Source organism: Triturus cristatus, chromosome 10, assembly GCF_964204655.1.
Source record: "Triturus cristatus chromosome 10, aTriCri1.1, whole genome shotgun sequence".
In the NCBI taxonomy this organism is placed as follows: Eukaryota; Metazoa; Chordata; class Amphibia; order Caudata; family Salamandridae; genus Triturus; species Triturus cristatus.
In genome coordinates, this window is record NC_140593.1 from 825,284,817 (window position 1) to 825,356,905 (window position 72,089).

Genomic DNA, 72,089 nt, shown 5'->3' on the forward strand with positions numbered 1-72,089 from the left:
AAATTTCTCCAGATGGTCAGAAATGGAAATTTTTTAATGTTTAATTTTTCGACTGCAAATGACTATTCCATGTAAATTATCACTTTTGGAACAAAAACAAGTGTGTTTAGAGTCACTTTAATGCCTGAAATTGGTCGAAATTGAAGCTTCTGAATAGGAGAAAAAGTCTGTAATAATGGCAATTTCACATTGAGGCTTTAAAAAGTAGTTATTCAACATGAGGCACATTCCAAATGACATTTTGAATCAATTTTTCTACAGTCCAAAAAATCAATTTTCTGATGAAAAACGATGACCCGTGACCTGTCGAAATTTCTCCAGATGGTCAGAAATGGAAATTTTTTAATGTTTAATTTTTCGACTGCAATGACTATCTAAGAAAATTATCACTTTTGGAACAAAAACAAGTGTGTTTAGAGTCACTTTAATGCCTGAAATTGGTCGAAATAGAAGCTTCTGAATAGGAGAAAAAGTCTGTAATAATGGCAATTTTGGTCACATTGAGGCTTTAAAAAGTAGTTCTTCAACATGAGGCACATTGCAAATGACATTTTGAATCAATTTTTCTACAGTCCAAAAAATCAATTTTCTGATGAAAAACGATGACCCGTGACCTGTCGAAATTTCTCCAGATGGTCAGAAATGGAAATTTTTTAATGTTTAATTTTTCGACTGCAAATGACTATTCCATGTAAATTATCACTTTTGGAACAAAAACAAGTGTGTTTAGAGTCACTTTAATGCCTGAAATTGGTCGAAATAGAAGCTTCTGAATAGGAGAAAAAGTCTGTAATAAGGCAATTTTGGTCACATTGAGGCTTTAAAAAGTAGTTATTCAAAATGAGGCACAATCCAAATGACATTTTGAATCAATTTTTCAACAGTCCAAAAAATCAATTTTCTGATGAAAAACGATGACCCTTGACCTGTCGAAATTTCTCCAGATGGTCAGAAATGGAATTTTTTTAAAGTTTAATTTTTTGACTGCAAATGACTATTCCATGTAAATTATCACTTTTGGAACAAAAACAAGTGTGTTTAGAGTCACTTTAAAGCCTGAAATTGTCGAAATAGAAGCTTCTGAATAGGAGAAAAAGTCTGTAATAATGGTAATTTTGGTCACATTGAGGCTTTAAAAAGTAGTTCTTCAACATGAGGCACATTGCAAATGACATTTTGAATCAATTTTTCTACAGTCCAAAAAATCAATTTTCTGATGAAAAACGATGACCCGGGACCTGTCGAAATTTCTCCAGATGGTCAGAAATGGAATTTTTTTTATGTTTAAATTTTTGACTGCAAATGACTATTCCATGTAAATTATCACTTTTGGAACAAAAACAAGTGTGTTTAGAGTCACTTTAATGCCTGAAATTGGTCGAAATTGAAGCTTCTGAATAGGAGAAAAAGTCTGTAATAATGGCAATTTCACATTGAGGCTTTAAAAAGTAGTTATTCAACATGAGGCACATTCCAAATGACATTTTGAATCAATTTTTCAACAGTCCAAAAAAATCAATTTTCTGATGAAAAACGATGACCCGTGACCTGTCGAAATTTCTCCAGATGGTCAGAAATGGAAATTTTTTAATGTTTAATTTTTTGACTGCAAATGACTATTCCATGTAAAGTATCACTTTTGGAACAAAAACAAGTGTGTTTAGAGTCACTTTAATGCCTGAAATTGGTCGAAATAGAAGCTTCTGAATAGGAGAAAAAGTCTGTAATAATGGCAATTTCACATTGAGGCTTTAAAAAGTAGTTATTCAACATGAGGCACATTCCAAATGACATTTTGATTCAATTTTTTAACAGTCCAAAAAATCAATTTTCTGATGAAAAACGATGACCCGTGACCTGTCGAAATTTCTCCAGATGGTCAGAAATGGAAATTTTTTAATGTTTAATTTTTCGACTGCAAATGACTATTCCAAGTAAATTATCACTTTTGGAACAAAAACAAGTGTGTTTAGAGTCACTTTAATGCCTGAAATTGGTCGAAATAGAAGCTTCTGAATAGGAGAAAAAGTCTGTAATAATGGCAATTTTGGTCACATTGAGGCTTTAAAAAGTAGTTACTCAACATAAGGCACATTCCAAATGACATTTTGAATCAATTTTTCAACAGTCCAAAAAAATCAATTTTCTGATGAAAAACGATGACCCGTGACCTGTCGAAATTTCTCCAGATGGTCAGAAATGGAAATTTTTTAATGTTTAATTTTTTGACTGCAAATGACTATTCCATGTAAATGATCACTTTTGGAACAAAAACAAGTGTGTTTAGAGTCACTTTAATGCCTGAAATTGGTCAAAATAGAAGCTTCTGAATAGGAGAAAAAGTCTGTAATAATGGCAATTTTGGTCACATTGAGGCTTTAAAAAGTAGTTCTTCAACATGAGGCACATTCCAAATGACATTTTGAATCAATTTTTCAACAGTCCAAAAAAATCAATTTTCTGATGAAAAACGATGACCCGTGACCTGTCGAAATTTCTCCAGATGGTCAGAAATGGAAATCTTTTAATGTTTAATTTTTTTACTGCAAATGACTATTCCATGTAAATTATCACTTTTGGAACAAAAACAAGTGTGTTTAGAGTCACTTTAATGCCTGAAATTGGTCGAAATAGAAGCTTCTGAATAGGAGAAAATGTCTGTAATAATGGCAATTTTGGTCACATTGAGGCTTTAAAAAGTAGTTATTCAACATGAGGCACATTCCAAAAGACATTTTGAATCAATTTTTCTACAGTCCAAAAAATCAATTTTCTGTTGAAAAACGATGACCCGTGACCTGTCGAAATTTCTCCAGATGGTCAGAAATGGAATTTTTTTAAAGTTTAATTTTTTTACTGCAAATGACTATTCCATGTAAATTATCACTTTTGGAACAAAAACAAGTGTGTTTAGAGTCACTTTAATGCCTGAAATTGGTCGAAATAGAAGCTTCTGAATAGGAGAAAATGTCTGTAATAAGGCAATTTTGGTCACATTGAGGCTTTAAAAAGTAGCTATTCAAAATGAGGCACAATCCAAATGACATTTTGAATCAATTTTTCTACAGTCCAAAAAATCAATTTTCTGATGAAAAACGATGACCCGGGACCTGTCGAAATTTCTCCAGATGGTCAGAAATGGAAATTTTTTTATGTTTCATTTTTTGACTGCAAATGACTATTCCATGTAAATTATCACTTTTGGAACAAAAACAAGTGTGTTTAGAGTCACTGTAATGCCTTAAATTGGTCGAAATAGAAGCTTCTGAATAGGAGAAAAAGTCTGTAATAATGGCAATTTTGGTCACATTGAGGCTTTAAAAAGTAGTTCTTCAACATGAGACACATTCCAAATGACATTTTGAATCAATTTTTCAACAGTCCAAAAAATCAATTTTCTGATGAAAAACGATGACCCGTGACCTGTCGAAATTTCTCCAGATGGTCAGAAATGGAAATTTTTTAATGTTTAATTTTTCGACTGCAAATGACTATTCCATGTAAATGATCACTTTTGGAACAAAAACAAGTGTGTTTAGAGTCACTTTAATGCCTGAAATTGGTCGAAATAGAAGCTTCTGAATAGGAGAAAATGTCTGTAATAAGGCAATTTTGGTCACATTGAGGCTTTAAAAAGTAGTTATTCAAAATGAGGCACAATCCAAATGACATTTTGAATCAATTTTTCTACAGTCCAAAAAATCAATTTTCTGATGAAAAACGATGACCCGGGACCTGTCGAAATTTCTCCAGATGGTCAGAAATGGAAATTTTTTAATGTTTAATTTTTCGACTGCAAATGACTATTCCATGTAAATTATCACTTTTGGAACAAAAACAAGTGTGTTTAGAGTCACTTTAATGCCTGAAATTGGTCGAAATAGAAGCTTCTGAATAGGAGAAAATGTCTGTAATAAGGCAATTTTGGTCACATTGAGGCTTTAAAAAGTAGTTATTCAAAATGAGGCACAATCCAAATGACATTTTGAATCAATTTTTCTACAGTCCAAAAAATCCATTTTCTGATGAAAAACGATGACCCGGGACCTGTCGAAATTTCTCCAGATGGTCAGAAATGGAAATTTTTTTATGTTTAATTTTTTGACTGCAAATGACTATTCCATGTAAATTATCACTTTTGGAACAAAAACAAGTGTGTTTAGAGTCACTTTACTGCCTGAAATTGGTCGAAATAGAAGCTTCTGAATAGGAGAAGAAGTCTGTAATAATGGCAATTTTGGTCACATTGAGGCTTTAAAAAGTAGTTCTTCAACATGAGGCACATTCCAAATGACATTTTAAATCAATTTTTCTACAGTCCAAAAAATCAATTTTCTGATGAAAAACGATGACCCGTGACCCGTCGAAATTTCTCCAGATGGTCAGAAATGGAAATTTTTTTAAGTTTAAGTTTTTTGACTGCAAATGACTATTCCATGTAAATTATCACTTTTGGAACAAAAACAAGTGTGTTGAGAGTCACTTTAAAGCCTGAAATTGTCGAAATAGAAGCTTCTGAATAGGAGAAAAAGTCTGTAATAATGGTAATTTTGGTCAAATTGAGGCTTTAAAAAGTAGTTATTCAACATGAGGCACATTCCGAAAGACATTTTGAATCAATTTTTCTACAGTCCAAAAAATCAATTTTTTGATGAAAAACGATGACCCGTGCGTGACCTGTCGAAATTTCTCCAGATGGTCAGAAATGGAAAAAATTTTAAGTTTAATTTTTTGACTGCAAATAACTATTCCATGTAAATTATCACGTTTGGAACAAAAACAAGTGTGTTTAGAGTCACTTTTATGCCGGAAATTGGTCGAAATAGAAGCTTTTGAATAGGAGAAAAAGTCTGTAATAATGGCAATTTTGGTCACATTGAGGCTTTAAAAATTATTTCTTCAACATGAGGCACATTCCAAATGACATTTTGAATCAATTTTTCTACAGTCCAAAAAATCCATTTTCTGATGAAAAACGATGACCCGGGACCTGTCGAAATTTCTCCAGATGGTCAGAAATGGAAATTTTTTTATGTTTAATTTTTTGACTGCAAATGACTATTCCATGTAAATTATCACTTTTGGAACAAAAACAAGTGTGTTTAGAGTCACTGTAATGCCTTAAATTGGTCGAAATAGAAGCTTCTGAATAGGAGAAAAAGTCTGTAATAATGGCAATTTGGTCACATTGAGGCTTTAAAAAGTAGTTCTTCAACATGAGGCACATTCCAAATGACATTTTGAATCAATTTTTCTACAGTCCAAAAAATCAATTTTCTGATGAAAAACGATGACCCGTGACCCGTCGAAATTTCTCCAGATGGTCCGAAATGGAAATTTTTTAATGTTTAATTTTTTGACTGCAAATAACTATTCCATGTAAATTATCACTTTTGGAACAAAAACAAGTGTGTTTAGAGTCACTTTACTGCCTGAAATTGGTCGAAATAGAAGCTTCTGAATAGGAGAAGAAGTCTGTAATAATGGCAATTTTGGTCACATTGAGGCTTTAAAAAGTAGTTCTTCAACATGAGGCACATTCCAAATGACATTTTAAATCAATTTTTCTACAGTCCAAAAAATCAATTTTCTGATGAAAAACGATGACCCGTGACCCGTCGAAATTTCTCCAGATGGTCAGAAATGGAAATTTTTTTAAGTTTAAGTTTTTTGACTGCAAATGACTATTCCATGTAAATTATCACTTTTGGAACAAAAACAAGTGTGTTGAGAGTCACTTTAAAGCCTGAAATTGTCGAAATAGAAGCTTCTGAATAGGAGAAAAAGTCTGTAATAATGGTAATTTTGGTCAAATTGAGGCTTTAAAAAGTAGTTATTCAACATGAGGCACATTCCGAAAGACATTTTGAATCAATTGTTCTACAGTCCAAAAAATCAATTTTTTGATGAAAAACGATGACCCGTGCGTGACCTGTCGAAATTTCTCCAGATGGTCAGAAATGGAAAAAATTTTAAGTTTAATTTTTTGACTGCAAATAACTATTCCATGTAAATTATCACGTTTGGAACAAAAACAAGTGTGTTTAGAGTCACTTTTATGCCGGAAATTGGTCGAAATAGAAGCTTTTGAATAGGAGAAAAAGTCTGTAATAATGGATATTTTGGTCACATTGAGGCTTTAAAAATTATTTCTTCAACATGAGGCACATTCCAAATGACATTTTGAACCAATTTTTCTACAGTCCAAAAAATCAATTTTCTGATGAAAAACGATGACCCGTGACCCGTCGAAATTTTTCCAGATGGTCAGAAATGGAAATTTTTTTATGTTTAATTTTTTGACTGCAAATGACTATTCCATGTAAATTATCACTTTTGGAACAAAAACAAGTGTGTTTAGAGTCACTTTACTGCCTGAAATTGGTCGAAATAGAAGCTTCTGAATAGGAGAAGAAGTCTGTAATAATGGCAATTTTGGTCACATTGAGGCTTTAAAAAGTAGTTCTTCAACATGAGGCACATTCCAAATGACATTTTAAATCAATTTTTCTACAGTCCAAAAAATCAATTTTCTGATGAAAAACGATGACCCGTGACCCGTCGAAATTTCTCCAGATGGTCAGAAATGGAAATTTTTTTAAGTTTAAGTTTTTTGACTGCAAATGACTATTCCATGTAAATTATCACTTTTGGAACAAAAACAAGTGTGTTGAGAGTCACTTTAAAGCCTGAAATTGTCGAAATAGAAGCTTCTGAATAGGAGAAAAAGTCTGTAATAATGGTAATTTTGGTCAAATTGAGGCTTTAAAAAGTAGTTATTCAACATGAGGCACATTCCGAAAGACATTTTGAATCAATTTTTCTACAGTCCAAAAAATCAATTTTTTGATGAAAAACGATGACCCGTGCGTGACCTGTCAAAATTTCTCCAGATGGTCAGAAATGGAAAAAATTTTAAGTTTAATTTTTTGACTGCAAATAACTATTCCATGTAAATTATCACGTTTGGAACAAAAACAAGTGTGTTTAGAGTCACTTTTATGCCGGAAATTGGTCGAAATAGAAGCTTTTGAATAGGAGAAAAAGTCTGTAATAATGGCAATTTTGGTCACATTGAGGCTTTAAAAATTATTTCTTCAACATGAGGCACATTCCAAATGACATTTTGAATCAATTTTTCTACAGTCCAAAAAATCAATTTTCTGATGAAAAACGATGACCCGTGACCCGTCGAAATTTCTCCAGATGGTCAGAAATGGACATTTTTTTATGTTTAATTTTTTGACTGCAAATGACTATTCCATGTAAATTATCACTTTTGGAACAAAAACAAGTGTGTTTAGAGTCACTGGAATGCCTTAAATTGGTCGAAATAGAAGCTTCTGAATAGGAGAAAAAGTCTGTAATAATGGCAATTTTGGTCACATTGAGGCTTTAAAAAGTATTTCTTCAACATGAGGCACATTCCGAAAGACATTTTGAATCAATTTTTCTACATTCCAAAAAATCAATTTTTTGATGAAAAACGATGACCCGTGACCTGTCGAAATTTCTCCAGATGGTCAGAAATGGAAATTTTTTTATGTTTAATTTTTTGACTGCAAATGACTATTCCATGTAAATTATCACTTTTGGAACAAAAACAAGTGTGTTAAGAGTCACTTTAATGCCTGAAATTGGTCGAAATAGAAGTTTCTGAATAGTAGAAAATGTCTGTAATAATGGCAATTTTGGTCACATTGAGGCTTTAAAAAGTAGTTATTCAACATGAGGCACATTCCAAAAGACATTTTGAATCAATTTTTCTATAGTCCAAAAAATCAATTTTCTTGTAAAAAACGATGACCCGTGACCTGTCGAAATTTCTCCAGATGGTCAGAAGTGAAAATTTTTCAAAAGTTTAATTTTTTGACTGCAAATGACTATTCCATGTAAATGATCACTTTTGGAACTAAAACAAGTGTGTTTAGAGTCACTTTTATGCCGGAAATTGGTCGAAATAGAAGCTTCTGAATAGTAGAAAATGTCTGTAATAATGGCAATTTTGGTCACATTGAGGCTTTAAAAAGTAGTTATTCAACATGAGGCACATTCCAAAAGACATTTTGAATCAATTTTTCCACAGTTCAAAAAATCAATTTTTTGATGAAAAACGATGACCCGTGACCTGTCGAAATTTCTCCAGATGGTCAGAAATGGAAAAATGTTTAAGTTTAATTTTTTGACTGCAAATAACTATTCCATGTAAATTATCACTTTTGGAACTAAAACAAGTGTGTTTAGAGTCACTTTTATGCCGGAAATTGGTCGAAATAGAAGCTTCTGAATAGGAGAAAAAGTCTGTAATAATAGCAATTTTGGTCACATTGAGGCTTTAAAAAGTAGTTATTCAACATGAGGCACATTCCAAATGACATTTTGAATCAATTTTTCTACAGACCAAAAAATCAATTTTCTGATTAAAAATGATGACCCGTGACCTGTCGAAATTTATCCTGATGGTCAGAAATGGAAATATTTTAATGTTTAATTTTTTGACTGCAATTGACTATTCCATGTAAATTATCAATTTTGGAACAAAAACAAGTGTGTTTAGAGTCACGTTAATGCCTGAAATAGGCCGAAATAGAAGCTTCTGAATAGGAGAAAATGTCTGTAATAATGGCAATTTTGGTCACATTGAGGCTTTAAAAAGTAGTTATTCAACATGAGGCACATTCCAAAAGACATTTTGAATCAATTTTTCCACAGTTCAAAAAATCAATTTTTTGATGAAAAACGATGACCCGTGACCTGTCGAAATTTCTCCAGATGGTCAGAAATGGAAAAATTTTTAAGTTTAATTTTTTGACTGCAAATAACTATTCCATGTAAATTATCACTTTTGGAACTAAAACAAGTGTGTTTAGAGTCACTTTTATGCCGGAAATTGGTCGAAATAGAAGCTTCTGAATAGGAGAAAAAGTCTGTAATAATAGCAATTTTGGTCACATTGAGGCTTTAAAAAGTAGTTATTCAACATGAGGCACATTCCAAATGACATTTTGAATCAATTTTTCTACAGTCCAAAAAATCAATTTTCTGATGAAAAACGATGACCCGTGACCTGTCGAAATTTCTCCAGATGGTCAGAAATGGAATTTTTTTAATGTTTAATTTTTTGACTGCAATTGACTATTCCATGTAAATTATCAATTTTGGAACAAAAACATGTGTGTTTAGAGTCACGTTAATGCCTGAAATAGGCCGAAATAGAAGCTTCTGAATAGGAGAAAATATCTGTAATAAGGCAATTTTGGTCACATTGAGGCTTTAAAAAGAGTTATTCAACATGAGGCACAATCAAAATGACATTTTGAATCAATTTTTCTACAGTCCAAAAAATCAATTTTCTGATGAAAAACGATGACCCGTGACCTGTCGAAATTTCTCCAGATGGTCAGAAATGGAAATTTTTTTATGTTTAATTTTTTGACTGCAAATGACTATTCCATGTAAATTATCACTTTTGGAACAAAAACAAGTGTGTTTAGAGTCACTTTAATGCCTGAAATTGGTCGAAATAGAAGCTTCTGAATAGGAGAAAATGTCTGTAATAAGGCAATTTTGGTCACATTGAGGCTTTAAAAAGTAGTTATTCAACATGAGGCACAATCCAAATGACATTTTGAATCAATTTTTCTACAGTCCAAAAAATCAATTTTCTGATGAAAAACGATGACCCGGGACCTGTCGAAAATCCTCCAGATGGTCAGAAATGGAAATTTTTTTATGTTTAATTTTTTGACTGCAAATGACTATTCCATGTAAATTATCACTTTTGGAACAAAAACAAGTGTGTTTAGAGTCACTGTAATGCCTTAAATTGGTCGAAATAGAAGCTTCTGAATAGGAGAAAAAGTCTGTAATAATGGCAATTTTGGTCACATTGAGGCTTTAAAAAGTAGTTCTTCAACATGAGGCACATTCCAAATGACATTTGAATCAATTTTTCTACAGTCCAAAAAATCAATTTTCTGATGAAAAACGATGACCCGTGACTTGTCGAAATTTCTCCAGATGGTCAGAAATGTAAATTTTTTAATGTTTAATTTTTTGACTGCAAATGACTATTCCATGTAAATTATCACTTTTGGAACAAAAACAAGTGTGTTTAGAGTCACTTTAATGCCTGAAATTGGTCGAAATAGAAGCTTCTGAATAGTAGAAAATGTCTGTAATAATGGCAATTTTGGTCACATTGAGGCTTTAAAAAGTAGTTATTCAACATGAGGCACATTCCAAAAGACATTTTGAATCAATTTTTCTACAGTCCAAAAAATCAATTTTCTGTTGAAAAACGATGACCCGTGACCTGTCGAAATTTCTCCAGATGGTCAGAAATGGAAATTTTTTTATGTTTAATTTTTTGACTGCAAATGATTATTCCATGTAAATTATCACCTTTGGAACAAAAACAAGTGTGTTTAGAGTCACTGTAATGCCTTAAATTGGTCGAAATAGAAGCTTCTGAATAGGAGAAAAAGTCTGTAATAATGGCAATTTTGGTCACATTGAGGCTTTAAAAAGTAGTTCTTCAACATGAGGCACATTCCAAATGACATTTTGAATCAATTTTTCTACAGTCCAAAAAATCAATTTTCTGATGAAAAACGATGACCCGTGACCCGTCGAAATTTCTCCAGATGGTCAGCAATGGAAATTTTTTTAAGTTTAAGTTTTTTGACTGCAAATAACTATTCCATGTAAATTATCACTTTTGGAACAAAAACAAGTGTGTTGAGAGTCACTTTAAAGCCTGAAATTGTCGAAATAGAAGCTTCTGAATAGGAGAAAAAGTCTGTAATAATGGTAATTTTGGTCAAATTGAGGCTTTAAAAAGTAGTTATTCAACATGAGGCACATTCCGAAAGACATTTTGAATCAATTTTTCCACAGTTCAAAAAATCAATTTTTTGATGAAAAACGATGACCCGTGACCTGTCGAAATTTCTCCAGATGGTCAGAAATGGAAAAATTTTTAAGTTTAATTTTTTGACTGCAAATAACTATTCCATGTAAATTATCACTTTTGGAACTAAAACAAGTGTGTTTAGAGTCACTTTTATGCCGGAAATTGGTCGAAATAGAAGCTTCTGAATAGGAGAAAAAGTCTGTAATAATAGCAATTTTGGTCACATTGAGGCTTTAAAAAGTAGTTATTCAACATGAGGCACATTCCAAATGACATTTTGAATCAATTTTTCTACAGTCCAAAAAATCAATTTTCTGATGAAAAACGATGACCCGTGACCTGTCGAAATTTCTCCAGATGGTCAGAAATGGAATTTTTTTAATGTTTAATTTTTTGACTGCAATTGACTATTCCATGTAAATTATCAATTTTGGAACAAAAACATGTGTGTTTAGAGTCACGTTAATGCCTGAAATAGGCCGAAATAGAAGCTTCTGAATAGGAGAAAATATCTGTAATAAGGCAATTTTGGTCACATTGAGGCTTTAAAAAGAGTTATTCAACATGAGGCACAATCAAAATGACATTTTGAATCAATTTTTCTACAGTCCAAAAAATCAATTTTCTGATGAAAAACGATGACCCGTGACCTGTCGAAATTTCTCCAGATGGTCAGAAATGGAAATTTTTTTATGTTTAATTTTTTGACTGCAAATGACTATTCCATGTAAATTATCACTTTTGGAACAAAAACAAGTGTGTTTAGAGTCACTTTAATGCCTGAAATTGGTCGAAATAGAAGCTTCTGAATAGGAGAAAATGTCTGTAATAAGGCAATTTTGGTCACATTGAGGCTTTAAAAAGTAGTTATTCAACATGAGGCACAATCCAAATGACATTTTGAATCAATTTTTCTACAGTCCAAAAAATCAATTTTCTGATGAAAAACGATGACCCGGGACCTGTCGAAAATCCTCCAGATGGTCAGAAATGGAAATTTTTTTATGTTTAATTTTTTGACTGCAAATGACTATTCCATGTAAATTATCACTTTTGGAACAAAAACAAGTGTGTTTAGAGTCACTGTAATGCCTTAAATTGGTCGAAATAGAAGCTTCTGAATAGGAGAAAAAGTCTGTAATAATGGCAATTTTGGTCACATTGAGGCTTTAAAAAGTAGTTCTTCAACATGAGGCACATTCCAAATGACATTTGAATCAATTTTTCTACAGTCCAAAAAATCAATTTTCTGATGAAAAACGATGACCCGTGACTTGTCGAAATTTCTCCAGATGGTCAGAAATGTAAATTTTTTAATGTTTAATTTTTTGACTGCAAATGACTATTCCATGTAAATTATCACTTTTGGAACAAAAACAAGTGTGTTTAGAGTCACTTTAATGCCTGAAATTGGTCGAAATAGAAGCTTCTGAATAGTAGAAAATGTCTGTAATAATGGCAATTTTGGTCACATTGAGGCTTTAAAAAGTAGTTATTCAACATGAGGCACATTCCAAAAGACATTTTGAATCAATTTTTCTACAGTCCAAAAAATCAATTTTCTGTTGAAAAACGATGACCCGTGACCTGTCGAAATTTCTCCAGATGGTCAGAAATGGAAATTTTTTTATGTTTAATTTTTTGACTGCAAATGATTATTCCATGTAAATTATCACCTTTGGAACAAAAACAAGTGTGTTTAGAGTCACTGTAATGCCTTAAATTGGTCGAAATAGAAGCTTCTGAATAGGAGAAAAAGTCTGTAATAATGGCAATTTTGGTCACATTGAGGCTTTAAAAAGTAGTTCTTCAACATGAGGCACATTCCAAATGACATTTTGAATCAATTTTTCTACAGTCCAAAAAATCAATTTTCTGATGAAAAACGATGACCCGTGACCCGTCGAAATTTCTCCAGATGGTCAGCAATGGAAATTTTTTTAAGTTTAAGTTTTTTGACTGCAAATAACTATTCCATGTAAATTATCACTTTTGGAACAAAAACAAGTGTGTTGAGAGTCACTTTAAAGCCTGAAATTGTCGAAATAGAAGCTTCTGAATAGGAGAAAAAGTCTGTAATAATGGTAATTTTGGTCAAATTGAGGCTTTAAAAAGTAGTTATTCAACATGAGGCACATTCCGAAAGACATTTTGAATCAATTTTTCTACAGTCCAAAAAATCAATTTTTTGATGAAAAACGATGACCCGTGCGTGACCTGTCGAAATTTCTCCAGATGGTCAGAAATGGAAAAAATTTTAAGTTTAACTTTTTTGACTGCAAATAACTATTCCATGTAAATTATCACGTTTGGAACAAAAACAAGTGTGTTTAGAGTCACTTTTATGCCGGAAATTGGTCGAAATAGAAGCTTTTGAATAGGAGAAAAAGTCTGTAATAATGGCAATTTTGGTCACATTGAGGCTTTAAAAATTATTTCTTCAACATGAGGCACATTCCAAATGACATTTTGAATCAATTTTTCTACAGTCCAAAAAATCAATTTTCTGATGAAAAACGATGACCCGTGACCCGTCGAAATTTCTCCAGATGGTCAGAAATGGAAATTTTTTTATGTTTAATTTTTTGACTGCAAATGACTATTCCATGTAAATTATCACTTTTGGAACAAAAACAAGTGTGTTTAGAGTCACTGGAATGCCTTAAATTGGTCGAAATAGAAGCTTCTGAATAGGAGAAAAAGTCTGTAATAATGGCAATTTTGGTCACATTGAGGCTTTAAAAAGTAGTTATTCAACATGAGGCACAATCCAAATGACATTTTGAATCAATTTTTCTACAGTCCAAAAAAGCAATTTTCTGATGAAAAACGATGACCCGTGACCTGTCGAAATTTCTCCAGATGGTCAGAAATGGAAATTTTTTAATGTTTAATTTTTTGACTGCAAATGACTATTCCATGTAAATTATCACTTTTGGAACAAAAACAAGTGTGTTTAGAGTCACTTTAATGCCTGAAATTGGTCGAAATAGAAGCTTCTGAATAGTAGAAAATGTCTGTAATAATGGCAATTTTGGTCACATTGAGGCTTTAAAAAGTAGTTATTCAACATGAGGCACATTCCAAAAGACATTTTGAATCAATTTTTCTACAGTCCAAAAAATCAATTTTCTGTTGAAAAACGATGACCCGTGACCTGTCGAAATTTCTCCAGATGGTCAGAAATGGAAATTTTTTAATGTTTAATTTTTTGACTGCAAATGATTATTCCATGTAAATTATCACCTTTGGAACAAAAACAAGTGTGTTTAGAGTCACTTTTATGCCGGAAATTGGTCGAAATAGAAGCTTTTGAATAGGAGAAAAAGTCTGTAATAATGGCAATTTCGGTCACATGAGGCTTTAAAAATTATTTCTTCAACATGAGGCACATTCCAAATGACATTTTGAATCAATTTTTCTACAGTCCAAAAAATCAATTTTCTGATGAAAAACGATGACCCGTGACCTGTCGAAATTTCTCCAGATGGTCAGAGATGGAAATTTTTTTATGTTTAATTTTTTGACTGCAAATGACTATTCCATGTAAATTATCACTTTTGGAACAAAAACAAGTGTGTTTAGAGTCACTGGAATGCCTTAAATTGGTCGAAATAGAAGCTTCTGAATAGGAGAAAAAGTCTGTAATAATGGCAATTTTGGTCACATTGAGGCTTTAAAAAGTAGTTCTTCAACATGAGGCACATTCCAAATGACATTTTGAATCAATTTTTCTACAGTCCAAAAAATCAATTTTCTGATGAAAAACGATGACCCGTGACCTGTCGAAATTTCTCCAGATGGTCAGAAATGTAAATTTTTTAATGTTTACGTTTTTTGACTGCAAATGACTATTCCATGTAAATTATCACTTTTGGAACAAAAACAAGTGTGTTTAGAGTCACTTTAATGCCTGAAATTGGTCGAAATAGAAGCTTCTGAATAGTAGAAAATGTCTGTAATAATGGCAATTTTGGTCACATTGAGGCTTTAAAAAGTAGTTATTCAACATGAGGCACATTCCAAAAGACATTTTGAATCAATTTTTCTACAGTCCAAAAAATCAATTTTCTGTTGAAAAACGATGACCCGTGACCTGTCGAAATTTCTCCAGATGGTCAGAAATGGAAATTTTTTAATGTTTAATTTTTTGACTGCAAATGATTATTCCATGTAAATTATCACCTTTGGAACAAAAACAAGTGTGTTTAGAGCCACTTTAATGCCTGAAATAGGCCGAAATAGAAGCTTCTGAATAGGAGAAAATGTCTGTAATAAGGCAATTTTGGTCACATTGAGGCCTTAAAAAGAGTTATTCAACATGAGGCACAATCCAAATGACATTTTGAATCAATTTTTCTACAGTCCAAAAAATCCATTTTCTGATGAAAAACGATGACCCGGGACCTGTCGAAATTTCTCCAGATGGTCAGAAATGGAAAATTTTTTATGTTTAATTTTTTGACTGCAAATGACTATTCCATGTAAATTATCACTTTTGGAACAAAAACAAGTGTGTTTAGAGTCACTGTAATGCCTTAAATTGGTCGAAATAGAAGCTTCTGAATAGGAGAAAAAGTCTGTAATAATGGCAATTTTGGTCACATTGAGGCTTTAAAAAGTAGTTCTTCAACATGAGGCACATTCCAAATGACATTTTGAATCAATTTTTCTACAGTCCAAAAAATCAATTTTCTGATGAAAAACGATGACCCGTGACCTGTCGAAATTTCTCCAGATGGTCAGAAATGTAAATTTTTTAATGTTTAATTTTTTGACTGCAAATGATTATTCCATGTAAATTATCACCTTTGGAACAAAAACAAGTGTGTTTAGAGTCACTTTAATGCCTGAAATAGGCCGAAATAGAAGCTTCTGAATAGGAGAAAATGTCTGTAATAAGGCAATTTTGGTCACATTGAGGCTTTAAAAAGAGTTATTCAACATGAGGCACAATCCAAATGACATTTTGAATCAATTTTTCTACAGTCCAAAAAATCAATTTTTTGATGAAAAACGATGACCCGTGACCTGTCGAAATTTCTCCAGATGGTCAGAAATGGAAAAAAATTTAAGTTTAATTTTTTGACTGCAAATAACTATTCCATGTAAATTATCACTTTTGGAACAAAAACAAGTGTGTTTAGAGTCACTTTTATGCCGGAAATTGGTCGAAATAGAAGCTTTTGAATAGGAGAAAAAGTCTGTAATAATGGCAATTTTGGTCACATTGAGGCTTTAAAAATTATTTCTTCAACATGAGGCACATTCCAAATGACATTTTGAATCAATTTTTCTACAGTCCAAAAAATCAATTTTCTGATGAAAAACGATGACCCGTGACCTGTCGAAATTTCTCCAGATGGTCAGAAATGGAAATTTTTTTATGTTTAATTTTTTGACTGCAAATGACTATTCCATGTAAATTATCACTTTTGGAACAAAAACAAGTGTGTTTAGAGTCACTGGAATGCCTTAAATTGGTCGAAATAGAAGCTTCTGAATAGGAGAAAAAGTCTGTAATAATAGCAATTTTGGTCACATTGAGGCTTTAAAAAGTAGTTATTCAACATGAGGCACATTCCAAATGACATTTTGAATCAATTTTTCTACAGTCCAAAAAATCAATTTTCTGATGAAAAACGATGACCCGTGACCTGTCGAAATTTCTCCAGATGGTCAGAAATGGAAATTTTTTAATGTTTAATTTTTTGACTGCAAATGACTATTCCATGTAAATTATCAATTTTGGAACAAAAACAAGTGTGTTTAGAGTCACTTTAATGCCTGAAATAGGCCGAAATAGAAGCTTCTGAATAGGAGAAAATATCTGTAATAAGGCAATTTTGGTCACATTGAGGCTTTAAAAAGAGTTATTCAACATGAGGCACAATCAAAATGACATTTTGAATCAATTTTTCTACAGTCCAAAAAATCAATTTTCTGATGAAAAACGATGACCCGTGACCTGTCGAAATTTCTCCAGATGGTCAGAAATGGAAATTTTTTTATGTTTAATTTTTTGACTGCAAATGACTATTCCATGTAAATTATCACTTTTGGAACAAAAACAAGTGTGTTTAGAGTCACTTTAATGCCTGAAATTGGTCGAAATAGAAGCTTCTGAATAGGAGAAAATGTCTGTAATAAGGCAATTTTGGTCACATTGAGGCTTTAAAAAGTAGTTATTCAACATGAGGCACAATCCAAATGACATTTTGAATCAATTTTTCTACAGTCCAAAAAATCAATTTTCTGATGAAAAACGATGACCCGGGACCTGTCGAAAATCCTCCAGATGGTCAGAAATGGAAATTTTTTTATGTTTAATTTTTTGACTGCAAATGACTATTCCATGTAAATTATCACTTTTGGAACAAAAACAAGTGTGTTTAGAGTCACTGTAATGCCTTAAATTGGTCGAAATAGAAGCTTCTGAATAGGAGAAAAAGTCTGTAATAATGGCAATTTTGGTCACATTGAGGCTTTAAAAAGTAGTTCTTCAACATGAGGCACATTCCAAATGACATTTTGAATCAATTTTTCTACAGTCCAAAAAATCAATTTTCTGATGAAAAACGATGACCCGTGACCTGTCGAAATTTCTCCAGATGGTCAGAAATGTAAATTTTTTAATGTTTAATTTTTTGACTGCAAATGATTATTCCATGTAAATTATCACCTTTGGAACAAAAACAAGTGTGTTTAGAGTCACTTTAATGCCTGAAATAGGCCGAAATAGAAGCTTCTGAATAGGAGAAAATGTCTGTAATAAGGCAATTTTGGTCACATTGAGGCTTTAAAAAGAGTTATTCAACATGAGGCACAATCCAAATGACATTTTGAATCAATTTTTCTACAGTCCAAAAAATCAATTTTTTGATGAAAAACGATGACCCGTGACCTGTCGAAATTTCTCCAGATGGTCAGAAATGGAAAAAAATTTAAGTTTAATTTTTTGACTGCAAATAACTATTCCATGTAAATTATCACTTTTGGAACAAAAACAAGTGTGTTTAGAGTCACTTTTATACCGGAAATTGGTCGAAATAGAAGCTTTTGAATAGGAGAAAAAGTCTGTAATAATGGCAATTTTGGTCACATTGAGGCTTTAAAAAGTAGTTATTCAACATGAGGCACATTCCAAAAGACATTTTGAATCAATTTTTCCACAGTTCAAAAAATCAATTTTTTGATGAAAAACGATGACCCGTGACCTGTCGAAATTTCTCCAGATGGTCAGAAATGGAAAAATTTTTAAGTTTAATTTTTTGACTGCAAATAACTATTCCATGTAAATTATCACTTTTGGAACTAAAACAAGTGTGTTTAGAGTCACTTTTATGCCGGAAATTGGTCGAAATAGAAGCTTCTGAATAGGAGAAAAAGTCTGTAATAATAGCAATTTTGGTCACATTGAGGCTTTAAAAAGTAGTTATTTAACATGAGGCACATTCCAAATGACATTTTGAATCAATTTTTCTACAGTCCAAAAAATCAATTTTCTGATGAAAAACGATGACCCGTGACCTGTCGAAATTTCTCCAGATGGTCAGAAATGGAAATTTTTTTATGTTTAATTTTTTGACTGCAAATGACTATTCCATGTAAATTATCACTTTTGGAACAAAAACAAGTGTGTTTAGAGTCACTGGAATGCCTTAAATTGGTCGAAATAGAAGCTTCTGAATAGGAGAAAAAGTCTGTAATAATGGCAATTTTGGTCACATTGAGGCTTTAAAAAGTATTTCTTCAACATGAGGCACATTCCAAATGACATTTTGAATCATTTTTTCTACAGTCCAAAAAATCAATTTTCTGATGAAAAACGATGACCCGTGACCCGTCGAAATTTCTCCTGATGGTCAGAAATGGAAATTTTTTAATGTTTAATTTTTTGACTGCAAATGACTATTCCATGTAAATTATCACTTTTGGAACAAAAACAAGTGTGTTTAGAGTCACTTTAATGCCTGAAATTGGTCGAAATAGAAGCTTCTGAATAGTAGAAAATGTCTGTAATAATGGCAATTTTGGTCACATTGAGGCTTTAAAAAGTAGTTATTCAACATGAGGCACATTCCAAAAGACATTTTGAATCAATTTTTCTACAGTCCAAAAAATCAATTTTCTTGCAAAAAACGATGACCCGTGACCTGTCGAAATTTCTCCAGATGGTCAGAAATGAAAATTTTTTAATGTTTAATTTTTCGACTGCAAATGACTATTCCATGTAAATTATCACTTTTGGAACAAAAACAAGTGTGTTTAGAGTCACTTTAATGCCTGAAATTGGTCGAAATAGAAGCTTCTGAATAGGAGAAAATGTCTGTAATAAGGCAATTTTGGTCACATTGAGGCTTTAAAAAGTAGTTATTCAAAATGAGGCACAATCCAAATGACATTTTGAATCAATTTTTCAACAGTCCAAAAAATCAATTTTCTGATGAAAAACGATGACCCGTGACCTGTCGAAATTTCTCCAGATGGTCAGAAATGGAAATTTTTTAATGTTTAATTTTTCGACTGCAAATGACTATTCCATGTAAATTATCACTTTTGGAACAAAAACAAGTGTGTTTAGAGTCACTGTAATGCCTTAAATTGGTCGAAATAGAAGCTTCTGAATAGGAGAAAAAGTCTGTAATAATGGCAATTTTGGTCACATTGAGGCTTTAAAAAGTAGTTCTTCAACATGAGGCACATTCCAAATGACATTTTGAATCAATTTTTCAACAGTCCAAAAAATCAATTTTCTGATGAAAAACGATGACCCGTGACCTGTCGAAATTTCTCCAGATGGTCAGAAATGGAAAATTTTTAATGTTTAATTTTTTTACTGCAAATGACTATTCATTGTAAATTATCACTTTTGGAACAAAAACAAGTGTGTTTAGAGTCACTTTAATGCCTGAAATTGGTTGAAATAGAAGCTTCTGAATAGGAGAAAATGTCTGTAATAATGGCAATTTTGGTCACATTGAGGCTTTACAAAGTAGTTATTCAACATGAGGCACATTCCAAATGACATTTTGAATCAATTTTTCAACAGTCCAAAAAATCAATTTTCTGATGAAAAACGATGACCCGTGACCTGTCGAAATTTCTCCAGATGGTCAGAAATGGAAATTTTTTAATGTTTAATTTTTCGACTGCAAATGACTATTCCATGTAAATTATCACTTTTGGAACAAAAACAAGTGTGTTTAGAGTCACTTTAATGCCTGAAATTGGTCGAAATTGAAGCTTCTGAATAGGAGAAAAAGTCTGTAATAATGGCAATTTCACATTGAGGCTTTAAAAAGTAGTTATTCAACATGAGGCACATTCCAAATGACATTTTGAATCAATTTTTCTACAGTCCAAAAAATCAATTTTCTGATGAAAAACGATGACCCGTGACCTGTCGAAATTTCTCCAGATGGTCAGAAATGGAAATTTTTTAATGTTTAATTTTTCGACTGCAATGACTATCTAAGAAAATTATCACTTTTGGAACAAAAACAAGTGTGTTTAGAGTCACTTTAATGCCTGAAATTGGTCGAAATAGAAGCTTCTGAATAGGAGAAAAAGTCTGTAATAATGGCAATTTTGGTCACATTGAGGCTTTAAAAAGTAGTTCTTCAACATGAGGCACATTGCAAATGACATTTTGAATCAATTTTTCTACAGTCCAAAAAATCAATTTTCTGATGAAAAACGATGACCCGTGACCTGTCGAAATTTCTCCAGATGGTCAGAAATGGAAATTTTTTAATGTTTAATTTTTCGACTGCAAATGACTATTCCATGTAAATTATCACTTTTGGAACAAAAACAAGTGTGTTTAGAGTCACTTTAATGCCTGAAATTGGTCGAAATAGAAGCTTCTGAATAGGAGAAAAAGTCTGTAATAAGGCAATTTTGGTCACATTGAGGCTTTAAAAAGTAGTTATTCAAAATGAGGCACAATCCAAATGACATTTTGAATCAATTTTTCAACAGTCCAAAAAATCAATTTTCTGATGAAAAACGATGACCCTTGACCTGTCGAAATTTCTCCAGATGGTCAGAAATGGAATTTTTTTAAAGTTTAATTTTTTGACTGCAAATGACTATTCCATGTAAATTATCACTTTTGGAACAAAAACAAGTGTGTTTAGAGTCACTTTAAAGCCTGAAATTGTCGAAATAGAAGCTTCTGAATAGGAGAAAAAGTCTGTAATAATGGTAATTTTGGTCACATTGAGGCTTTAAAAAGTAGTTCTTCAACATGAGGCACATTGCAAATGACATTTTGAATCAATTTTTCTACAGTCCAAAAAATCAATTTTCTGATGAAAAACGATGACCCGGGACCTGTCGAAATTTCTCCAGATGGTCAGAAATGGAATTTTTTTTATGTTTAAATTTTTGACTGCAAATGACTATTCCATGTAAATTATCACTTTTGGAACAAAAACAAGTGTGTTTAGAGTCACTTTAATGCCTGAAATTGGTCGAAATTGAAGCTTCTGAATAGGAGAAAAAGTCTGTAATAATGGCAATTTCACATTGAGGCTTTAAAAAGTAGTTATTCAACATGAGGCACATTCCAAATGACATTTTGAATCAATTTTTCAACAGTCCAAAAAAATCAATTTTCTGATGAAAAACGATGACCCGTGACCTGTCGAAATTTCTCCAGATGGTCAGAAATGGAAATTTTTTAATGTTTAATTTTTTGACTGCAAATGACTATTCCATGTAAATTATCACTTTTGGAACAAAAACAAGTGTGTTTAGAGTCACTTTAATGCCTGAAATTGGTCGAAATAGAAGCTTCTGAATAGGAGAAAAAGTCTGTAATAATGGCAATTTTGGTCACATTGAGGCTTTAAAAAGTAGTTCTTCAACATGAGGCACATTCCAAATGACATTTTGAATCAATTTTTCAACAGTCCAAAAAAATCAATTTTCTAATGAAAAACGATGACCCGTGACCTGTCGAAATTTCTCCAGATGGTCAGAAATGGAAATTTTTTAATGTTTAATTTTTTTACTGCAAATGACTATTCCATGTAAATTATCACTTTTGGAACAAAAACAAGTGTGTTTAGAGTCACTTTAATGCCTGAAATTGGTCGAAATAGAAGCTTCCGAATAGGAGAAAATGTCTGTAATAATGGCAATTTTGGTCACATTGAGGCTTTAAAAAGTAGTTATTCAACATGAGGCACATTCCAAAAGACATTTTGAATCAATTTTTCTACAGTCCAAAAAATCAATTTTCTGTTGAAAAACGATGACCCGTGACCTGTCGAAATTTCTCCAGATGGTCAGAAATGGAATTTTTTTAAAGTTTAATTTTTTTACTGCAAATGACTATTCCATGTAAATTATCACTTTTGGAACAAAAACAAGTGTGTTTAGAGTCACTTTAATGCCTGAAATTGGTCGAAATAGAAGCTTCTGAATAGGAGAAAATGTCTGTAATAAGGCAATTTTGGTCACATTGAGGCTTTAAAAAGTAGCTATTCAAAATGAGGCACAATCCAAATGACATTTTGAATCAATTTTTCTACAGTCCAAAAAATCAATTTTCTGATGAAAAACGATGACCCGGGACCTGTCGAAATTTCTCCAGATGGTCAGAAATGGAAATTTTTTAATGTTTAGTTTTTCGACTGCAAATGACTATTCCATGTAAATTATCACTTTTGGAACAAAAACAAGTGTGTTTAGAGTCACTTTAATGCCTGAAATTGGTCGAAATAGAAGCTTCTGAATAGGAGAAAATGTCTGTAATAAGGCAATTTTGGTCACATTGAGGCTTTAAAAAGTAGTTATTCAAAATGAGGCACAATCCAAATGACATTTTGAATCAATTTTTCAACAGTCCAAAAAATCCATTTTCTGATGAAAAACGATGACCCGTGACCTGTCGAAATTTCTCCAGATGGTCAGAAATGGAAATTTTTTAATGTTTAATTTTTCGACTGCAAATGACTATTCCATGTAAATTATCACTTTTGGAACAAAAACAAGTGTGTTTAGAGTCACCTTAATGCCTGAAATTTGTCGAAATAGAAGCTTCTGAATAGGAGAAAAAGTCTGTAATAATGGCAATTTTGGTCACATTGAGGCTTTAAAAAGTAGTTCTTCAACATGAGGCACATTGCAAATGACATTTTGAATCAATTTTTCAACAGTCCAAAAAATCAATTTTCTGATGAAAAACGATGACCCGTGACCTGTCGAAATTTCTCCAGATGGTCAGAAATGGAAATTTTTTAAAGTTTAAGTTTTTTGACTGCAAATGACTATTCCATGTAAAGTATCACTTTTGGAACAAAAACAAGTGTGTTTAGAGTCACTTTAATGCCTGAAATTGGTCGAAATAGAAGCTTCTGAATAGGAGAAAAAGTCTGTAATAATGGCAATTTCACATTGAGGCTTTAAAAAGTAGTTATTCAACATGAGGCACATTCCAAATGACATTTTGATTCAATTTTTTAACAGTCCAAAAAATCAATTTTCTGATGAAAAACGATGACCCGTGACCTGTCGAAATTTCTCCAGATGGTCAGAAATGGAAATTTTTTAATGTTTAATTTTTCGACTGCAAATGACTATTCCAAGTAAATTATCACTTTTGGAACAAAAACAAGTGTGTTTAGAGTCACTTTAATGCCTGAAATTGGTCGAAATAGAAGCTTCTGAATAGGAGAAAAAGTCTGTAATAATGGCAATTTTGGTCACATTGAGGCTTTAAAAAGTAGTTACTCAACATAAGGCACATTCCAAATGACATTTTGAATCAATTTTTCAACAGTCCAAAAAAATCAATTTTCTGATGAAAAACGATGACCCGTGACCTGTCGAAATTTCTCCAGATGGTCAGAAATGGAAATTTTTTAATGTTTAATTTTTTGACTGCAAATGACTATTCCATGTAAATGATCACTTTTGGAACAAAAACAAGTGTGTTTAGAGTCACTTTAATGCCTGAAATTGGTCAAAATAGAAGCTTCTGAATAGGAGAAAAAGTCTGTAATAATGGCAATTTTGGTCACATTGAGGCTTTAAAAAGTAGTTCTTCAACATGAGGCACATTCCAAATGACATTTTGAATCAATTTTTCAACAGTCCAAAAAAATCAATTTTCTGATGAAAAACGATGACCCGTGACCTGTCGAAATTTCTCCAGATGGTCAGAAATGGAAATTTTTTAATGTTTAATTTTTTTACTGCAAATGACTATTCCATGTAAATTATCACTTTTGGAACAAAAACAAGTGTGTTTAGAGTCACTTTAATGCCTGAAATTGGTCGAAATAGAAGCTTCTGAATAGGAGAAAATGTCTGTAATAATGGCAATTTTGGTCACATTGAGGCTTTAAAAAGTAGTTATTCAACATGAGGCACATTCCAAAAGACATTTTGAATCAATTTTTCTACAGTCCAAAAAATCAATTTTCTGTTGAAAAACGATGACCCGTGACCTGTCGAAATTTCTCCAGATGGTCAGAAATGGAATTTTTTTAAAGTTTAATTTTTTTACTGCAAATGACTATTCCATGTAAATTATCACTTTTGGAACAAAAACAAGTGTGTTTAGAGTCACTTTAATGCCTGAAATTGGTCGAAATAGAAGCTTCTGAATAGGAGAAAATGTCTGTAATAAGGCAATTTTGGTCACATTGAGGCTTTAAAAAGTAGCTATTCAAAATGAGGCACAATCCAAATGACATTTTGAATCAATTTTTCTACAGTCCAAAAAATCAATTTTCTGATGAAAAACGATGACCCGGGACCTGTCGAAATTTCTCCAGATGGTCAGAAATGGAAATTTTTTTATGTTTCATTTTTTGACTGCAAATGACTATTCCATGTAAATTATCACTTTTGGAACAAAAACAAGTGTGTTTAGAGTCACTGTAATGCCTTAAATTGGTCGAAATAGAAGCTTCTGAATAGGAGAAAAAGTCTGTAATAATGGCAATTTTGGTCACATTGAGGCTTTAAAAAGTAGTTCTTCAACATGAGACACATTCCAAATGACATTTTGAATCAATTTTTCAACAGTCCAAAAAATCAATTTTCTGATGAAAAACGATGACCCGTGACCTGTCGAAATTTCTCCAGATGGTCAGAAATGGAAATTTTTTAATGTTTAATTTTTCGACTGCAAATGACTATTCCATGTAAATGATCACTTTTGGAACAAAAACAAGTGTGTTTAGAGTCACTTTAATGCCTGAAATTGGTCGAAATAGAAGCTTCTGAATAGGAGAAAATGTCTGTAATAAGGCAATTTTGGTCACATTGAGGCTTTAAAAAGTAGTTATTCAAAATGAGGCACAATCCAAATGACATTTTGAATCAATTTTTCTACAGTCCAAAAAATCAATTTTCTGATGAAAAACGATGACCCGGGACCTGTCGAAATTTCTCCAGATGGTCAGAAATGGAAATTTTTTAATGTTTAATTTTTCGACTGCAAATGACTATTCCATGTAAATTATCACTTTTGGAACAAAAACAAGTGTGTTTAGAGTCACTTTAATGCCTGAAATTGGTCGAAATAGAAGCTTCTGAATAGGAGAAAATGTCTGTAATAAGGCAATTTTGGTCACATTGAGGCTTTAAAAAGTAGTTATTTAAAATGAGGCACAATCCAAATGACATTTTGAATCAATTTTTCTACAGTCCAAAAAATCCATTTTCTGATGAAAAACGATGACCCGGGACCTGTCGAAATTTCTCCAGATGGTCAGAAATGGAAATTTTTTTATGTTTAATTTTTTGACTGCAAATGACTATTCCATGTAAATTATCACTTTTGGAACAAAAACAAGTGTGTTTAGAGTCACTTTACTGCCTGAAATTGGTCGAAATAGAAGCTTCTGAATAGGAGAAGAAGTCTGTAATAATGGCAATTTTGGTCACATTGAGGCTTTAAAAAGTAGTTCTTCAACATGAGGCACATTCCAAATGACATTTTAAATCAATTTTTCTACAGTCCAAAAAATCAATTTTCTGATGAAAAACGATGACCCGTGACCCGTCGAAATTTCTCCAGATGGTCAGAAATGGAAATTTTTTTAAGTTTAAGTTTTTTGACTGCAAATGACTATTCCATGTAAATTATCACTTTTGGAACAAAAACAAGTGTGTTGAGAGTCACTTTAAAGCCTGAAATTGTCGAAATAGAAGCTTCTGAATAGGAGAAAAAGTCTGTAATAATGGTAATTTTGGTCAAATTGAGGCTTTAAAAAGTAGTTATTCAACATGAGGCACATTCCGAAAGACATTTTGAATCAATTTTTCTACAGTCCAAAAAATCAATTTTTTGATGAAAAACGATGACCCGTGCGTGACCTGTCGAAATTTCTCCAGATGGTCAGAAATGGAAAAAATTTTAAGTTTAATTTTTTGACTGCAAATAACTATTCCATGTAAATTATCACGTTTGGAACAAAAACAAGTGTGTTTAGAGTCACTTTTATGCCGGAAATTGGTCGAAATAGAAGCTTTTGAATAGGAGAAAAAGTCTGTAATAATGGCAATTTTGGTCACATTGAGGCTTTAAAAATTATTTCTTCAACATGAGGCACATTCCAAATGACATTTTGAATCAATTTTTCTACAGTCCAAAAAATCCATTTTCTGATGAAAAACGATGACCCGGGACCTGTCGAAATTTCTCCAGATGGTCAGAAATGGAAATTTTTTTATGTTTAATTTTTTGACTGCAAATGACTATTCCATGTAAATTATCACTTTTGGAACAAAAACAAGTGTGTTTAGAGTCACTGTAATGCCTTAAATTGGTCGAAATAGAAGCTTCTGAATAGGAGAAAAAGTCTGTAATAATGGCAATTTGGTCACATTGAGGCTTTAAAAAGTAGTTCTTCAACATGAGGCACATTCCAAATGACATTTTGAATCAATTTTTCTACAGTCCAAAAAATCAATTTTCTGATGAAAAACGATGACCCGTGACCCGTCGAAATTTCTCCAGATGGTCCGAAATGGAAATTTTTTAATGTTTAATTTTTTGACTGCAAATAACTATTCCATGTAAATTATCACTTTTGGAACAAAAACAAGTGTGTTTAGAGTCACTTTACTGCCTGAAATTGGTCGAAATAGAAGCTTCTGAATAGGAGAAGAAGTCTGTAATAATGGCAATTTTGGTCACATTGAGGCTTTAAAAAGTAGTTCTTCAACATGAGGCACATTCCAAATGACATTTTAAATCAATTTTTCTACAGTCCAAAAAATCAATTTTCTGATGAAAAACGATGACCCGTGACCCGTCGAAATTTCTCCAGATGGTCAGAAATGGAAATTTTTTTAAGTTTAAGTTTTTTGACTGCAAATGACTATTCCATGTAAATTATCACTTTTGGAACAAAAACAAGTGTGTTGAGAGTCACTTTAAAGCCTGAAATTGTCGAAATAGAAGCTTCTGAATAGGAGAAAAAGTCTGTAATAATGGTAATTTTGGTCAAATTGAGGCTTTAAAAAGTAGTTATTCAACATGAGGCACATTCCGAAAGACATTTTGAATCAATTGTTCTACAGTCCAAAAAATCAATTTTTTGATGAAAAACGATGACCCGTGCGTGACCTGTCGAAATTTCTCCAGATGGTCAGAAATGGAAAAAATTTTAAGTTTAATTTTTTGACTGCAAATAACTATTCCATGTAAATTATCACGTTTGGAACAAAAACAAGTGTGTTTAGAGTCACTTTTATGCCGGAAATTGGTCGAAATAGAAGCTTTTGAATAGGAGAAAAAGTCTGTAATAATGGATATTTTGGTCACATTGAGGCTTTAAAAATTATTTCTTCAACATGAGGCACATTCCAAATGACATTTTGAACCAATTTTTCTACAGTCCAAAAAATCAATTTTCTGATGAAAAACGATGACCCGTGACCCGTCGAAATTTTTCCAGATGGTCAGAAATGGAAATTTTTTTATGTTTAATTTTTTGACTGCAAATGACTATTCCATGTAAATTATCACTTTTGGAACAAAAACAAGTGTGTTTAGAGTCACTTTACTGCCTGAAATTGGTCGAAATAGAAGCTTCTGAATAGGAGAAGAAGTCTGTAATAATGGCAATTTTGGTCACATTGAGGCTTTAAAAAGTAGTTCTTCAACATGAGGCACATTCCAAATGACATTTTAAATCAATTTTTCTACAGTCCAAAAAATCAATTTTCTGATGAAAAACGATGACCCGTGACCCGTCGAAATTTCTCCAGATGGTCAGAAATGGAAATTTTTTTAAGTTTAAGTTTTTTGACTGCAAATGACTATTCCATGTAAATTATCACTTTTGGAACAAAAACAAGTGTGTTTAGAGTCACTTTAATGCCTGGAATTGGTCGAAATAGAAGCTTCTGAATAGGAGAAAATGTCTGTAATAAGGCAATTTTGGTCACATTGAGGCTTTAAAAAGTAGCTATTCAAAATGAGGCACAATCCAAATGACATTTTGAATCAATTTTTCTACAGTCCAATAAATCAATTTTCTGATGAAAAACGATGACCCGGGACCTGTCGAAATTTCTCCAGATGGTCAGAAATGGAAATTTTTTTATGTTTCATTTTTTGACTGCAAATGACTATTCCATGTAAATTATCACTTTTGGAACAAAAACAAGTGTGTTTAGAGTCACTGTAATGCCTTAAATTGGTCGAAATAGAAGCTTCTGAATAGGAGAAAAAGTCTGTAATAATGGCAATTTTGGTCACATTGAGGCTTTAAAAAGTAGTTCTTCAACATGAGACACATTCCAAATGACATTTTGAATCAATTTTTCAACAGTCCAAAAAATCAATTTTCTGATGAAAAACGATGACCCGTGACCTGTCGAAATTTCTCCAGATGGTCAGAAATGGAAATTTTTTAATGTTTAATTTTTCGACTGCAAATGACTATTCCATGTAAATGATCACTTTTGGAACAAAAACAAGTGTGTTTAGAGTCACTTTAATGCCTGAAATTGGTCGAAATAGAAGCTTCTGAATAGGAGAAAATGTCTGTAATAAGGCAATTTTGGTCACATTGAGGCTTTAAAAAGTAGTTATTCAAAATGAGGCACAATCCAAATGACATTTTGAATCAATTTTTCTACAGTCCAAAAAATCAATTTTCTGATGAAAAACGATGACCCGGGACCTGTCGAAATTTCTCCAGATGGTCAGAAATGGAAATTTTTTAATGTTTAATTTTTCGACTGCAAATGACTATTCCATGTAAATTATCACTTTTGGAACAAAAACAAGTGTGTTTAGAGTCACTTTAATGCCTGAAATTGGTCGAAATAGAAGCTTCTGAATAGGAGAAAATGTCTGTAATAAGGCAATTTTGGTCACATTGAGGCTTTAAAAAGTAGTTATTCAAAATGAGGCACAATCCAAATGACATTTTGAATCAATTTTTCTACAGTCCAAAAAATCCATTTTCTGATGAAAAACGATGACCCGGGACCTGTCGAAATTTCTCCAGATGGTCAGAAATGGAAATTTTTTTATGTTTAATTTTTTGACTGCAAATGACTATTCCATGTAAATTATCACTTTTGGAACAAAAACAAGTGTGTTTAGAGTCACTTTACTGCCTGAAATTGGTCGAAATAGAAGCTTCTGAATAGGAGAAGAAGTCTGTAATAATGGCAATTTTGGTCACATTGAGGCTTTAAAAAGTAGTTCTTCAACATGAGGCACATTCCAAATGACATTTTAAATCAATTTTTCTACAGTCCAAAAAATCAATTTTCTGATGAAAAACGATGACCCGTGACCCGTCGAAATTTCTCCAGATGGTCAGAAATGGAAATTTTTTTAAGTTTAAGTTTTTTGACTGCAAATGACTATTCCATGTAAATTATCACTTTTGGAACAAAAACAAGTGTGTTGAGAGTCACTTTAAAGCCTGAAATTGTCGAAATAGAAGCTTCTGAATAGGAGAAAAAGTCTGTAATAATGGTAATTTTGGTCAAATTGAGGCTTTAAAAAGTAGTTATTCAACATGAGGCACATTCCGAAAGACATTTTGAATCAATTTTTCTACAGTCCAAAAAATCAATTTTTTGATGAAAAACGATGACCCGTGCGTGACCTGTCGAAATTTCTCCAGATGGTCAGAAATGGAAAAAATTTTAAGTTTAATTTTTTGACTGCAAATAACTATTCCATGTAAATTATCACGTTTGGAACAAAAACAAGTGTGTTTAGAGTCACTTTTATGCCGGAAATTGGTCGAAATAGAAGCTTTTGAATAGGAGAAAAAGTCTGTAATAATGGCAATTTTGGTCACATTGAGGCTTTAAAAATTATTTCTTCAACATGAGGCACATTCCAAATGACATTTTGAATCAATTTTTCTACAGTCCAAAAAATCCATTTTCTGATGAAAAACGATGACCCGGGACCTGTCGAAATTTCTCCAGATGGTCAGAAATGGAAATTTTTTTATGTTTAATTTTTTGACTGCAAATGACTATTCCATGTAAATTATCACTTTTGGAACAAAAACAAGTGTGTTTAGAGTCACTGTAATGCCTTAAATTGGTCGAAATAGAAGCTTCTGAATAGGAGAAAAAGTCTGTAATAATGGCAATTTGGTCACATTGAGGCTTTAAAAAGTAGTTCTTCAACATGAGGCACATTCCAAATGACATTTTGAATCAATTTTTCTACAGTCCAAAAAATCAATTTTCTGATGAAAAACGATGACCCGTGACCCGTCGAAATTTCTCCAGATGGTCCGAAATGGAAATTTTTTAATGTTTAATTTTTTGACTGCAAATAACTATTCCATGTAAATTATCACTTTTGGAACAAAAACAAGTGTGTTTAGAGTCACTTTACTGCCTGAAATTGGTCGAAATAGAAGCTTCTGAATAGGAGAAGAAGTCTGTAATAATGGCAATTTTGGTCACATTGAGGCTTTAAAAAGTAGTTCTTCAACATGAGGCACATTCCAAATGACATTTTAAATCAATTTTTCTACAGTCCAAAAAATCAATTTTCTGATGAAAAACGATGACCCGTGACCCGTCGAAATTTCTCCAGATGGTCAGAAATGGAAATTTTTTTAAGTTTAAGTTTTTTGACTGCAAATGACTATTCCATGTAAATTATCACTTTTGGAACAAAAACAAGTGTGTTGAGAGTCACTTTAAAGCCTGAAATTGTCGAAATAGAAGCTTCTGAATAGGAGAAAAAGTCTGTAATAATGGTAATTTTGGTCAAATTGAGGCTTTAAAAAGTAGTTATTCAACATGAGGCACATTCCGAAAGACATTTTGAATCAATTGTTCTACAGTCCAAAAAATCAATTTTTTGATGAAAAACGATGACCCGTGCGTGACCTGTCGAAATTTCTCCAGATGGTCAGAAATGGAAAAAATTTTAAGTTTAATTTTTTGACTGCAAATAACTATTCCATGTAAATTATCACGTTTGGAACAAAAACAAGTGTGTTTAGAGTCACTTTTATGCCGGAAATTGGTCGAAATAGAAGCTTTTGAATAGGAGAAAAAGTCTGTAATAATGGATATTTTGGTCACATTGAGGCTTTAAAAATTATTTCTTCAACATGAGGCACATTCCAAATGACATTTTGAACCAATTTTTCTACAGTCCAAAAAATCAATTTTCTGATGAAAAACGATGACCCGTGACCCGTCGAAATTTTTCCAGATGGTCAGAAATGGAAATTTTTTTATGTTTAATTTTTTGACTGCAAATGACTATTCCATGTAAATTATCACTTTTGGAACAAAAACAAGTGTGTTTAGAGTCACTTTACTGCCTGAAATTGGTCGAAATAGAAGCTTCTGAATAGGAGAAGAAGTCTGTAATAATGGCAATTTTGGTCACATTGAGGCTTTAAAAAGTAGTTCTTCAACATGAGGCACATTCCAAATGACATTTTAAATCAATTTTTCTACAGTCCAAAAAATCAATTTTCTGATGAAAAACGATGACCCGTGACCCGTCGAAATTTCTCCAGATGGTCAGAAATGGAAATTTTTTTAAGTTTAAGTTTTTTGACTGCAAATGACTATTCCATGTAAATTATCACTTTTGGAACAAAAACAAGTGTGTTGAGAGTCACTTTAAAGCCTGAAATTGTCGAAATAGAAGCTTCTGAATAGGAGAAAAAGTCTGTAATAATGGTAATTTTGGTCAAATTGAGGCTTTAAAAAGTAGTTATTCAACATGAGGCACATTCCGAAAGACATTTTGAATCAATTTTTCTACAGTCCAAAAAATCAATTTTTTGATGAAAAACGATGACCCGTGCGTGACCTGTCAAAATTTCTCCAGATGGTCAGAAATGGAAAAAATTTTAAGTTTAATTTTTTGACTGCAAATAACTATTCCATGTAAATTATCACGTTTGGAACAAAAACAAGTGTGTTTAGAGTCACTTTTATGCCGGAAATTGGTCGAAATAGAAGCTTTTGAATAGGAGAAAAAGTCTGTAATAATGGCAATTTTGGTCACATTGAGGCTTTAAAAATTATTTCTTCAACATGAGGCACATTCCAAATGACATTTTGAATCAATTTTTCTACAGTCCAAAAAATCAATTTTCTGATGAAAAACGATGACCCGTGACCCGTCGAAATTTCTCCAGATGGTCAGAAATGGACATTTTTTTATGTTTAATTTTTTGACTGCAAATGACTATTCCATGTAAATTATCACTTTTGGAACAAAAACAAGTGTGTTTAGAGTCACTGGAATGCCTTAAATTGGTCGAAATAGAAGCTTCTGAATAGGAGAAAAAGTCTGTAATAATGGCAATTTTGGTCACATTGAGGCTTTAAAAAGTATTTCTTCAACATGAGGCACATTCCGAAAGACATTTTGAATCAATTTTTCTACATTCCAAAAAATCAATTTTTTGATGAAAAACGATGACCCGTGACCTGTCGAAATTTCTCCAGATGGTCAGAAATGGAAATTTTTTTATGTTTAATTTTTTGACTGCAAATGACTATTCCATGTAAATTATCACTTTTGGAACAAAAACAAGTGTGTTAAGAGTCACTTTAATGCCTGAAATTGGTCGAAATAGAAGTTTCTGAATAGTAGAAAATGTCTGTAATAATGGCAATTTTGGTCACATTGAGGCTTTAAAAAGTAGTTATTCAACATGAGGCACATTCCAAAAGACATTTTGAATCAATTTTTCTATAGTCCAAAAAATCAATTTTCTTGTAAAAAACGATGACCCGTGACCTGTCGAAATTTCTCCAGATGGTCAGAAGTGAAAATTTTTCAAAAGTTTAATTTTTTGACTGCAAATGACTATTCCATGTAAATGATCACTTTTGGAACTAAAACAAGTGTGTTTAGAGTCACTTTTATGCCGGAAATTGGTCGAAATAGAAGCTTCTGAATAGTAGAAAATGTCTGTAATAATAGCAATTTTGGTCACATTGAGGCTTTAAAAAGTAGTTATTCAACATGAGGCACATTCCAAATGACATTTTGAATCAATTTTTCCACAGTTCAAAAAATCAATTTTTTGATGAAAAACGATGACCCGTGACCTGTCGAAATTTCTCCAGATGGTCAGAAATGGAAAAATGTTTAAGTTTAATTTTTTGACTGCAAATAACTATTCCATGTAAATTATCACTTTTGGAACTAAAACAAGTGTGTTTAGAGTCACTTTTATGCCGGAAATTGGTCGAAATAGAAGCTTCTGAATAGGAGAAAAAGTCTGTAATAATAGCAATTTTGGTCACATTGAGGCTTTAAAAAGTAGTTATTCAACATGAGGCACATTCCAAATGACATTTTGAATCAATTTTTCTACAGACCAAAAAATCAATTTTCTGATTAAAAATGATGACCCGTGACCTGTCGAAATTTATCCTGATGGTCAGAAATGGAAATATTTTAATGTTTAATTTTTTGACTGCAATTGACTATTCCATGTAAATTATCAATTTTGGAACAAAAACAAGTGTGTTTAGAGTCACGTTAATGCCTGAAATAGGCCGAAATAGAAGCTTCTGAATAGGAGAAAATGTCTGTAATAATGGCAATTTTGGTCACATTGAGGCTTTAAAAAGTAGTTATTCAACATGAGGCACATTCCAAAAGACATTTTGAATCAATTTTTCCACAGTTCAAAAAATCAATTTTTTGATGAAAAACGATGACCCGTGACCTGTCGAAATTTCTCCAGATGGTCAGAAATGGAAAAATTTTTAAGTTTAATTTTTTGACTGCAAATAACTATTCCATGTAAATTATCACTTTTGGAACTAAAACAAGTGTGTTTAGAGTCACTTTTATGCCGGAAATTGGTCGAAATAGAAGCTTCTGAATAGGAGAAAAAGTCTGTAATAATAGCAATTTTGGTCACATTGAGGCTTTAAAAAGTAGTTATTCAACATGAGGCACATTCCAAATGACATTTTGAATCAATTTTTCTACAGTCCAAAAAATCAATTTTCTGATGAAAAACGATGACCCGTGACCTGTCGAAATTTCTCCAGATGGTCAGAAATGGAATTTTTTTAATGTTTAATTTTTTGACTGCAATTGACTATTCCATGTAAATTATCAATTTTGGAACAAAAACATGTGTGTTTAGAGTCACGTTAATGCCTGAAATAGGCCGAAATAGAAGCTTCTGAATAGGAGAAAATATCTGTAATAAGGCAATTTTGGTCACATTGAGGCTTTAAAAAGAGTTATTCAACATGAGGCACAATCAAAATGACATTTTGAATCAATTTTTCTACAGTCCAAAAAATCAATTTTCTGATGAAAAACGATGACCCGTGACCTGTCGAAATTTCTCCAGATGGTCAGAAATGGAAATTTTTTTATGTTTAATTTTTTGACTGCAAATGACTATTCCATGTAAATTATCACTTTTGGAACAAAAACAAGTGTGTTTAGAGTCACTTTAATGCCTGAAATTGGTCGAAATAGAAGCTTCTGAATAGGAGAAAATGTCTGTAATAAGGCAATTTTGGTCACATTGAGGCTTTAAAAAGTAGTTATTCAACATGAGGCACAATCCAAATGACATTTTGAATCAATTTTTCTACAGTCCAAAAAATCAATTTTCTGATGAAAAACGATGACCCGGGACCTGTCGAAAATCCTCCAGATGGTCAGAAATGGAAATTTTTTTATGTTTAATTTTTTGACTGCAAATGACTATTCCATGTAAATTATCACTTTTGGAACAAAAACAAGTGTGTTTAGAGTCACTGTAATGCCTTAAATTGGTCGAAATAGAAGCTTCTGAATAGGAGAAAAAGTCTGTAATAATGGCAATTTTGGTCACATTGAGGCTTTAAAAAGTAGTTCTTCAACATGAGGCACATTCCAAATGACATTTGAATCAATTTTTCTACAGTCCAAAAAATCAATTTTCTGATGAAAAACGATGACCCGTGACTTGTCGAAATTTCTCCAGATGGTCAGAAATGTAAATTTTTTAATGTTTAATTTTTTGACTGCAAATGACTATTCCATGTAAATTATCACTTTTGGAACAAAAACAAGTGTGTTTAGAGTCACTTTAATGCCTGAAATTGGTCGAAATAGAAGCTTCTGAATAGTAGAAAATGTCTGTAATAATGGCAATTTTGGTCACATTGAGGCTTTAAAAAGTAGTTATTCAACATGAGGCACATTCCAAAAGACATTTTGAATCAATTTTTCTACAGTCCAAAAAATCAATTTTCTGTTGAAAAACGATGACCCGTGACCTGTCGAAATTTCTCCAGATGGTCAGAAATGGAAATTTTTTTATGTTTAATTTTTTGACTGCAAATGATTATTCCATGTAAATTATCACCTTTGGAACAAAAACAAGTGTGTTTAGAGTCACTGTAATGCCTTAAATTGGTCGAAATAGAAGCTTCTGAATAGGAGAAAAAGTCTGTAATAATGGCAATTTTGGTCACATTGAGGCTTTAAAAAGTAGTTCTTCAACATGAGGCACATTCCAAATGACATTTTGAATCAATTTTTCTACAGTCCAAAAAATCAATTTTCTGATGAAAAACGATGACCCCTGACCTGTCGAAATTTCTCCAGATGGTCCGAAATGGAAATTTTTTAATGTTTAATTTTTTGACTGCAAATAACTATTCCATGTAAATTATCACTTTTGGAACAAAAACAAGTGTGTTTAGAGTCACTTTACTGCCTGAAATTTGTCGAAATAGAAGCTTCTGAATAGGAGAAGAAGTCTTTAATAATGGCAATTTTGGTCACATTGAGGCTTAAAAAAGTAGTTCTTCAACATGAGGCACATTCCAAATGACATTTTGAATCAATTTTTCTACAGTCCAAAAAATCAATTTTCTGATGAAAAACGATGACCCGTGACCCGTCGAAATTTCTCCAGATGGTCAGCAATGGAAATTTTTTTAAGTTTAAGTTTTTTGACTGCAAATAACTATTCCATGTAAATTATCACTTTTGGAACAAAAACAAGTGTGTTGAGAGTCACTTTAAAGCCTGAAATTGTCGAAATAGAAGCTTCTGAATAGGAGAAAAAGTCTGTAATAATGGTAATTTTGGTCAAATTGAGGCTTTAAAAAGTAGTTATTCAACATGAGGCACATTCCGAAAGACATTTTGAATCAATTTTTCTACAGTCCAAAAAATCAATTTTTTGATGAAAAACGATGACCCGTGCGTGACCTGTCGAAATTTCTCCAGATGGTCAGAAATGGAAAAAATTTTAAGTTTAACTTTTTTGACTGCAAATAACTATTCCATGTAAATTATCACGTTTGGAACAAAAACAAGTGTGTTTAGAGTCACTTTTATGCCGGAAATTGGTCGAAATAGAAGCTTTTGAATAGGAGAAAAAGTCTGTAATAATGGCAATTTTGGTCACATTGAGGCTTTAAAAATTATTTCTTCAACATGAGGCACATTCCAAATGACATTTTGAATCAATTTTTCTACAGTCCAAAAAATCAATTTTCTGATGAAAAACGATGACCCGTGACCCGTCGAAATTTCTCCAGATGGTCAGAAATGGAAATTTTTTTATGTTTAATTTTTTGACTGCAAATGACTATTCCATGTAAATTATCACTTTTGGAACAAAAACAAGTGTGTTTAGAGTCACTGGAATGCCTTAAATTGGTCGAAATAGAAGCTTCTGAATAGGAGAAAAAGTCTGTAATAATGGCAATTTTGGTCACATTGAGGCTTTAAAAAGTAGTTATTCAACATGAGGCACAATCCAAATGACATTTTGAATCAATTTTTCTACAGTCCAAAAAATCAATTTTCTGATGAAAAACGATGACCCGTGACCTGTCGAAATTTCTCCAGATGGTCAGAAATGGAAATTTTTTAATGTTTAATTTTTTGACTGCAAATGACTATTCCATGTAAATTATCACTTTTGGAACAAAAACAAGTGTGTTTAGAGTCACTTTAATGCCTGAAATTGGTCGAAATAGAAGCTTCTGAATAGTAGAAAATGTCTGTAATAATGGCAATTTTGGTCACATTGAGGCTTTAAAAAGTAGTTATTCAACATGAGGCACATTCCAAAAGACATTTTGAATCAATTTTTCTACAGTCCAAAAAATCAATTTTCTGTTGAAAAACGATGACCCGTGACCTGTCGAAATTTCTCCAGATGGTCAGAAATGGAAATTTTTTAATGTTTAATTTTTTGACTGCAAATGATTATTCCATGTAAATTATCACCTTTGGAACAAAAACAAGTGTGTTGAGAGTCACTTTAAAGCCTGAAATTGTCGAAATAGAAGCTTCTGAATAGGAGAAAAAGTCTGTAATAATGGTAATTTTGGTCAAATTGAGGCTTTAAAAAGTAGTTATTCAACATGAGGCACATTCCGAAAGACATTTTGAATCAATTTTTCTACAGTCCAAAAAATCAATTTTTTGATGAAAAACGATGACCCGTGCGTGACCTGTCGAAATTTCTCCAGATGGTCAGAAATGGAAAAAATTTTAAGTTTAACTTTTTTGACTGCAAATAACTATTCCATGTAAATTATCACGTTTGGAACAAAAACAAGTGTGTTTAGAGTCACTTTTATGCCGGAAATTGGTCGAAATAGAAGCTTTTGAATAGGAGAAAAAGTCTGTAATAATGGCAATTTTGGTCACATTGAGGCTTTAAAAATTATTTCTTCAACATGAGGCACATTCCAAATGACATTTTGAATAAATTTTTCTACAGTCCAAAAAATCAATTTTCTGATGAAAAACGATGACCCGTGACCCGTCGAAATTTCTCCAGATGGTCAGAAATGGAAATTTTTTTATGTTTAATTTTTTGACTGCAAATGACTATTCCATGTAAATTATCACTTTTGGAACAAAAACAAGTGTGTTTAGAGTCACTGGAATGCCTTAAATTGGTCGAAATAGAAGCTTCTGAATAGGAGAAAAAGTCTGTAATAATGGCAATTTTGGTCACATTGAGGCTTTAAAAAGTAGTTATTCAACATGAGGCACAATCCAAATGACATTTTGAATCAATTTTTCTACAGTCCAAAAAATCAATTTTCTGATGAAAAACGATGACCCGTGACCTGTCGAAATTTCTCCAGATGGTCAGAAATGGAAATTTTTTAATGTTTAATTTTTTGACTGCAAATGACTATTCCATGTAAATTATCACTTTTGGAACAAAAACAAGTGTGTTTAGAGTCACTTTAATGCCTGAAATTGGTCGAAATAGAAGCTTCTGAATAGTAGAAAATGTCTGTAATAATGGCAATTTTGGTCACATTGAGGCTTTAAAAAGTAGTTATTCAACATGAGGCACATTCCAAAAGACATTTTGAATCAATTTTTCTACAGTCCAAAAAATCAATTTTCTGTTGAAAAACGATGACCCGTGACCTGTCGAAATTTCTCCAGATGGTCAGAAATGGAAATTTTTTAATGTTTAATTTTTTGACTGCAAATGATTATTCCATGTAAATTATCACCTTTGGAACAAAAACAAGTGTGTTTAGAGTCACTTTTATGCCGGAAATTGGTCGAAATAGAAGCTTTTGAATAGGAGAAAAAGTCTGTAATAATGGCAATTTCGGTCACATGAGGCTTTAAAAATTATTTCTTCAACATGAGGCACATTCCAAATGACATTTTGAATCAATTTTTCTACAGTCCAAAAAATCAATTTTCTGATGAAAAACGATGACCCGTGACCTGTCGAAATTTCTCCAGATGGTCAGAGATGGAAATTTTTTTATGTTTAATTTTTTGACTGCAAATGACTATTCCATGTAAATTATCACTTTTGGAACAAAAACAAGTGTGTTTAGAGTCACTGGAATGCCTTAAATTGGTCGAAATAGAAGCTTCTGAATAGGAGAAAAAGTCTGTAATAATGGCAATTTTGGTCACATTGAGGCTTTAAAAAGTAGTTCTTCAACATGAGGCACATTCCAAATGACATTTTGAATCAATTTTTCTACAGTCCAAAAAATCAATTTTCTGATGAAAAACGATGACCCGTGACCTGTCGAAATTTCTCCAGATGGTCAGAAATGTAAATTTTTTAATGTTTACGTTTTTTGACTGCAAATGACTATTCCATGTAAATTATCACTTTTGGAACAAAAACAAGTGTGTTTAGAGTCACTTTAATGCCTGAAATTGGTCGAAATAGAAGCTTCTGAATAGTAGAAAATGTCTGTAATAATGGCAATTTTGGTCACATTGAGGCTTTAAAAAGTAGTTATTCAACATGAGGCACATTCCAAAAGACATTTTGAATCAATTTTTCTACAGTCCAAAAAATCAATTTTCTGTTGAAAAACGATGACCCGTGACCTGTCGAAATTTCTCCAGATGGTCAGAAATGGAAATTTTTTAATGTTTAATTTTTTGACTGCAAATGATTATTCCATGTAAATTATCACCTTTGGAACAAAAACAAGTGTGTTTAGAGCCACTTTAATGCCTGAAATAGGCCGAAATAGAAGCTTCTGAATAGGAGAAAATGTCTGTAATAAGGCAATTTTGGTCACATTGAGGCCTTAAAAAGAGTTATTCAACATGAGGCACAATCCAAATGACATTTTGAATCAATTTTTCTACAGTCCAAAAAATCCATTTTCTGATGAAAAACGATGACCCGGGACCTGTCGAAATTTCTCCAGATGGTCAGAAATGGAAATTTTTTTATGTTTAATTTTTTGACTGCAAATGACTATTCCATGTAAATTATCACTTTTGGAACAAAAACAAGTGTGTTTAGAGTCACTGTAATGCCTTAAATTGGTCGAAATAGAAGCTTCTGAATAGGAGAAAAAGTCTGTAATAATGGCAATTTTGGTCACATTGAGGCTTTAAAAAGTAGTTCTTCAACATGAGGCACATTCCAAATGACATTTTGAATCAATTTTTCTACAGTCCAAAAAATCAATTTTCTGATGAAAAACGATGACCCGTGACCTGTCGAAATTTCTCCAGATGGTCAGAAATGTAAATTTTTTAATGTTTAATTTTTTGACTGCAAATGATTATTCCATGTAAATTATCACCTTTGGAACAAAAACAAGTGTGTTTAGAGTCACTTTAATGCCTGAAATAGGCCGAAATAGAAGCTTCTGAATAGGAGAAAATGTCTGTAATAAGGCAATTTTGGTCACATTGAGGCTTTAAAAAGAGTTATTCAACATGAGGCACAATCCAAATGACATTTTGAATCAATTTTTCTACAGTCCAAAAAATCAATTTTTTGATGAAAAACGATGACCCGTGACCTGTCGAAATTTCTCCAGATGGTCAGAAATGGAAAAAAATTTAAGTTTAATTTTTTGACTGCAAATAACTATTCCATGTAAATTATCACTTTTGGAACAAAAACAAGTGTGTTTAGAGTCACTTTTATGCCGGAAATTGGTCGAAATAGAAGCTTTTGAATAGGAGAAAAAGTCTGTAATAATGGCAATTTTGGTCACATTGAGGCTTTAAAAATTATTTCTTCAACATGAGGCACATTCCAAATGACATTTTGAATCAATTTTTCTACAGTCCAAAAAATCAATTTTCTGATGAAAAACGATGACCCGTGACCTGTCGAAATTTCTCCAGATGGTCAGAAATGGAAATTTTTTTATGTTTAATTTTTTGACTGCAAATGACTATTCCATGTAAATTATCACTTTTGGAACAAAAACAAGTGTGTTTAGAGTCACTGGAATGCCTTAAATTGGTCGAAATAGAAGCTTCTGAATAGGAGAAAAAGTCTGTAATAATAGCAATTTTGGTCACATTGAGGCTTTAAAAAGTAGTTATTCAACATGAGGCACATTCCAAATGACATTTTGAATCAATTTTTCTACAGTCCAAAAAATCAATTTTCTGATGAAAAACGATGACCCGTGACCTGTCGAAATTTCTCCAGATGGTCAGAAATGGAAATTTTTTAATGTTTAATTTTTTGACTGCAAATGACTATTCCATGTAAATTATCAATTTTGGAACAAAAACAAGTGTGTTTAGAGTCACTTTAATGCCTGAAATAGGCCGAAATAGAAGCTTCTGAATAGGAGAAAATATCTGTAATAAGGCAATTTTGGTCACATTGAGGCTTTAAAAAGAGTTATTCAACATGAGGCACAATCAAAATGACATTTTGAATCAATTTTTCTACAGTCCAAAAAATCAATTTTCTGATGAAAAACGATGACCCGTGACCTGTCGAAATTTCTCCAGATGGTCAGAAATGGAAATTTTTTTATGTTTAATTTTTTGACTGCAAATGACTATTCCATGTAAATTATCACTTTTGGAACAAAAACAAGTGTGTTTAGAGTCACTTTAATGCCTGAAATTGGTCGAAATAGAAGCTTCTGAATAGGAGAAAATGTCTGTAATAAGGCAATTTTGGTCACATTGAGGCTTTAAAAAGTAGTTATTCAACATGAGGCACAATCCAAATGACATTTTGAATCAATTTTTCTACAGTCCAAAAAATCAATTTTCTGATGAAAAACGATGACCCGGGACCTGTCGAAAATCCTCCAGATGGTCAGAAATGGAAATTTTTTTATGTTTAATTTTTTGACTGCAAATGACTATTCCATGTAAATTATCACTTTTGGAACAAAAACAAGTGTGTTTAGAGTCACTGTAATGCCTTAAATTGGTCGAAATAGAAGCTTCTGAATAGGAGAAAAAGTCTGTAATAATGGCAATTTTGGTCACATTGAGGCTTTAAAAAGTAGTTCTTCAACATGAGGCACATTCCAAATGACATTTTGAATCAATTTTTCTACAGTCCAAAAAATCAATTTTCTGATGAAAAACGATGACCCGTGACCTGTCGAAATTTCTCCAGATGGTCAGAAATGTAAATTTTTTAATGTTTAATTTTTTGACTGCAAATGATTATTCCATGTAAATTATCACCTTTGGAACAAAAACAAGTGTGTTTAGAGTCACTTTAATGCCTGAAATAGGCCGAAATAGAAGCTTCTGAATAGGAGAAAATGTCTGTAATAAGGCAATTTTGGTCACATTGAGGCTTTAAAAAGAGTTATTCAACATGAGGCACAATCCAAATGACATTTTGAATCAATTTTTCTACAGTCCAAAAAATCAATTTTTTGATGAAAAACGATGACCCGTGACCTGTCGAAATTTCTCCAGATGGTCAGAAATGGAAAAAAATTTAAGTTTAATTTTTTGACTGCAAATAACTATTCCATGTAAATTATCACTTTTGGAACAAAAACAAGTGTGTTTAGAGTCACTTTTATACCGGAAATTGGTCGAAATAGAAGCTTTTGAATAGGAGAAAAAGTCTGTAATAATGGCAATTTTGGTCACATTGAGGCTTTAAAAAGTAGTTATTCAACATGAGGCACATTCCAAAAGACATTTTGAATCAATTTTTCCACAGTTCAAAAAATCAATTTTTTGATGAAAAACGATGACCCGTGACCTGTCGAAATTTCTCCAGATGGTCAGAAATGGAAAAATTTTTAAGTTTAATTTTTTGACTGCAAATAACTATTCCATGTAAATTATCACTTTTGGAACTAAAACAAGTGTGTTTAGAGTCACTTTTATGCCGGAAATTGGTCGAAATAGAAGCTTCTGAATAGGAGAAAAAGTCTGTAATAATAGCAATTTTGGTCACATTGAGGCTTTAAAAAGTAGTTATTTAACATGAGGCACATTCCAAATGACATTTTGAATCAATTTTTCTACAGTCCAAAAAATCAATTTTCTGATGAAAAACGATGACCCGTGACCTGTCGAAATTTCTCCAGATGGTCAGAAATGGAAATTTTTTTATGTTTAATTTTTTGACTGCAAATGACTATTCCATGTAAATTATCACTTTTGGAACAAAAACAAGTGTGTTTAGAGTCACTGGAATGCCTTAAATTGGTCGAAATAGAAGCTTCTGAATAGGAGAAAAAGTCTGTAATAATGGCAATTTTGGTCACATTGAGGCTTTAAAAAGTATTTCTTCAACATGAGGCACATTCCAAATGACATTTTGAATCATTTTTTCTACAGTCCAAAAAATCAATTTTCTGATGAAAAACGATGACCCGTGACCCGTCGAAATTTCTCCTGATGGTCAGAAATGGAAATTTTTTAATGTTTAATTTTTTGACTGCAAATGACTATTCCATGTAAATTATCACTTTTGGAACAAAAACAAGTGTGTTTAGAGTCACTTTAATGCCTGAAATTGGTCGAAATAGAAGCTTCTGAATAGTAGAAAATGTCTGTAATAATGGCAATTTTGGTCACATTGAGGCTTTAAAAAGTAGTTATTCAACATGAGGCACATTCCAAAAGACATTTTGAATCAATTTTTCTACAGTCCAAAAAATCAATTTTCTTGCAAAAAACGATGACCCGTGACCTGTCGAAATTTCTCCAGATGGTCAGAAATGAAAATTTTTTAATGTTTAATTTTTCGACTGCAAATGACTATTCCATGTAAATTATCACTTTTGGAACAAAAACAAGTGTGTTTAGAGTCACTTTAATGCCTGAAATTGGTCGAAATAGAAGCTTCTGAATAGGAGAAAATGTCTGTAATAAGGCAATTTTGGTCACATTGAGGCTTTAAAAAGTAGTTATTCAAAATGAGGCACAATCCAAATGACATTTTGAATCAATTTTTCAACAGTCCAAAAAATCAATTTTCTGATGAAAAACGATGACCCGTGACCTGTCGAAATTTCTCCAGATGGTCAGAAATGGAAATTTTTTAATGTTTAATTTTTCGACTGCAAATGACTATTCCATGTAAATTATCACTTTTGGAACAAAAACAAGTGTGTTTAGAGTCACTGTAATGCCTTAAATTGGTCGAAATAGAAGCTTCTGAATAGGAGAAAAAGTCTGTAATAATGGCAATTTTGGTCACATTGAGGCTTTAAAAAGTAGTTCTTCAACATGAGGCACATTCCAAATGACATTTTGAATCAATTTTTCAACAGTCCAAAAAATCAATTTTCTGATGAAAAACGATGACCCGTGACCTGTCGAAATTTCTCCAGATGGTCAGAAATGGAAAATTTTTAATGTTTAATTTTTTTACTGCAAATGACTATTCATTGTAAATTATCACTTTTGGAACAAAAACAAGTGTGTTTAGAGTCACTTTAATGCCTGAAATTGGTTGAAATAGAAGCTTCTGAATAGGAGAAAATGTCTGTAATAATGGCAATTTTGGTCACATTGAGGCTTTACAAAGTAGTTATTCAACATGAGGCACATTCCAAAAGACATTTTGAATCAATTTTTCTACAGTCCAAAAAATCAATTTTCTGTTGAAAAACGATGACCCCTGACCTGTCGAAATTTCTCCAGATGGTCAGAAATGGAATTTTTTTAAAGTTTAATTTTTTTACTGCAAATGACTATTCCATGTAAATTATCACTTTTGGAACAAAACAAGTGTGTTTAGAGTCACTTTAATGCCTGAAATTGGTCGAAATAGAAGCTTCTGAATAGGAGAAAATGTCTGTAATAATGGCAATTTTGGTCACATTGAGGCTTTAAAAATTAGTTCTTCAACATGAGGCACATTCCAAATGACATTTTGAATCAATTTTTCAACAGTCCAAAAAATCAATTTTCTGATGAAAAACGATGACCCGTGACCTGTCGAAATTTCTCCAGATGGTCATAAATGGAAATTTTTTAATGTTTAATTTTTCGACTGCAAATGACTATTCCATGTAAATTATCACTTTTGGAACAAAAACAAGTGTGTTTAGAGTCACTTTAATGCCTTAAATTGGTCGAAATAGAAGCTTCTGAATAGGAGAAAAAGTCTGTTATAATGGCAATTTTGGTCACATTGAGGCTTTAAAAAGTAGTTCTTCAACATGAGGCACATTCCAAATGACATTTTGAATCAATTTTTCAACAGTCCAAAAAATCAATTTTCTGATGAAAAACGATGACCCGTGACCTGTCGAAATTTCTCCAGATGGTCAGAAATGGAAATTTTTTAATGTTTAATTTTTCGACTGCAAATGACTATTCCATGTAAATTATCACTTTTGGAACAAAAACAAGTGTGTTTAGAGTCACTTTAATGCCTGAAATTGGTCGAAATAGAAGCTTCTGAATAGGGGAAAATGTCTGTAATAAGGCAATTTTGGTCACATTGAGGCTTTAAAAAGTAGTTATTCAAAATGAGGCACAATCCAAATGACTTTTTGAATCAATTTTTCAACAGTCCAAAAAATCAATTTTCTGATGAAAAACGATGACCCGTGACCTGTCGAAATTTCTCCAGATGGTCAGAAATGGAAATTTTTTAATGTTTAATTTTTCGACTGCAAATGACTATTCCATGTAAATTATCACTTTTGGAACAAAAACAAGTGTGTTTAGAGTCACTTTAATGCCTGAAATTGGTCAAAATAGAAGCTTCTGAATAGGAGAAAATGTCTGTAATAAGGCAATTTTGGTCACATTGAGGCTTTAAAAAGTAGTTATTCAAAATGAGGCACAATCCAAATGACATTTTGAATCAATTTTTCTACAGTCCAAAAAATCAATTTTCTGATGAAAAACGATGACCCGGGACCTGTCGAAATTTCTCCAGATGGTCAGAAATGGAAATTTTTTAATGTTTAATTTTTCGACTGCAAATGACTATTCCATGTAAATTATCACTTTTGGAACAAAAACAAGTGTGTTTAGAGTCACTTTAATGCCTGAAATTGGTCAAAATAGAAGCTTCTGAATAGGAGAAAATGTCTGTAATAAGGCAATTTTGGTCACATTGAGGCTTTAAAAAGTAGTTATTCAAAATGAGGCACAATCCAAATGACATTTTGAATCAATTTTTCTACAGTCCAAAAAATCAATTTTCTGATGAAAAACGATGACCCGGGACCTGTCGAAATTTCTCCAGATGGTCAGAAATGGAAATTTTTTTATGTTTAATTTTTTGACTGCAAATGACTATTCCATGTAAATTATCACTTTTGGAACAAAAACAAGTGTGTTTAGAGTCACTGTAATGCCTTAAATTGGTCGAAATAGAAGCTTCTGAATAGGAGAAAAAGTCTGTAATAATGGCAATTTTGGTCACATTGAGGCTTTAAAAAGTAGTTCTTCAACATGAGGCACATTCCAAATGACATTTTGAATCAATTTTTCAACAGTCCAAAAAATCAATTTTCTGATGAAAAACGATGACCCGTGACCTGTCGAAATTTCTCCAGATGGTCAGAAATGGAATTTTTTTTATGTTTAATTTTTCGACTGCAAATGACTATTCCATGTAAATTATCACTTTTGGAACAAAAACAAGTGTGTTTAAAGTCACTGTAATGCCTTAAATTGGTCGAAATAGAAGCTTCTGAATAGGAGAAAAAGTCTGTAATAATGGCAATTTTGGTCACATTGAGGCTTTAAAAAGTAGTTATTCAAAATGAGGCACAATCCAAATGACATTTTGAATCAATTTTTCAACAGTCCAAAAAATCAATTTTCTGATGAAAAACGATGACCCGTGACCTGTCGAAATTTCTCCAGATGGTCAGAAATGGAAATTTTTTAATGTTTAATTTTTCGTCTGCAAATGACTATTCCATGTAAATTATCACTTTTGGAACAAAAACAAGTGTGTTTAGAGTCACTGTAATGCCTTAAATTGGTCGAAATAGAAGCTTCTGAATAGGAGAAAAAGTCTGTAATAATGGCAATTTTGGTCACATTGAGGCTTTAAAAAGTAGTTCTTCAACATGAGGCACATTCCAAATGACATTTTGAATCAATTTTTCAACAGTCCAAAAAATCAATTTTCTGATGAAAAACGATGACCCGTGACCTGTCGAAATTTCTCCAGATGGTCAGAAATGGAAAATTTTTAATGTTTAATTTTTTTACTGCAAATGACTATTCATTGTAAATTATCACTTTTGGAACAAAAACAAGTGTGTTTAGAGTCACTTTAATGCCTGAAATTGGTTGAAATAGAAGCTTCTGAATAGGAGAAAATGTCTGTAATAATGGCAATTTTGGTCACATTGAGGCTTTACAAAGTAGTTATTCAACATGAGGCACATTCCAAAAGACATTTTGAATCAATTTTTCTACAGTCCAAAAAATCAATTTTCTGTTGAAAAACGATGACCCCTGACCTGTCGAAATTTCTCCAGATGGTCAGAAATGGAATTTTTTTAAAGTTTAATTTTTTTACTGCAAATGACTATTCCATGTAAATTATCACTTTTGGAACAAAACAAGTGTGTTTAGAGTCACTTTAATGCCTGAAATTGGTCGAAATAGAAGCTTCTGAATAGGAGAAAATGTCTGTAATAATGGCAATTTTGGTCACATTGAGGCTTTAAAAATTAGTTCTTCAACATGAGGCACATTCCAAATGACATTTTGAATCAATTTTTCAACAGTCCAAAAAATCAATTTTCTGATGAAAAACGATGACCCGTGACCTGTCGAAATTTCTCCAGATGGTCAGAAATGGAAATTTTTTAATGTTTAATTTTTCGACTGCAAATGACTATTCCATGTAAATTATCACTTTTGGAACAAAAACAAGTGTGTTTAGAGTCACTTTAATGCCTTAAATTGGTCGAAATAGAAGCTTCTGAATAGGAGAAAAAGTCTGTTATAATGGCAATTTTGGTCACATTGAGGCTTTAAAAAGTAGTTCTTCAACATGAGGCACATTCCAAATGACATTTTGAATCAATTTTTCAACAGTCCAAAAAATCAATTTTCTGATGAAAAACGATGACCCGTGACCTGTCGAAATTTCTCCAGATGGTCAGAAATGGAAATTTTTTAATGTTTAATTTTTCGACTGCAAATGACTATTCCATGTAAATTATCACTTTTGGAACAAAAACAAGTGTGTTTAGAGTCACTTTAATGCCTGAAATTGGTCGAAATAGAAGCTTCTGAATAGGGGAAAATGTCTGTAATAAGGCAATTTTGGTCACATTGAGGCTTTAAAAAGTAGTTATTCAAAATGAGGCACAATCCAAATGACATTTTGAATCAATTTTTCAACAGTCCAAAAAATCAATTTTCTGATGAAAAACGATGACCCGTGACCTGTCGAAATTTCTCCAGATGGTCAGAAATGGAAATTTTTTAATGTTTAATTTTTCGACTGCAAATGACTATTCCATGTAAATTATCACTTTTGGAACAAAAACAAGTGTGTTTAGAGTCACTTTAATGCCTGAAATTGGTCAAAATAGAAGCTTCTGAATAGGAGAAAATGTCTGTAATAAGGCAATTTTGGTCACATTGAGGCTTTAAAAAGTAGTTATTCAAAATGAGGCACAATCCAAATGACATTTTGAATCAATTTTTCTACAGTCCAAAAAATCAATTTTCTGATGAAAAACGATGACCCGGGACCTGTCGAAATTTCTCCAGATGGTCAGAAATGGAAATTTTTTTATGTTTAATTTTTTGACTGCAAATGACTATTCCATGTAAATTATCACTTTTGGAACAAAAACAAGTGTGTTTAGAGTCACTGTAATGCCTTAAATTGGTCGAAATAGAAGCTTCTGAATAGGAGAAAAAGTCTGTAATAATGGCAATTTTGGTCACATTGAGGCTTTAAAAAGTAGTTCTTCAACATGAGGCACATTCCAAATGATATTTTGAATCAATTTTTCAACAGTCCAAAAAATCAATTTTCTGATGAAAAACGATGACCCGTGACCTGTCGAAATTTCTCCAGATGGTCAGAAATGGAAATTTTTTAATGTTTAATTTTTCGACTGCAAATGACTATTCCATGTAAATTATCACTTTTGGAACAAAAACAAGTGTGTTTAGAGTCACTTTAATGCCTGGAATTTGTCGAAATAGAAGCTTCTGAATAGGAGAAAAAGTCTGTAATAATGGCAATTTTGGTCACATTGAGGCTTTAAAAAGTAGTTCTTCAACATGAGGCACATTCCAAATGACATTTTGAATCAATTTTTCAACAGTCCAAAAAATCAATTTTCTGATGAAAAACGATGACCCGTGACCTGTCGAAATTTCTCCAGATGGTCAGAAATGGAAATTTTTTAATGTTTAATTTTTTGACTGCAAATGACTATTCCATGTAAATTATCACTTTTGGAACAAAAACAAGTGTGTTTAGAGTCACTTTAATGCCTGAAATTGGTCGAAATAGAAGCTTCTGAATAGGAGAAAAAGTCTGTAATAATGGCAATTTTGGTCACATTGAGGCTTTAAAAAGTAGTTATTCAAAATGAGGCACAATCCAAATGACATTTTGAATCAATTTTTCAACAGTCCAAAAAATCAATTTTCTGATGAAAAACGATGACCCGTGACCTGTCGAAATTTCTCCAGATGGTCAGAAATGGAAATTTTTTAATGTTTAATTTTTCGACTGCAAATGACTATTCCATGTAAATTATCACTTTTGGAACAAAAACAAGTGTGTTTAGAGTCACTTTAATGCCTGGAATTTGTCGAAATAGAAGCTTCTGAATAGGAGAAAAAGTCTGTAATAATGGCAATTTTGGTCACATTGAGGCTTTAAAAAGTAGTTCTTCAACATGAGGCACATTCCAAATGACATTTTGAATCAATTTTTCAACAGTCCAAAAAATCAATTTTCTGATGAAAAACGATGACCCGTGACCTGTCGAAATTTCTCCAGATGGTCAGAAATGGAAATTTTTTAAAGTTTAATTTTTTTACTGCAAATGACTATTCCATGTAAATTATCACTTTTGGAACAAAAACAAGTGTGTTTAGAGTCACTTTAAAGCCTGAAATTGTCGAAATAGAAGCTTCTGAATAAAAGAAAAAGTCTGTAATAATGGTAATTTTGGTCACATTGAGGCTTTAAAAAGTAGTTCTTCAACATGAGGCACATTGCAAATGACATTTTGAATCAATTTTTATACAGTCCAAAAAATCAATTTTCTGATGAAAAACGATGACCCGGGACCTGTCGAAATTTCTCCAGATGGTCAGAAATGGAAATTTTTTAATGTTAAATTTTTCGACTGCAAATGACTATTCCATGTAAATTATCACTTTTGGAACAAAAACAAGTGTGTTTAGAGTCACTTTAATGCCTGAAATTGGTCGAAATAGAAGCTTCTGAATAGGAGAAAAAGTCTGTAATAATGGCAATTTTGGTCACATTGAGGCTTTAAAAAGTAGTTCTTCAACATGAGGCACATTCCAAATGACATTTTGAATCAATTTTTCAACAGTCCAAAAAATCAATTTTCTGATGAAAAACGATGACCCGTGACCTGTCGAAATTTCTCCAGATGGTCAGAAATGGAAATTTTTTAATGTTTAATTTTTCGACTGCAAATGACTATTCCATGTAAATTATCACTTTTGGAACAAAAACGAGTGTGTTTAGAGTCACTTTAATGCCTGAAATTGGTCGAAATAGAAGCTTCTGAATAGGAGAAAATGTCTGTAATAATGGCAATTTTGGTCACATTGAGGCTTTAAAAGTAGTTATTCAACATGAGGCACATTCCAAAAGACATTTTGAATCAATTTTTCTACAGTCCAAAAAATCAATTTTCTGTTGAAAAACGATGACCCGTGACCTGTCGAAATTTCTCCAGATGGTCAGAAATGGAAATTTTTTAATGTTTAATTTTTCGACTGCAAATGACTATTCCATGTAAATTATCACTTTTGGAACAAAAACAAGTGTGTTTAGAGTCACTTTAATGCCTGAAATTGGTCGAAATAGAAGCTTCTGAATAGGAGAAAAAGTCTGTAATAATGGCAATTTTGGTCACATTGAGGCTTTAAAAAGTAGTTCTTCAACATGAGGCACATTCCAAATGACATTTTGAATCAATTTTTCAACAGTCCAAAAAATCAATTTTCTGATGAAAAACGATGACCCGTGACCTGTCGAAATTTCTCCAGATGGTCAGAAATGGAAAATTTTTAATGTTTAATTTTTTTACTGCAAATGACTATTCATTGTAAATTATCACTTTTGGAACAAAAACAAGTGTGTTTAGAGTCACTGTAATGCCTTAAATTGGTCGAAATAGAAGCTTCTGAATAGGAGAAAAAGTCTGTAATAATGGCAATTTTGGTCACATTGAGGCTTTAAAAAGTAGTTCTTCAACATGAGGCACATTCCAAATGACATTTTGAATCAATCTTTCAACAGTCCAAAAAATCAATTTTCTGATGAAAAACGATGACCCGTGACCTGTCGAAATTTCTCCAGATGGTCAGAAATGGAAATTTTTTAATGTTTAATTTTTCGACTGCAAATGACTATTCCATGTAAATTATCACTTTTGGAACAAAAACGAGTGTGTTTAGAGTCACTTTAATGCCTGAAATTGGTCGAAATAGAAGCTTCTGAATAGGAGAAAATGTCTGTAATAATGGCAATTTTGGTCACATTGAGGCTTTAAAAGTAGTTATTCAACATGAGGCACATTCCAAAAGACATTTTGAATCAATTTTTCTACAGTCCAAAAAATCAATTTTCTGTTGAAAAACGATGACCCGTGACCTGTCGAAATTTCTCCAGATGGTCAGAAATGGAAATTTTTTAATGTTTAATTTTTCGACTGCAAATGACTATTCCATGTAAATTATCACTTTTGGAACAAAAACAAGTGTGTTTAGAGTCACTTTAATGCCTGAAATTGGTCGAAATAGAAGCTTCTGAATAGGAGAAAAAGTCTGTAATAATGGCAATTTTGGTCACATTGAGGCTTTAAAAAGTAGTTCTTCAACATGAGGCACATTCCAAATGACATTTTGAATCAATTTTTCAACAGTCCAAAAAATCAATTTTCTGATGAAAAACGATGACCCGTGACCTGGAGAAATTTCGACAGATGGTCAGAAATGGAAAATTTTTAATGTTTAATTTTTTTACTGCAAATGACTATTCATTGTAAATTATCACTTTTGGAACAAAAACAAGTGTGTTTAGAGTCACTTTAATGCCTGAAATTGGTTGAAATAGAAGCTTCTGAATAGGAGAAAATGTCTGTAATAATGGCAATTTTGGTCACATTGAGGCTTTAAAAAGTAGTTATTCAACATGAGGCACATTCCAAAAGACATTTTGAATCAATTTTTCTACAGTCCAAAAAATCAATTTTCTGTTGAAAAACGATGACCCGTGACCTGTCGAAATTTCTCCAGATGGTCAGAAATGGAATTTTTTTAAAGTTTAATTTTTTTACTGCAAATGACTATTCCATGTAAATTATCACTTTTGGAACAAAACAAGTGTGTTTAGAGTCACTTTAATGCCTGAAATTGGTCGAAATAGAAGCTTCTGAATAGGAGAAAATGTCTGTAATAATGGCAATTTTGGTCACATTGAGGCTTTAAAAATTAGTTCTTCAACATGAGGCACATTCCAAATGACATTTTGAATCAATTTTTCAACAGTCAAAAAAATCAATTTTCTGATGAAAAACGATGACCCGTGACCTGTCGAAATTTCTCCAGATGGTCAGAAATGGAAATTTTTTAATGTTTAATTTTTCGACTGCAAATGACTATTCCATGTAAATTATCACTTTTGGAACAAAAACAAGTGTGTTTAGAGTCACTTTAATGCCTGAAATTGGTCGAAATAGAAGCTTCTGAATAGGAGAAAATGTCTGTAATAAGGCAATTTTGGTCACATTGAGGCTTTAAAAAGTAGTTATTCAAAATGAGGCACAATCCAAATGACATTTTGAATCAATTTTTCAACAGTCCAAAAAATCAATTTTCTGATGAAAAACGATGACCCGTGACCTGTCGAAATTTCTCCTGATGGTCAGAAATGGAAATTTTTTAATGTTTAATTTTTCGACTGCAAATGACTATTCCATGTAAATTATCACTTTTGGAACAAAAACAAGTGTGTTTAGAGTCACTTTAATGCCTGAAATTGGTCGAAATAGAAGCTTCTGAATAGGAGAAAATGTCTGTAATAAGGCAATTTTGGTCACATTGAGGCTTTAAAAAGTAGTTATTCAAAATGAGGCACAATCCAAATGACATTTTGAATCAATTTTTCTACAGTCCAAAAAATCAATTTTCTGATGAAAAACGATGACCCGGGACCTGTCGAAATTTCTCCAGATGGTCAGAAATGGAATTTTTTTTATGTTTAATTTTTTGACTGCAAATGACTATTCCATGTAAATTATCACTTTTGGAACAAAAACAAGTGTGTTTAGAGTCACTTTAATGCCTGAAATTGGTCGAAATAGAAGCTTCTGAATAGGAGAAAAAGTCTGTAATAATGGCAATTTCACATTGAGGCTTTAAAAAGTAGTTATTCAACACGAGGCACATTCCAAATGACATTTTGAATCAATTTTTCTACAGTCCAAAAAATCAATTTTCTGATGAAAAACGATGACCCGGGACCTGTCGAAATTTCTCCAGATGGTCAGAAATGGAATTTTTTTTATGTTTAAATTTTTGACTGCAAATGACTATTCCATGTAAATTATCACTTTTGGAACAAAAACAAGTGTGTTTAGAGTCACTTTAATGCCTGAAATTGGTCGAAATTGAAGCTTCTGAATAGGAGAAAAAGTCTGTAATAATGGCAATTTCACATTGAGGCTTTAAAAAGTAGTTATTCAACATGAGGCACATTCCAAATGACATTTTGAATCAATTTTTCTACAGTCCAAAAAATCAATTTTCTGATGAAAAACGATGACCCGTGACCTGTCGAAATTTCTCCAGATGGTCAGAAATGGAAATTTTTTAATGTTTAATTTTTTGACTGCAAATGACTATTCCATGTGAATTATCACTTTTGGAACAAAAACAAGTGTGTTTAGAGTCACTTTAATGCCTGAAATTGGTCGAAATAGAAGCTTCTGAATAGGAGAAAAAGTCTGTAATAATGGCAATTTTGGTCACATTGAGGCTTTAAAAAGTAGTTCTTCAACATGAGGCACATTCCAAATGACATTTTGAATCAATTTTTCAACAGTCCAAAAAAATCAATTTTCTGATGAAAAACGATGACCCGTGACCTGTCGAAATTTCTCCAGATGGTCAGAAATGGAAATTTTTTAATGTTTAATTTTTCGACTGCAAATGACTATTCCATGTAAATTATCACTTTTGGAACAAAAACAAGTGTGTTTAGAGTCACTTTAATGCCTGAAATTGGTCGAAATAGAAGCTTCTGAATAGGAGAAAATGTCTGTAATAATGGCAATTTTGGTCACATTGAGGCTTTAAAAAGTAGTTATTCAACATGAGGCACATTCCAAAAGACATTTTGAATCAATTTTTCTACAGTCCAAAAAATCTATTTTCTGTTGAAAAACGATGACCCGTGACCTGTCGAAATTTCTCCAGATGGTCAGAAATGGAAATTTTTTAATGTTTAATTTTTCGACTGCAAATGACTATTCCATGTAAATTATCACTTTTGGAACAAAAACAAGTGTGTTTAGAGTCACTTTAATGCCTGAAATTGGTCGAAATAGAAGCTTCTGAATAGGAGAAAAAGTCTGTAAAATGGCAATTTTGGTCACATTGAGGCTTTAAAAAGTAGTTCTTCAACATGAGGCACATTCCAAATGACATTTTGAATCAATTTTTCAACAGTCCAAAAAATCAATTTTCTGATGAAAAACGATGACCCGTGACCTGTCGAAATTTCTCCAGATGGTCAGAAATGGAAAATTTTTAATGTTTAATTTTTTTACTGCAAATGACTATTCCATGTAAATTATCACTTTTGGAACAAAAACAAGTGTGTTTAGAGTCACTTTAATGCCTGAAATTGGTCGAAATAGAAGCTTCTGAATAGGAGAAAATGTCTGTAATAATGGCAATTTTGGTCACATTGAGGCTTTAAAAAGTAGTTATTCAACATGAGGCACATTCCAAAAGACATTTTGAATCAATTTTTCTACAGTCCAAAAAATCAATTTTCTGTTGAAAAACGATGACCCGTGACCTGTCGAAATTTCTCCAGATGGTCAGAAATGGAATTTTTTTAAAGTTTAATTTTTTTACTGCAAATGACTATTCCATGTAAATTATCACTTTTGGAACAAAAACAAGTGTGTTTAGAGTCACTTTAATGCCTGAAATTGGTCGAAATAGAAGCTTCTGAATAGGAGAAAATGTCTGTAATAATGGCAATTTTGGTCACATTGAGGCTTTAAAAAGTAGTTCTTCAACATGAGGCACATTCCAAATGACATTTTGAATCAATTTTTCAACAGTCCAAAAAATCAATTTTCTGATGAAAAACGATGACCCGTGACCTGTCGAAATTTCTCCAGATGGTCAGAAATGGAAATTTTTTAATGTTTAATTTTTCGACTGCAAATGACTATTACATGTAAATTATCACTTTTGGAACAAAAACAAGTGTGTTTAGAGTCACTTTAATGCCTGAAATTGGTCGAAATAGAAGCTTCTGAATAGGAGAAAATGTCTGTAATAAGGCAATTTTGGTCACATTGAGGCTTTAAAAAGTAGTTATTCAACATGAGGCACATTCCAAAAGACATTTTGAATCAATTTTTCTACAGTCCAAAAAATCAATTTTCTGTTGAAAAACGATGACCCGTGACCTGTCGAAATTTCTCCAGATGGTCAGAAATGGAATTTTTTTAAAGTTTAATTTTTTTACTGCAAATGACTATTCCATGTAAATTATCACTTTTGGAACAAAAACAAGTGTGTTTAGAGTCACTTTAATGCCTGAAATTGGTCGAAATAGAAGCTTCTGAATAGGAGAAAATGTCTGTAATAAGGCAATTTTGGTCACATTGAGGCTTTAAAAAGTAGCTATTCAAAATGAGGCACAATCCAAATGACATTTTGAATCAATTTTTCTACAGTCGAAAAAATCAATTTTCTGATGAAAAACGATGACCCGGGACCTGTCGAAATTTCTCCAGATGGTCAGAAATGGAAATTTTTTTATGTTTCATTTTTTGACTGCAAATGACTATTCCATGTAAATTATCACTTTTGGAACAAAAACAAGTGTGTTTAGAGTCACTGTAATGCCTTAAATTGGTCGAAATAGAAGCTTCTGAATAGGAGAAAAAGTCTGTAATAATGGCAATTTTGGTCACATTGAGGCTTTAAAAAGTAGTTCTTCAACATGAGACACATTCCAAATGACATTTTGAATCAATTTTTCAACAGTCCAAAAAATCAATTTTCTGATGAAAAACGATGACCCGTGACCTGTCGAAATTTCTCCAGATGGTCAGAAATGGAAATTTTTTAATGTTTAATTTTTCGACTGCAAATGACTATTCCATGTAAATTATCACTTTTGGAACAAAAACAAGTGTGTTTAGAGTCACTTTAATGCCTGAAATTTGTCGAAATAGAAGCTTCTGAATAGGAGAAAAAGTCTGTAATAATGGCAATTTTGGTCACATTGAGGCTTTAAAAAGTAGTTCTTCAACATGAGGCACATTCCAAATGACATTTTGAATCAATTTTTCAACAGTCCAAAAAATCAATTTTCTGATGAAAAACGATGACCCGTGACCTGTCGAAATTTCTCCAGATGGTCAGAAATGGAAATTTTTTAATGTTTAATTTTTTGCCTGCAAATGACTATTCCATGTAAATTATCACTTTTGGAACAAAAACAAGTGTGTTTAGAGTCACTTTAATGCCTGAAATTGGTCGAAATAGAAGCTTCTGAATAGGAGAAAAAGTCTGTAATAATGGCAATTTTGGTCACATTGAGGCTTTAAAAAGTAGTTCTTCAACATGAGGCACATTCCAAATGACATTTTGAATCAATTTTTCAACATTCCAAAAAATCAATTTTCTGATGAAAAACGATGACCCGTGACCTGTCGAAATTTCTCCAGATGGTCAGAAATGGAAATTTTTTAAAGTTTAATTTTTTTACTGCAAATGACTATTCCATGGAAATTATCACTTTTGGAACAAAATCAAGTGTGTTTAGAGTCACTTTAAAGCCTGATATTGTCGAAATAGAAGCTTCTGAATAGGAGAAAAAGTCTGTAATAATGGTAATTTTGGTCACATTGAGGCTTTAAAAAGTAGTTCTTCAACATGAGGCACATTGCCAATGACATTTTGAATCAATTTTTCTACAGTCCAAAAAATCAATTTTCTGATGAAAAACGATGACCCGTGACCTGTCGAAATTTCTCCAGATGGTCAGAAATGGAAATTTTTTAATGTTTAATTTTTCGACTGCAAATGACTATTCCATGTAAATTATCACTTTTGGAACAAAAACAAGTGTGTTTAGAGTCACTTTAATGCCTGAAATTGGTTGAAATAGAAGCTTCTGAATAGGAGAAAAAGTCTGTAATAATGGCAATTTTGGTCACATTGAGGCTTTAAAAAGTAGTTCTTCAACATGAGGCACATTCCAAATGACATTTTGAATCAATTTTTCAACAGTCCAAAAAATCAATTTTCTGATGAAAAACGATGACCCGGGACCTGTCGAAATTTCTCCAGATGGTCAGAAATGGAAATTTTTTTATGTTTCATTTTTTGACTGCAAATGACTATTCCATGTAAATTATCACTTTTGGAACAAAAACAAGTGTGTTTAGAGTCACTGTAATGCCTTAAATTGGTCGAAATAGAAGCTTCTGAATAGGAGAAAAAGTCTGTAATAATGGCAATTTTGGTCACATTGAGGCTTTAAAAAGTAGTTCTTCAACATGAGACACATTCCAAATGACATTTTGAATCAATTTTTCAACAGTCCAAAAAATCAATTTTCTGATGAAAAACGATGACCCGTGACCTGTCGAAATTTCTCCAGATGGTCAGAAATGGAAATTTTTTAATGTTTAATTTTTCGACTGCAAATGACTATTCCATGTAAATTATCACTTTTGGAACAAAAACAAGTGTGTTTAGAGTCACTTTAATGCCTGAAATTTGTCGAAATAGAAGCTTCTGAATAGGAGAAAAAGTCTGTAATAATGGCAATTTTGGTCACATTGAGGCTTTAAAAAGTAGTTCTTCAACATGAGGCACATTCCAAATGACATTTTGAATCAATTTTTCAACAGTCCAAAAAATCAATTTTCTGATGAAAAACGATGACCCGTGACCTGTCGAAATTTCTCCAGATGGTCAGAAATGGAAATTTTTTAATGTTTAATTTTTTGCCTGCAAATGACTATTCCATGTAAATTATCACTTTTGGAACAAAAACAAGTGTGTTTAGAGTCACTTTAATGCCTGAAATTGGTCGAAATAGAAGCTTCTGAATAGGAGAAAAAGTCTGTAATAATGGCAATTTTGGTCACATTGAGGCTTTAAAAAGTAGTTCTTCAACATGAGGCACATTCCAAATGACATTTTGAATCAATTTTTCTACAGTCCCAAAAATCAATTTTCTGATGAAAAACGATGACCCGGGACCTGTCGAAATTTCTCCAGATGGTCAGAAATGGAAATTTTTTAAAGTTTAATTTTTTTACTGCAAATGACTATTCCATGGAAATTATCACTTTTGGAACAAAATCAAGTGTGTTTAGAGTCACTTTAAAGCCTGATATTGTCGAAATAGAAGCTTCTGAATAGGAGAAAAAGTCTGTAATAATGGTAATTTTGGTCACATTGAGGCTTTAAAAAGTAGTTCTTCAACATGAGGCACATTGCCAATGACATTTTGAATCAATTTTTCTACAGTCCAAAAAATCAATTTTCTGATGAAAAACGATGACCCGTGACCTGTCGAAATTTCTCCAGATGGTCAGAAATGGAAATTTTTTAATGTTTAATTTTTCGACTGCAAATGACTATTCCATGTAAATTATCACTTTTGGAACAAAAACAAGTGTGTTTAGAGTCACTTTAATGCCTGAAATTGGTTGAAATAGAAGCTTCTGAATAGGAGAAAAAGTCTGTAATAATGGCAATTTTGGTCACATTGAGGCTTTAAAAAGTAGTTCTTCAACATGAGGCACATTCCAAATGACATTTTGAATCAATTTTTCAACAGTCCAAAAAATCAATTTTCTGATGAAAAACGATGACCCGGGACCTGTCGAAATTTCTCCAGATGGTCAGAAATGGAAATTTTTAATGTTTAATTTTTCGACTGCAAATGACTATTCCATGTAAATTATCACTTTTGGAACAAAAACAAGTGTGCTTAGAGTCACTTTAATGCCTGAAATTGGTCGAAATAGAAGCTTCAGAATATGAGAAAATGTCTGTAATAAGGCAATTTTGGTCACATTGAGGCTTTAAAAAGTAGTTATTCAAAATGAGGCACAATCCAAATGACATTTTGAATCAATTTTTCTACAGTCCAAAAAATCAATTTTCTGATGAAAAACGATGACCCGGGACCTGTCGAAATTTCTCCAGATGGTCAGAAATGGAATTTTTTTTATGTTTAATTTTTTGACTGCAAATGACTATTCCATGTAAATTATCACTTTTGGAACAAAAACAAGTGTGTTTAGAGTCACTTTAATGCCTGAAATTGGTCGAAATAGAAGCTTCTGAATAGGAGAAAAAGTCTGTAATAATGGCAATTTCACATTGAGGCTTTAAAAAGTAGTTCTTCAACATGAGGCACATTCCAAATGACATTTTGAATCAATTTTTCAACAGTCCAAAAAATCAATTTTCTGATGAAAAACGATGACCCTTGACCTGTCGAAATTTCTCCAGATGGTCAGAAATGGAATTTTTTTAAAGTTTAATTTTTTTACTGCAAATGACTATTCCATGTAAATTATCACTTTTGGAACAAAAACAAGTGTGTTTAGAGTCACTTTAATGCCTGAAATTTGTCGAAATAGAAGCTTCTGAATAGGAGAAAATGTCTGTAATAAGGCAATTTTGGTCACATTGAGGCTTTAAAAAATAGTTCTTCAACATGAGGCACATTCCAAATGACATTTTGAATCAATTTTTCTACAGTCCAAAAAATCAATTTTCTGATGAAAAACGATGACCCGTGACCTGTCGAAATTTCTCCAGATGGTCAGAAATGGAAATTTTTTAATGTTTAATTTTTCGACTGCAAATGACTATTCCATGTAAATTATCACTTTTGGAACAAAAACAAGTGTGTTTAGAGTCACTTTAATGCCTGAAATTGGTCGAAATAGAAGCTTCTGAATAGGAGAAAAAGTCTGTAATAATGGCAATTTTGGTCACATTGAGGCTTTAAAAAGTAGTTATTCAACATGAGGCACATTCCAAATGACATTTTGAATCAATTTTTCAACAGTCCAAAAAATCAATTTTCTGATGAAAAACGATGACCCGTGACCTGTCGAAATTTCTCCAGATGGTCAGAAATGGAATTTTTTTAAAGTTTAATTTTTTGACTGCAAATGACTATTCCATGTAAATTGTCACTTTTGGAACAAAAACAAGTGTGTTTAGAGTCACTTTAAAGCCTGAAATTGTCGAAATAGAAGCTTCTGAATAGGAGAAAAAGTCTGTAATAATGGTAATTTTGGTCACATTGAGGCTTTAAAAAGTAGTTCTTCAACATGAGGCACATTGCAAATGACATTTTGAATCAATTTTTCTACAGTCCAAAAAATCAATTTTCTGATGAAAAACGATGACCCGTGACCTGTCGAAATTTCTCCAGATGGTCAGAAATGGAAATTTTTTAATGTTTAATTTTTCGACTGCAAATGACTATTCCAAGTAAATTATCACTTTTGGAACAAAAACAAGTGTGTTTAGAGTCACTTTAATGCCTGAAATTGGTCGAAATAGAAGCTTCTGAATAGGAGAAAAAGTCTGTAATAATGGCAATTTTGGTCACATTGAGGCTTTAAAAAGTAGTTCTTCAACATGAGGCACAATCCAAATTACATTTTGAATCAATTTTTCTACAGTCCACAAAATCAATTTTCTGATGAAAAACGATGACCCGGGACCTGTCGAAATTTCTCCAGATGGTCAGAAATGGAATTTTTTTAAAGTTTAATTTTTTGACTGCAAATGACTATTCCATGTAAATTATCACTTTTGGAACAAAAACAAGTGTGTTTAGAGTCACTTTAAAGCCTGAAATTGTCGAAATAGAAGCTTCTGAATAGGAGAAAAAGTCTGTAATAATGGTAATTTTGGTCACATTGAGGCTTTAAAAAGTAGTTCTTCAACATGAGGCACATTGCAAATGACATTTTGAATCAATTTTTCTACAGTCCAAAAAATCAATTTTCTGATGAAAAACGATGACCCGTGACCTGTCAAAATTTCTCCAGATGGTCAGAAATGGAAATTTTTTAATGTTTAATTTTTTTACTGCAAATGACTATTCCATGTAAATTATCACTTTTGGAACAAAAACAAGTGTGTTTAGAGTCACTTTAATGCCTGAAATTGGTTGAAATAGAAGCTTCTGAATAGGAGAAAATATCTGTAATAAGGCAATTTTGGTCACATTGAGGCTTTAAAAAGTAGTTATTCAAAATGAGGCACAATCCAAATGACATTTTGAATCAATTTTTCTACAGTCCAAAAAATCAATTTTCTGATGAAAAACGATGACCCGGGACCTGTCGAAATTTCTCCAGATGGTCAGAAATGGAAATTTTTTTATGTTTAATTTTTTGACTGCAAATGACTATTCCATGTAAATTATCACTTTTGGAACAAAAACAAGTGTGTTTAGAGTCACTGTAATGCCTTAAATTGGTCGAAATAGAAGCTTCTGAATAGGAGAAAAAGTCTGTAATAATGGCAATTTTGGTCACATTGAGGCTTTAAAAAGTAGTTCTTCAACATGAGGCACATTCCAAATGACATTTTGAATCAATTTTTCAACAGTCCAAAAAATCAATTTTCTGATGAAAAACGATGACCCGTGACCTGTCGAAATTTCTCCAGATGGTCAGAAATGGAATTTTTTTTATGTTTAATTTTTCGACTGCAAATGACTATTCCATGTAAATTATCACTTTTGGAACAAAAACAAGTGTGTTTAGAGTCACTGTAATGCCTTAAATTGGTCGAAATAGAAGCTTCTGAATAGGAGAAAAAGTCTGTAATAATGGCAATTTTGGTCACATTGAGGCTTTAAAAAGTAGTTCTTCAACATGAGGCACATTCCAAATGATATTTTGAATCAATTTTTCAACAGTCCAAAAAATCAATTTTCTGATGAAAAACGATGACCCGTGACCTGTCGAAATTTCTCCAGATGGTCAGAAATGGAAATTTTTTAATGTTTAATTTTTTTACTGCAAATGACTATTCCATGTAAATTATCACTTTTGGAACAAAAACAAGTGTGTTTAGAGTCACTTTAATGCCTGAAATTGGTCGAAATAGAAGCTTCTGAATAGGAGAAAAAGTCTGTAATAATGGCAATTTTGGTCACATTGAGGCTTTAAAAAGTAGTTCTTCAACATGAGGCACTTCCAAATGACATTTTGAATCAATTTTTCAACAGTCCAAAAAATCAATTTTCTGATGAAAAACGATGACCCGTGACCTGTCGAAATTTCTCCAGATGGTCAGAAATGGAAATTTTTTAAAGTTTAATTTTTTTACTGCAAATGACTATTCCATGTAAATTATCACTTTTGGAACAAAAACAAGTGTGTTTAGAGTCACTTTAAAGCCTGAAATTGTCGAAATAGAAGCTTCTGAATAAAAGAAAAAGTCTGTAATAATGGTAATTTTGGTCACATTGAGGCTTTAAAAAGTAGTTCTTCAACATGAGGCACATTGCAAATGACATTTTGAATCAATTTTTCTACAGTCCAAAAAATCAATTTTCTGATGAAAAACGATGACCCGTGACCTGTCGAAATTTCTCCAGATGGTCAGAAATGGAAATTTTTTAATGTTAAATTTTTCGACTGCAAATGACTATTCCATGTATATTATCACTTTTGGAACAAAAACAAGTGTGTTTAGAGTCACTTTAATGCCTGAAATTGGTCGAAATAGAAGCTTCTGAATAGGAGAAAAAGTCTGTAATAATGGCAATTTTGGTCACATTGAGGCTTTAAAAAGTAGTTCTTCAACATGAGGCACAATCCAAATTACATTTTGAATCAATTTTTCTACAGTCCAAAAAATCAATTTTCTGATGAAAAACGATGACCCGGGACGTGTCGAAATTTCTCCAGATGGTCAGAAATGGAAATTTTTTAATGTTTAATTTTTCGACTGCAAATGACTATTCCATGTAAATTATCACTTTTGGAACAAAAACAAGTGTGTTTAGAGTCACTTTAATGCCTGAAATTGGTTGAAATAGAAGCTTCTGAATAGGAGAAAATGTCTGTAATAATGGCAATTTTGGTCACATTGAGGCTTTAAAAAGTAGTTATTCAACATGAGGCACATTCCAAAAGACATTTTGAATCAATTTTTCTACAGTCCAAAAAATCAATTTTCTGTTGAAAAACGATGACCCGTGACCTGTCGAAATTTCTCCAGATGGTCAGAAATGGAATTTTTTTAAAGTTTAATTTTTTTACTGCAAATGACTATTCCATGTAAATTATCACTTTTGGAACAAAACAAGTGTGTTTAGAGTCACTTTAATGCCTGAAATTGGTCGAAATAGAAGCTTCTGAATAGGAGAAAATGTCTGTAATAATGGCAATTTTGGTCACATTGAGGCTTTAAAAAGTAGTTCTTCAACATGAGGCACATTCCAAATGACATTTTGAATCAATTTTTCAACAGTCCAAAAAATCAATTTTCTGATGAAAAACGATGACCCGTGACCTGTCGAAATTTCTCCAGATGGTCAGAAATGGAATTTTTTTTATGTTTAATTTTTTGACTGCAAATGACTATTCCATGTAAATTATCACTTTTGGAACAAAAACAAGTGTGTTTAGAGTCACTGTAATGCCTTAAATTGGTCGAAATAGAAGCTTCTGAATAGGAGAAAAAGTCTGTAATAATGGCAATTTTGGTCACATTGAGGCTTTAAAAAGTAGTTCTTCAACATGAGGCACATTCCAAATGACATTTTGAATCAATTTTTCAACAGTCCAAAAAATCAATTTTCTGATGAAAAACGATGACCCGTGACCTGTGGAAATTTCTCCAGATGGTCAGAAATGGAATTTTTTTATGTTTACTTTTTCGACTGCAAATGACTATTCCATGTAAATTATCACTTTTGGAACAAAAACAAGTGTGTTTAGAGTCACTGTAATGCCTTAAATTGGTCGAAATAGAAGCTTCTGAATAGGAGAAAAAGTCTGTTATAATGGCAATTTTGGTCACATTGAGGCTTTAAAAAGTAGTTCTTCAACATGAGGCACATTCCAAATGACATTTTGAATCAATTTTTCAACAGTCCAAAAAATCAATTTTCTGATGAAAAACGATGACCCGTGACCTGTCGAAATTTCTCCAGATGGTCAGAAATGGAAATTTTTTAAAGTTTAATTTTTTTACTGCAAATGACTATTCCATGTAAATTATCACTTTTGGAACAAAAACAAGTGTGTTTAGAGTCACTTTAAAGCCTGAAATTGTCGAAATAGAAGCTTCTGAATAAAAGAAAAAGTCTGTAATAATGGTAATTTTGGTCACATTGAGGCTTTAAAAAGTAGTTCTTCAACATGAGGCACATTGCAAATGACATTTTGAATCAATTTTTCTACAGTCCAAAAAATCAATTTTCTGATGAAAAACGATGACCCGTGACCTGTCGAAATTTCTCCAGATGGTCAGAAATGGAAATTTTTTAATGTTAAATTTTTCGACTGCAAATGACTATTCCATGTAAATTATCACTTTTGGAACAAAAACAAGTGTGTTTAGAGTCACTTTAATGCCTGAAATTGGTCGAAATAGAAGCTTCTGAATAGGAGAAAAAGTCTGTAATAATGGCAATTTTGGTCACATTGAGGCTTTAAAAAGTAGTTCTTCAACATGAGGCACAATCCAAATTACATTTTGAATCAATTTTTCTACAGTCCAAAAAATCAATTTTCTGATGAAAAACGATGACCCGGGACCTGTCGAAATTTCTCCAGATGGTCAGAAATGGAAATTTTTTAATGTTTAATTTTTCGACTGCAAATGACTATTCCATGTAAATTATCACTTTTGGAACAAAAACAAGTGTGTTTAGAGTCACTTTAATGCCTGAAATTGGTTGAAATAGAAGCTTCTGAATAGGAGAAAATGTCTGTAATAATGGCAATTTTGGTCACATTGAGGCTTTAAAAAGTAGTTATTCAACATGAGGCACATTCCAAAAGACATTTTGAATCAATTTTTCTACAGTCCAAAAAATCAATTTTCTGTTGAAAAACGATGACCCGTGACCTGTCGAAATTTCTCCAGATGGTCAGAAATGGAATTTTTTTAAAGTTTAATTTTTTTACTGCAAATGACTATTCCATGTAAATTATCACTTTTGGAACAAAACAAGTGTGTTTAGAGTCACTTTAATGCCTGAAATTGGTCGAAATAGAAGCTTCTGAATAGGAGAAAATGTCTGTAATAATGGCAATTTTGGTCACATTGAGGCTTTAAAAAGTAGTTCTTCAACATGAGGCACATTCCAAATGACATTTTGAATCAATTTTTCAACAGTCCAAAAAATCAATTTTCTGATGAAAAACGATGACCCGTGACCTGTCGAAATTTCTCCAGATGGTCAGAAATGGAATTTTTTTTATGTTTACTTTTTCGACTGCAAATGACTATTCCATGTAAATTATCACTTTTGGAACAAAAACAAGTGTGTTTAGAGTCACTGTAATGCCTTAAATTGGTCGAAATAGAAGCTTCTGAATAGGAGAAAAAGTCTGTTATAATGGCAATTTTGGTCACATTGAGGCTTTAAAAAGTAGTTCTTCAACATGAGGCACATTCCAAATGACATTTTGAATCAATTTTTCAACAGTCCAAAAAATCAATTTTCTGATGAAAAACGATGACCCGTGACCTGTCGAAATTTCTCCAGATGGTCAGAAATGGAAATTTTTTAATGTTTAATTTTTCGACTGCAAATGACTATTCCATGTAAATTATCACTTTTGGAACAAAAACAAGTGTGTTTAGAGTCACTTTAATGCCTGAAATTGGTCGAAATAGAAGCTTCTGAATAGGAGAAAATGTCTGTAATAAGGCAATTTTGGTCACATTGAGGCTTTAAAAAGTAGTTATTCAAAATGAGGCACAATCCAAATGACATTTTGAATCAATTTTTCTACAGTCCAAAAAATCAATTTTCTGATGAAAAACGATGACCCGGGACCTGTCGAAATTTCTCCAGATTGTCAGAAATGGAATTTTTTTTATGTTTAATTTTTTGACTGCAAATGACTATTCCATGTAAATTATCACTTTTGGAACAAAAACAAGTGTGTTTAGAGTCACTTTAATGCCTGAAATTGGTCGAAATAGAAGCTTCTGAATAGGAGAAAAAGTCTGTAATAATGGCAATTTCACATTGAGGCTTTAAAAAGTAGTTATTCAACACGAGGCACATTCCAAATGACATTTGAATCAATTTTTCTACAGTCCAAAAAATCAATTTTCTGATGAAAAACGATGACCCGGGACCTGTCGAAATTTCTCCAGATGGTCAGAAATGGAATTTTTTTTATGTTTAAATTTTTGACTGCAAATGACTATTCCATGTAAATTATCACTTTTGGAACAAAAACAAGTGTGTTTAGAGCCACTTTAATGCCTGAAATTGGCTGAAATAGAAGCTTCTGAATAGGAGAAAAAGTCTGTAATAATGGCAATTTTGGTCACATTGAGGCTTTAAAAAGTAGTTCTTCAACATAAGGCACATTCCAAATGACATTTTGAATCAATTTTTCAACAGTCCAAAAAAATCAATTTTCTGATGAAAAACGATGACCCGTGACCTGTCGAAATTTCTCCAGATGGTCAGAAATGGAAATTTTTTAATGTTTAATTTTTTGACTGCAAATGACTATTCCATGTAAATTATCACTTTTGGAACAAAAACGAGTGTGTTTAGAGTCACTTTAATGCCTGAAATTGGTCGAAATAGAAGCTTCTGAATAGGAGAAAAAGTCTGTAATAATGGCAATTTTGGTCACATTGAGGCTTTAAAAAGTAGTTCTTCAACATGAGGCACATTCCAAATGACATTTTGAATCAATTTTTCAACAGTCCAAAAAAATCAATTTTCTGATGAAAAACGATGACCCGTGACCTGTCGAAATTTCTCCAGATGGTCAGAAATGGAAATTTTTTAATGTTTAATTTTTTTACTGCAAATGACTATTCCATGTAAATTATCACTTTTGGAACAAAAACAAGTGTGTTTAGAGTCACTTTAAAGCCTGAAATTGTCGAAATAGAAGCTTCTGAATAGGAGAAAAAGTCTGTAATAATGGTAATTTTGGTCACATTGAGGCTTTAAAAAGTAGTTCTTCAACATGAGGCACATTGCAAATGACATTTTGAATCAATTTTTCTACAGTCCAAAAAATCAATTTTCTGATGAAAAACGATGACCCGTGACCTGTCAAAATTTCTCCAGATGGTCAGAAATGGAAATTTTTTAATGTTTAATTTTTTTACTGCAAATGACTATTCCATGTAAATTATCACTTTTGGAACAAAAACAAGTGTGTTTAGAGTCACTTTAATGCCTGAAATTGGTCGAAATAGAAGCTTCTGAATAGGAGAAAATATCTGTAATAAGGCAATTTTGGTCACATTGAGGCTTTAAAAAGTAGTTATTCAAAATGAGGCACAATCCAAATGACATTTTGAATCAATTTTTCTACAGTCCAAAAAATCAATTTTCTGATGAAAAACGATGACCCGGGACCTGTCGAAATTTCTCCAGATGGTCAGAAATGGAAATTTTTTTATGTTTAATTTTTTGACTGCAAATGACTATTCCATGTAAATTATCACTTTTGGAACAAAAACAAGTGTGTTTAGATCACTGTAATGCCTTAAATTGGTCGAAATAGAAGCTTCTGAATAGGAGAAAAAGTCTGTAATAATGGCAATTTTGGTCACATTGAGGCTTTAAAAAGTAGTTCTTCAACATGAGGCACATTCCAAATGACATTTTGAATCAATTTTTCAACAGTCCAAAAAATCAATTTTCTGATGAAAAACGATGACCCGTGACCTGTCGAAATTTCTCCAGATGGTCAGAAATGGAATTTTTTTTATGTTTAATTTTTCGACTGCAAATGACTATTCCATGTAAATTATCACTTTTGGAACAAAAACAAGTGTGTTTAGAGTCACTGTAATGCCTTAAATTGGTCGAAATAGAAGCTTCTGAATAGGAGAAAAAGTCTGTAATAATGGCAATTTTGGTCACATTGAGGCTTTAAAAAGTAGTTCTTCAACATGAGGCACATTCCAAATGATATTTTGAATCATCTTTTCAACAGTCCAAAAAATCAATTTTCTGATGAAAAACGATGACCCGTGACCTGTCGAAATTTCTCCAGATGGTCAGAAATGGAAATTTTTTAATGTTTAATTTTTCGACTGCAAATGACTATTCCATGTAAATTATCACTTTTGGAACAAAAACAAGTGTGTTTAGAGTCACTTTAATGCCTGAAATTGGTCGAAATAGAAGCTTCTGAATAGGAGAAAATGTCTGTAATAAGGCAATTTTGGTCACATTGAGGCTTTAAAAAGTAGTTATTCAAAATGAGGCACAATCCAAATGACATTTTGAATCAATTTTTCTACAGTCCAAAAAATCAATTTTCTGATGAAAAACGATGACCCGGGACCTGTCGAAATTTCTCCAGATGGTCAGAAATGGAATTTTTTTTATGTTTAATTTTTTGACTGCAAATGACTATTCCATGTAAATTATCACTTTTGGAACAAAAACAAGTGTGTTTAGAGTCACTTTAATGCCTGAAATTGGCTGAAATAGAAGCTTCTGAATAAGAGAAAAAGTCTGTAATAATGGCAATTTTGGTCACATTGAGGCTTTAAAAAGTAGTTCTTCAACATAAGGCACATTCCAAATGACATTTTGAATCAATTTTTCAACAGTTCAAAAAAATCAATTTTCTGATGAAAAACGATGACCCGTGACCTGTCGAAATTTCTCCAGATGGTCAGAAATGGAAATTTTTTAATGTTTAATTTTTTGACTGCAAATGACTATTCCATGTAAATTATCACTTTTGGAACAAAAACAAGTGTGTTTAGAGTCACTTTAATGCCTGAAATTGGTCGAAATAGAAGCTTCTGAATAGGAGAAAAAGTCTGTAATAATGGCAATTTTGGTCACATTGAGGCTTTAAAAAGTAGTTCTTCAACATGAGGCACATTGCAAATGACATTTTGAATCAATTTTTCTACAGTCCAAAAAATCAATTTTCTGATGAAAAACGATGACCCGTGACCTGTCAAAATTTCTCCAGATGGTCAGAAATGGAAATTTTTTAATGTTTAATTTTTTTACTGCAAATGACTATTCCATGTAAATTATCACTTTTGGAACAAAAACAAGTGTGTTTAGAGTCACTTTAATGCCTGAAATTGGTCGAAATAGAAGCTTCTGAATAGGAGAAAATATCTGTAATAAGGCAATTTTGGTCACATTGAGGCTTTAAAAAGTAGTTATTCAAAATGAGGCACAATCCAAATGACATTTTGAATCAATTTTTCTACAGTCCAAAAAATCAATTTTCTGATGAAAAACGATGACCCGGGACCTGTCGAAATTTCTCCAGATGGTCAGAAATGGAAATTTTTTTATGTTTAATTTTTTGACTGCAAATGACTATTCCATGTAAATTATCACTTTTGGAACAAAAACAAGTGTGTTTAGAGTCACTGTAATGCCTTAAATTGGTCGAAATAGAAGCTTCTGAATAAGAGAAAAAGTCTGTAATAATGGCAATTTTGGTCACATTGAGGCTTTAAAAAGTAGTTCTTCAACATGAGGCACAATCCAAATTACATTTTGAATCAATTTTTCTACAGTCCAAAAAATCAATTTTCTGATGAAAAACGATGACCCGGGACCTGTCGAAATTTCTCCAGATGGTCAGAAATGGAATTTTTTTAATGTTTAATTTTTTGACTGCAAATGACTATTCCATGTAAATTATCACTTTTGGAACAAAAACAAGTGTGTTTAGAGTCACTGTAATGCCTTAAATTGGTCGAAATAGAAGCTTCTGAATAGGAGAAAAAGTCTGTAATAATGGCAATTTTGGTCACATTGAGGCTTTAAAAAGTAGTTCTTCAACATGAGGCACATTCCAAATGACATTTTGAATCAATCTTTCAACAGTCCAAAAAATCAATTTTCTGATGAAAAACGATGACCCGTGACCTGTCGAAATTTCTCCAGATGGTCAGAAATGGAAATTTTTTAATGTTTAATTTTTCGACTAAAAATGACTATTCCATATAAATTATCACTTTTGGAACAAAAACGAGTGTGTTTAGAGTCACTTTAATGCCTGAAATTGGTCTAAATAGAAGCTTCTGAATAGGAGAAAATGTCTGTAATAATGGCAATTTTGGTCACATTGAGGCTTTAAAAGTAGTTATTCAACATGAGGCACATTCCAAAAGACATTTTGAATCAATTTTTCTACAGTCCAAAAAATCAATTTTCTGTTGAAAAACGATGACCCGTGACCTGTCGAAATTTCTCCAGATGGTCAGAAATGGAAATTTTTTAATGTTTAATTTTTTTACTGCAAATGACTATTCCATGTAAATTATCACTTTTGGAACAAAAACAAGTGTGTTTAGAGTCACTTTAATGCCTGAAATTGGTCGAAATAGAAGCTTCTGAATAGGAGAAAATATCTGTAATAAGGCAATTTTGGTCACATTGAGGCTTTAAAAAGTAGTTATTCAAAATGAGGCACAATCCAAATGACATTTTGAATCAATTTTTCTACAGTCCAAAAAATCAATTTTCTGATGAAAAATGATGACCCGGGAGCTGTCGAAATTTCTCCAGATGGTCAGAAATGGAAATTTTTTTATGTTTAATTTTTTGACTGCAAATGACTATTCCATGTAAATTATCACTTTTGGAACAAAAACAAGTGTGTTTAGAGTCACTGTATGCCTTAAATTGGTCGAAATAGAAGCTTCTGAATAGGAGAAAAAGTCTGTAATAATGGCAATTTTGGTCACATTGAGGCTTTAAAAAGTAGTTCTTCAACATGAGGCACATTCCAAATGACATTTTGAATCAATTTTTCAACAGTCCAAAAAATCAATTTTCTGATGAAAAACGATGATTCGTGACCTGTCGAAATTTCTCCAGATGGTCAGAAATGGAATTTTTTTTATGTTTAATTTTTCGACTGCAAATGACTATTCCATGTAAATTATCACTTTTGGAACAAAAACAAGTGTGTTTAGAGTCACTGTAATGCCTTAAATTGGTCGAAATAGAAGCTTCTGAATAGGAGAAAAAGTCTGTAATAATGGCAATTTTGGTCACATTGAGGCTTTAAAAAGTAGTTCTTCAACATGAGGCACATTCCAAATGATATTTTGAATCAATTTTTCAACAGTCCAAAAAATCAATTTTCTGATGAAAAACGATGACCCGTGACCTGTCGAAATTTCTCCAGATGGTCAGAAATGGAAATTTTTTAATGTTTAATTTTTCGACTGCAAATGACTATTCCATGTAAATTATCACTTTTGGAACAAAAACAAGTGTGTTTAGAGTCACTTTAATGCCTGAAATTGGTCAAAATAGAAGCTTCTGAATAGGAGAAAATGTCTGTA